General features: G+C 38.2%; 2 protein-coding genes and 1 long non-coding RNA gene across 4 annotated transcripts; 2 read left to right on the top strand and 1 right to left on the bottom strand.

The window, feature by feature from the left end:
- The first annotated feature begins 10,889 nt into the window (after window positions 1-10,889).
- Window positions 10,890-12,848, top strand: LOC134667064 (uncharacterized). 2 transcript variants are annotated; one of them, XR_010098593.1, is made up of 5 exons: window positions 10,890-11,002; window positions 11,093-11,243; window positions 11,358-11,454; window positions 11,599-11,906; window positions 12,272-12,848. It is a non-coding gene; the product is annotated as an uncharacterized LOC134667064 (long non-coding RNA). The 2 variants fall into 2 exon arrangements; XR_010098592.1 differs by having other exon boundaries at window positions 11,358-11,906.
- A 21,634-nt stretch (window positions 12,849-34,482) lies between these two features.
- Window positions 34,483-70,300, top strand: LOC134666953 (trimethyllysine dioxygenase, mitochondrial). The gene is made up of 9 exons (XM_063524262.1): window positions 34,483-34,489; window positions 34,877-34,985; window positions 36,584-36,647; window positions 36,831-36,879; window positions 37,345-37,565; window positions 59,543-59,718; window positions 63,814-64,041; window positions 66,294-66,427; window positions 70,164-70,300. Exons 1-9 carry the CDS (start codon window positions 34,483-34,485, stop codon window positions 70,298-70,300), a joined length of 1,125 nt encoding a protein of 374 aa, XP_063380332.1.
- LOC134666793 (cytochrome P450 CYP12A2-like) lies at window positions 37,986-54,637 on the bottom strand. Its single transcript, XM_063524089.1, has 9 exons — window positions 54,450-54,637; window positions 53,898-54,031; window positions 53,119-53,234; window positions 51,805-51,921; window positions 51,196-51,474; window positions 50,586-50,754; window positions 49,960-50,172; window positions 49,208-49,379; window positions 37,986-38,195 (listed from the first exon to the last, which is right to left on the bottom strand). Exons 2-9 carry the CDS (start codon window positions 53,931-53,933, stop codon window positions 38,041-38,043), a joined length of 1,257 nt encoding a protein of 418 aa, XP_063380159.1. The 5' UTR covers window positions 53,934-54,031; window positions 54,450-54,637; the 3' UTR covers window positions 37,986-38,040.
- Window positions 70,301-72,089: the final 1,789 nt, after the last annotated feature.

Raw genomic sequence — 72,089 nt, 5'->3', positions numbered from 1 at the left:
TATAGTTGGTGAGATATGGACACTGTGTCAACTTAGTTCGGTCTCCCTTATATCCCTAATTGAACAGCTCCCCTAGCCTCCGTATTACCCTAATAAGCCTCTCAAGGCAACCTATTATGGGGTAAACCAATTAAAATGTTACTCTCTCCACGCCAATGTCACTGTTATGATCGAATTATGCGTAATTGTGTAAGTGGCATTACGACGTTAATGCATCTTAACGAAGCGTGAGTGAAACTCGGTTACCCCCTTCTTAGCAAATTAAAAATATGTACCTACTCTACACTAAACAAACATAATATTTGAAAAAAATGGAAAATAGGATTAAAAGTGTTACGTACATACATACATTTTGTAATTTATATTATTAGACTGGTCATATTTTTCATCAAAACGATTTCGACTGGCAAAGCATATTACTTTTTGGCAACCGGGTTTTTTAACCTAATTAGACCCCGCTGAATCCGAATTTGCCAGTTGCTCGATCGAAACCTTGACCGGAAGTGAGATATTTGACATTAAAGGTCCCTTTTTGTAGTTTTCCGTAAATAACTCTTAAACGGAGGCGCATAGCAAAAAATGTTCTATTACATAAGTAATCTGCATAAAATTGCCTACAAGAAAGATTCAGTACAATTTTTCGCTAGGATCAATATTCGAGTCATTTACGAAAACCTAAAAATGTGGACCTGGAAATTGATTATAATTAACTTACACCCTTTAATACCTCTTTAAATATTGAATGTAGCGAAAAAGTGTACAGAACCTTTTTTGTGGACAATTTTATGTTTAATATTTATGTAGAATATTATTTTGCAAAGGACCACCGTTTACGAGTTATTTACGAAAAACTAATAACAAGTGACCTGTGAACTGATTGTAATTAACTTTCTTCCATTAGTATCGCTTTAAATATTGATCCTAGAGAAAAGTGTTCAAAGTGTTTTTTGTAGGAAATTTTATGTAGATTTTTTATTCTTAAAAACCTATTTTGTTATGGGACACCGTTCACGAGTTATTTACAAATAACTAAAAAGGGACTTTAAAATTATTTATAATTAAATTACCCGCTGCTTTGTCTTTTTAAATATTGATCCTAGCGAAAAGTGTTCTACATGTCTCTTGTAGGAAATTTTATGTTTATTATTTAGGTATAAGACTTTTTTTGCTATGAGTCATACTTTTCAAATTATAAACGAATAAATAAAAACAAGGAAACTTAGAATTCATTATACTAGAACTTTCCCTCTTTATTATCTTTTTAAATATTGATCCCTGCGAAAAGTGTACTGAATCTGTTTTGTTAAAAATTTTGTGTAGATTATTATCGTTTAACAACATTTTTTGATATTGGCCGCCGTTTATGAGTTATTTACGAAAAACTAAAAAAAGGGACCTTCGAAGTGATTATAATTAAATTTCCCGTGTTAATATCTCTTTGAATATTGATCCTAACGAAAAATTGTACTGAATCTTTCTTGTAGGCAATTTTATGCAGATTACTTATGTAATAGAACATTTTTTGCTATGCGCCTCCGTTTAAGAGTTATTTACGAAAAACTAAAAAAAGGGACCTTTAATGTCAAATATCTCACTTCCGGTCAAGATTTCGATCGAGCAACCGGCAAATTCGGATTCTGCGGGGTCTAATTAGGATAAAAAACCCGGTTGCCAAAAAGTAATATGATTTGCCAGTCGAATCAAGAAGGAGAGCGATTTTGAATTTTTATGTCTAGTCTATATGTTGCCAAGAAAAAACGTAAACTCAAACTTGAACTTTTGACAAATGCGTTGCTGTCTCCCAAATACGCGGTTTTACTGTGTTGATAAATACTAAATTATAATTAAATGAGGGGGTGATCATATTCATTATGATACCTGAATTAATTGAATGAGTGCTCATATAAAATTTTCTTTTATGAGTTTACGCATAGACGAATAAAACCAGACTGACAATGGCCATACAAAATTGCATTCCTTCAGGTTATTGCCAGATGGCATTATCAGATATATCAACAAACGCCAAATGAAACGAAAAAATGTACGATAACAGATGTTCAGACAGATCACCCGAGGCAGAGGCAGACCAAAAATGAGATGGCGAAACGACTTGGACTCATTTTGTGGCGACTGGCGGGAGCATGCACAAAGCCGTGACGAGTGGCGAAAGACAGGGGAGGCCTTTGCCCAGCAGTGGGACACAATATAGGCTATAAAAAAAATAAAAAATAAAACAGATGTTACGAAACCCTAGCGACTGCATCAACTCAAACGCAGTGCATCTCGCATGCATTAATATCAGTAAGAGCCATATGCACTATGAATTAGTTTACGCAGTCGCTAGCGAATAGGTATGTCAGTGTCAACCAACTCGTGGTAAGGATACCTGCAGTTGCTCCATAGTTGGCAATCATAATAATAGATATGCATCAGATAATACTTTCAGAAAGATGTTGGGATTGTCCCTCGCTCGTTACATTAGAGACGCTGAGCGATTATGCATATCGGAGGAACGCGATTTTTGTATAGACATTGTCAGTCTTTATGTTTTATTCGTCCATAGCATGTGGCTTGAAAAGTCGAAAACAAGTGAATAAAAATAACCGGCTGCATTTAATTAATCACGCCTCTCCGAGCAAACAATTCGCTTCACGCCCGCTTACTGAGGTTTCACTAATAAATCGGTTGGGCGCGTCCACAAATTGAACAGGACTATTTGATTTAATTATGATACATTACTTTACCACCGAGTGATGAAAGCTGACGGCGGAATAGTGATGTACCTCGCGCGACACATTTTGTTACCGTACGAGAGCAATATGGGAACAAAATCATGATATTTTTGTGAGTACTGCCGTACAGATATAGTTTTCATCCATTATGGTTTTCCATCGTATTTTCTCGGAAACGTTCGCTTTTGTTATGTTTCTGTCAACCTCAATGGTTACCTATTATACTGAGACTGGCTGAAAAAGCATAAAGGTGGCTACTGACGAGCCTTCCAACAGTCCAAATAACACTGCAATCCAAAATCGGTCCGTGAATGTCAAAAACGTACAATGTTTAATACGCATGTATTAAACATTGTACGTTTTTGACATGTTGTATTAGGATGCCGTCCATTTGGAGGAATCCATTGTAACGGCATCCATTTGGAAGGCTCATAATCAAGTGCATTACACGTTCGTGCGTAAAGGGGTAACGCTGCCAGCATCCTTGACACTATTCCAGAGGCAGAACTTTGCAGGCAGAGGAAGAGGACACTTTGGTGAGGTTTTTTATATTTAATTTGTAGTTTAGTTCAATTTAGAATATTTGTGTGTGTGTGTAAAAAAATGTGTATGTAATACTAGCTGTTGCCCGCGACTTCGTCCGCGTGGAATATTATCTTCAACATTTTACATCCTTAGTACCTATAATTTTCGTATCCAAGCAATGTTGAAATTAGTACTTTTCTTTTTTAGCAAGTTGTATGAAGTTTTAAGCCAAGTGGATTATGATGTTGGTTGCTGAAACTACTTTTTTTGTATTCTCATAATAGGTACCTATGCCCTTATACAAAGATTCAAGATCGGCACTCACGAAATATCTGATCTCCATACAAACTTTCAACCCCTTTCTCACCACCTTGGGGGATGATTTTCAAAAATGCTTGAATCAGTATTCATGTTTTTTATTTTTATACCTTTTTTTTGCAAAAATTCAGGCTTAAAATTAATTTTACACCCCAAGACGAACTTTCATCCCCTTTTTAACCCCCTTAGGGCTTGAATTTCCAAAAACGTTGCAATTACTTTTTTTGTAATCGGCTAATGTCTTTCTAAGAAGTTTCAAAGCATTTGTAATGGATTCAAACTTTGAACCCCATTTTAACCCTGCTAGGGGATGAATTTTACAAATCGCTGAAATCACTTTTATTGTCATCTAATAATATCCCCAAATACAAAGATTCAAATCCCGCGCTCGATAAAATGTATGATATCCATACAAACTTTCAACCCCGTTTTCACCACCATAGGGGATGAATTTTCAAAAACGCTGATATTAGTTTTCTTGCATTTTAATTTAAAACGTTTTTACAAAGTTTCAAGTTCCTTGCTTAAAATAAAATTTGCACCCGCAGATGAACTTTCATCCCCTTTTTAGCCCCCTTAGGGGTTGAAATTCCAAAAACGTTGCAATTACTTTTTTTTGTAATTGGCTATTATGCCTTTCTAAGAAGTTTGAAAACCATTTGTAATGGATTCAAACTTTCAACCCCTTTTTAACCATGTTAGGGGATGAAATTTACAAAACGCTGAAATTACTTTTCCTGTCTTCTAATAATATCCCTAAATACAAAGATTCAAGTCCCACACTCGAAAAAATGTTTGATATCCATACAAATTTTCAACCCCTTTTTCACCACCATAGGGGATGAATTTTCAAAAACGCTGAAATTAGTTTTCTTGTATTTTAATAATATATCTTTTAACGAAGTTTCAAATTCCTAGCTGAAAAGAAAACTTTAACCCCATACAAATTTTCATCCCCTTTTTAACCCTGTTAGGGGATGAATTTTACAAAACGCTGAAATTACTTTTATTGTCTTCTAATAATATCCCCAAATACAAAGAGTCAAGTCCCACGCTCGAAAAAATTTTTGATATCCATACAAACTTTCAACCCCTTTTTCACCACCTTGGGGGATGAATTTTATAAAACGCTGAAATTAGTTTTCTTGTTTTTGAATTTGATACGTTTTTACAAAGTTTCAAGTTCCTAGCTTAAAATAAAATTTGCACCCGAAGACGAACTTTCATCCCCTTTTTAACCCCCTTAGGGGTTGAATTTCCAAAAACGTTGCAATCACTTTCTTTTCTTATCGGCTATTATGCCTTTCTACGAAGTTTCAAAGCATTTGTAATGGATTAAAATTTTCAACCCCTTTTTAACCCTGTTAGGGGATGAATTTTACAAAACGCTGAAATTACTTTTCCTGTCTTCTAATAATATCCCTAAATACAAAGATTCAAGTCCACCACTCGGAAAAAAATTTGATATCCATACAAACTTTCAACCCCTTTTTCACCACCTCAGGGGATGAATTTTCAAAAACGCTGAAATTAGTTTTCTTGTATTTTAATAATATATCTTCTTACGACGTTTCAAATTCCTAGCTTGAAAGAAAACTTTAACCTCATACTAACTTTCATCCCCTTTTTAACCCCCTTAGGGGTTGAATTTCTCAAAATCGCTTCTTATCTCTTGTACACTTTATAAATGCAATCTGGTGTGCAAATTTCAACTTTCTGGCTTTTGTAGTTTCGGCTCTGCGTTGATGAATCAGTCAGTCAGTCAGTCAGGACACTTGCATTTACTAGTATATATATAGATAGATAGATGTTATAAGTGTATTATCGATAAATAAATTAATTACGATACGAGTAAGGCAACTGTATTTATATTATTTTGTTCGCAGATATGGGTCCGAAGCCAATTAAATACATATGAATTATGAAACAAACTTTTACTATATTCTTGCTTCTATTGCTTTTGCTAGATTAAAGCGACCTTGTGAGAGGTAGGCTTATATGTATTTAGTTTTTAAGCAAACTTTTGCTATATTCCAATCAGGAACGAACGCCTCAACCCCGAGGCTCGTTATTAAAACTAAATACGTGAACATCACTAGCGAACGCCAAAATAATGAACGAACGCCTCAACCCCGAGGCTCGTTATTAAAACTAACTACTTAAATACGTGAACATCACTAGCGAACGCCAAAATAATGAACGAACGCCTCAACCCCGAGGCTCGTTATTAAAACTAAATATGTATAAGCCCTACCTTTCACAATCTCGCTCTATTCTTCAATCATTTATTAGAACATCAAACTTATTACAGTTACATTTAAGTCGATATTACACTGTTAAAAATTATGTAATTTTACATGCAAAAAAATTACATAATCCTGTAAAATTCCCGAAAAATCTGGGAAATTTACGGAAAAATATTACATTTTACGTAATTCTCGTAAATTTTACATTTTTTCGGTAATATCAATATTTTTTATGTAGTTTTACATAAAATTTATGTAATAATCACTAAGCCATGACTATTTACGTAAAATCTGTAAAATTACATGGAATGTTCGGGATAAATACATTTTGGCATGTATTTTTTACGATTGAAGAGGGAATTTTACTTAGAAATCTCGCAATTTTACCTATTTTCGTGAAAAATACATTTTTATGTAAATTGACTTACGTCTTATGTAATATTCCGTAAGATATCAGTAAAATTACGAAAAACATTATGAAATTTCCCAACATTTCTTTAATTTTACATATATTCTGTTCAATTTACTGTTTAAATGGTCTTTTTACATAACATATATGTAATAATCACTAAGAGATGTAAGTTTACATAAAATCTGTAAAATTACATGGAATGTTTGGGACAAATACTTTTTTTTATGTGTTTTTAACAATTAAAAAGAGAATTTTACATAAACATCTCGTAATTTTACCATTTTTTTTTTTAATTACATATTTGTGTAAATTTACTTACGTGTAATGTAATATTCGGAATAATGTCAGGAAAATTACAAACAATAATATAAAATTTCCAAAAATTTCTTTAATTTTACATATTTTCTGTAAATTTACTGTTTAAATATGTCGCTTTACATAATAAATATATAATAATCACTAAGAGATAGAAGTTTACATAAAATTTGTAAAATTACATGGAATGTTTGGGACAAATACATTTTTTTATGTGTTTATATCAATTAAAATGGGTATTTTACATAAAAATCTCATAATTTTACCTAATTTTGTGAAAGTTACATTTTTGTGTAAAGTTACTCACGTCTTATGTAAAATTCCAAAAAATGTCATTAAAATCACAAAAAACATTATGAAGTTTCCCAACATTTCTTCAATTTTACATATATTCTGTAGAAATTACTGTTTAAATGGTATTTTTACATAATAAATATGTAATAATTACTAAGAGTTAAAAGTTTACATAAAATCTGTAAAATTACATGGAATTTTTGGGACAAATACTTTTTTAATGTGTTTTTAACAATTAAATCGGGAATTTGACATAAAAATCTCGTAGTTTTACCATTTTTTATTGAGAAACACATTTTTATTACAATTTACTTACTTCTTATGTAATATTCCGAAAAATATCATAAAAATTACATAAAACATTATGAAATTTCCTAACATTTTTTTAATTTTACAAATTTTCTGTAAACTTCCTGTTCTAATGTGACTTTTTACACGATAAATATGTAATAGTCACTAAGAAATGCCCGTTTACATAAATATCTGTAATACTACAATTGATTTTTAACAATTGGAACGGGTACTTTACATAAAAATCTAGCAAATTTTTTTTTTATTAATAATAAATTTTTATGTAAATTTGCTTAAGTCTTATGTAATATTCCGAAACATGTCAGTAATATTACAAACAATATTATGATATTTACCAATATTTCCTTAATTTTCTGCAAATTTACTATTTCAATGTGTGTCTTAACATTACATTTTTATTTATTTTATTTCAAACAAGTTAAACAGCATAAAAGTAAAAATACCAAACTACTACTTAACTAACTTAGCGCCACTTGCACCGTCCCACTAATCCGAGGTTAACCGGTTAAACCGTTAATCCAGTGTCAAATTGTACTGGTAACCAAGGTAACTCCAGATTTAACCGGTTAACCCCGGGTTAGTGGAATGGTGCAAGGGGCTCTTAGGGTGGTATTCCACCTGTCAAATTTGCATTCAATTTCTTTGTCCAATGTCAGTGCATCTCACTCTCTCATTATTAAGTGTGAGTGATAACAATTAATAAGTACTGTGTGTTTATAACTTTTTTTTATTATTTTGTAAGTGTTTTTATATTTTACTTTTATATTCATATTATAATTAACCTAACTTAAGAAGAAAAATAAATAAAGAGAATAAGTACTAAAAAGTACGGAACCCTCGGTGGGCGAGTCCCACTCGCACTTGTCCGGTTTTTTTCACATTTATGAATTCCTAGCTCTTGCCCGCGAGTTCGTCCGGTAACATACGAGTACCCATTAAGGGTGACTCACGTTAGACCGGGCCGTGCCCGGGCCGGAGCTTCCGGCGCATCGTTTTCTATGGAATGCATCACGTGTTCGCCTGTCATGTCATAGAAACGTACCTAAGCGCCGGAAGCTCCGGCCCGGATGCGGCCCGGTCTAACGTGAGCGTGAGTTATCCTTTACCTACATACATAGAATAGAACACAAACTACTTAATGCCTAATGGTAACATTCCATTTCTAACCGCAGCTGCATTACTGTCAATTTTACTATGGAAATTGACAATGACAGCGACGCGTTCAGTACCGGTAGTGCAGCTGCGGTTAGAAATGGAATGTTACCATAAAGCTGCTAACAGTGCTAACACATTACCACACCGCACCAAGGACATTGTCAAGGTTGTTGTCAAGGTCTTACTTATGGGTGCGTCGCAATGACCTTGGTGCGGTGCGGTAATGTGTCCAATGATATGTTTGTCCAATGTCATGGCATCTCACTCTCTCTCTCAAGCAAAATGTGAGACAAAACACACATTGGACAAAGAAACAGAAACTGGACAGGTGGAATACCCTACAATTCCGTGAACAAGTTTTAACCTGCTGAGAATGCCGCCCGTGCGCTCGAAATTAAGAAGGTACTTAGGTACTTACTTAGTAAGTAGGTACAGTCACCTGCAATAATATGTTACTCTTCAAAGGCCGCAAAAATATCTGACACGACCTTATCTGTAGAGCCATAAGAGCGTGTCACATATTATTGCGGCCTTCGAAGAGTAACATATTATTGCAGGTGACTGTACTTACCTAATTAATTTTAGGCAAAATCGGTTTGTGCTCACACCACACCGTTACTACTAATACCTACTTAAAGATAAATAGATTCATTAATATTATGTAAAGATAGAAATACTTCGTTACTTAATACGAAATCTACATACATATCTAGGTAGGTACCTATTTATTTGGGTTCGTCTTTGACGTCTCTAAAAATAAATATGTCAAATATTCATATCAGACATAGGCGTTTTTGAGAAAATTTTACAAGAATAGAATAACTTACAAAAAATGTATGTGGTTTGACAGTTTTTATGTCAAAGCGAGGTAAAGTCGCTATTTCGCCACCACCACCTGGCGGGATAAAAAGTTAGTTTTCCTCCCAATTAATTTTTAAGTAAATATGGGATAGGGTAAAATGCCCCAATGAGAAAAAAGGTAATCGATCATGACGTCTCTTTTTATTAAAAAAATAAGTCACAGCAAATATGTTACAAAAAATTATTAACTACATGTAATTAAAAACTACATAAAGCTACAACTAACTACAATATAAACTAAAATTATAAATAAAAACCTGGCTCCAGCTCTGTGCCTTTGGGCAGGGTGCCAAGAAGGCTGGCGGCATTGCCGCGCTGTCCAATTGTATTTTTCCACAGTTTTGTCTTTTCTGGTTCCACTAGGTACGGCCAGGGTTCAGCATCAGCTCAGCTCTATGTATACTAATACCTTCTCCCGAATGTAACAAACACTTTTCTGAAAACCACATCAAAATCGGTTCAGCTAAACGCGAGATAATCGCGGACAAATACACCGTGTAACATGAGGAAACCGAAATATTTTAAACCGAATAATTTTAACTGCGTATTCCTGATCATATTTAGAGACAAAAATGTCCTATAAACTTTTTTGAAATTCGCCTAGTTTCAGAGATAATATTAATTAAAAAAAAAACAAGTTTTTATTGTTACACAGTGTAAAAGACCTTTTTGATGTTGCTGCTATGGGACGTAGTCTAAAGTATCCTTCTTGATAGATGTCAAAAAGTGACAAGTAACGCTTTGCAAAAAGTAGGTTTTACGAAAAAAAAATGTAAAAATCAATTTTAAGTGAAAAGTTTACCAATAAACATCAAATAACATTTATTTTTATGTACATGTACATTCAAGAAATTGAAAAAACAAAACAACAACAAAAAATTTTTTTTTTGCGAAGTATACCTAAACTCATATTACATTTTTTCTTTCTTTTGACCTCAGAAATGCGTGGTTAAAGCTATTCGGTTTCCTCATGTTACACCGTGTATACTTACAAACATTCCGTGTAGTTTTGGACATATTATAAAAGTTATTCAACGATTAATGCAGGTGGCTGGTAATAGGGCACTTTACCCTATGATAATAAATCTTCCTCGCGCTATCCCAGCTTTTTGCCACAGCTCATGGGAGCCTGGGAACTGCTTGGCAACTAATCCCGGGAATTGGCGTAGGCACTAGTTTTTACAGAAGCGACTGCCATCTGACCTTCTAACCCAGAGGGGAAACTAGGAAACTTGTTGGAATTAGTCCGGTTTCCTCACCATGTTTTCCTCTTCACCGAAAAGCGATTGGTAAATATCAAATGATACCTATTTCGTACATAAATTCTTTTCAACTTTACCGTATGATAAGCTACAAAAAAAAAATTAGAAAACTAAGGGATTCAGATAGGTCATTCATTGGCTCCAGGGAACCCCTTAATGTGAATTACAGCATCAAAGTTTACGACAAAACTTACGATGTTATTTATATGTACCAATGTCAGCAATTATTGGTAAAATTGTGTACCTAATTATTAATTTCGAAAAATAAACTATAAATCTTCAAATATGAATTCATATCCGTTAGCACTCGCGGATTGGACGAATTTTGTGCGGCACTGGCACACACCCAATCACGGATCAATATTATAACGCGCGCCAATGGCGCGCGAGCTACATGGATCACGCGATCGCTAGTCAGGCGCACCCCCCCCCGCCACGAACCTGTAGCTGCGCTGTCCGCTGCGCAGTTCATGAGTTCACATCAAAATGGCGCTCGCTCACTCGCTGTGCGTAGAACGTAGTACTTGTGTAAACGTGTAAATAAATTGGAGACAGCATACAAGAAAACAGGTAAATATAAGTATTAGATATACCTTTACTTTCTTGCATCGAATATCTAGTGAAATCTGCATTAGACCTCAAAACGTTATGTACTTCCAGAAAGGGTTCGCGGTTCAACTTTTTTCCAACGGTTTCCTCGGCGTCCTTTACAAAGTCCAGTTGATATCATGTCCTGTCCACGTCCAGGGTGGATCAGACCTGATCTACAAATCTTGGAGCAGCCGCTTTCGTCGTATGCCATTAAAAAAATGTAAGTATTTATTAGCTAAGTACATCTAAATTTAAAACGATATTAGTACATGCTTGATTGTGTAGGTTAATTAAATAGTCACCAACACTAATAAATTGTGTTATTTTTTCACAGTAAAACATGCCCGTTATTAAAATTTGGTCAGTAGACCAAACAATCAAGAAAGCTGTTCCAATAATGGACCCAACTTTAAAAAATATCATTGAAAAAGGTGAGTAAATCTAAATTAATTTGACTTTTCGTAATGAAATATTTTTTGTGTAATTGTAGAATGTAGTGTATTGTAGAATAGACTATAATTGGATACCTACTGTTAAGCATTAATGTGCTGACTCAAACCACATTTATTTTGCAGTATGATGTCAATTTAATAATTTGACGCTTGAAGTTGACAAGATAGAGCTGATGCTGAACCCTGGCTGTACCTAGTGGAACTCAGGTTTGGTGCAACATAGGCCCACGCTATTTTGATCATCCGTCACATAGAGGGAGAGCAATACCCAAGATAGAATTCATAATCCATTTTCTTCCAGATGAGGTACCATCCTAAATATAGTAGTTCCATTTACTAATCTTATTAACTTTTTCTTTTCCAGGAAACATTAACCAGGGTTCAAGTTGCAGAGCTATCCGAAATAGCTGCGCCTAACATTGTATTTTTAGGTGAGACTTAATTATTATTACAATGATAAAATGCCTTACCTGCGAAGCATAACACTGTATGTTTCATATAATTTATAATTAATCATAATATAATCTATATGAAATGAAACATACAGTGTTAAAACGTAAATGTATTGAATAAACCTGTGGCCCTAGTGAAAAAGGGTACAAGTGTCGCGCAGCTTAGTTGTAAAAGGGGCATGGAACTTACACCCTTTTAAAACTGCGCTGCCCGAGACTTGTACCCTTACTCACTAGTAGTGCCACTTAACGTAATACGATAAATTATCTTATTTGAGGAGGAAGTATTAAATTTGGGGGCCTATTATATTACCTGTTTTAACCATTATGTTTTTTGTCCACAGATAATGAAAATATAATTATATTACTTGCTGGTAGAAAAAACGATTGTTAGCGAAACTGAGATTCTGCCTACGTCGTTACAACTATTGATGGCGGCTTACTGCAACTTGAATATGGAATATCCAGTGGACTGTCAAAACACATTAGAATTTATACAAAGGTATATTTTTAAAATAAATCCTAAAGAAGGAAGTCATAAGTAATAGTTTTTGATTTTTAAGAAGCGTTTTTCTATTAAAAGACATGTCAAGATCGCTTAACTTCTTGCAAGTTCTTTCTAATGCTAAAAAAACTAACTATAATTAATGTCAGTAACAAACATTTTCAGACAATTCGTTACTTGAAATGGTATAGGTTTCACGCATTAGATTCACATAGGCCTTATTAACCGAAACTTTTATAAGACTAATTCATAAGAAGTACTTATGTACATAAGATATAATTTATAGTGTCGTATATGTCTTCTACTTTTTGTACTCTGTCACAGAATAAATAATAATAATATGCACGTAGACGTGTATATACGCGTGTGCTCTATAATTTTAGTGTGTGAAAATCAATAAATTTATTTCTTTGTAATTTTGTTTTTTATTAAATAACCTCCAAACTGTAAATTGCTTGTTGTTTGTATATTATGACTGATAAAATTAGTTCGTTTTACATGTTATTAGGCGATATTTCCTAAAGAATTCAATACAAATTTTGTACATTTACATGCTATCGATAATTCTCAGGACTTTGCTATTAGCAAGTTGGTATTTGTTTTCTTATGTATTTTAATAAATGCAGTCTGCAGACAGGCTGCATTAATTAAAATACATAAGAAAAAAAACTAACGAATGGTTAATAACTAAATCCGGAGAATTACCGTAAATGTACAGAATTTGTATTGAATTTTACAGAAAAATATCCCCTAATAACATGAAATATTACCTAATTTTACAGGTAATAATACACAAACAACAAGTAATTTTACCTTGCCCATATTTAAAATCACAGTTTTCTTATGTAAAAATACATAAATTGTATCAGTAATATTACCGAATAAAATGGAAAAATACTTAAAAATCATTAAAAATACATAAAGTTTGTGGTAAAATCACATACGCAAACTGTAATAAAACACAATAATTTTGTAATATTACTGAATAAAAAGTAAATATACTTAAAAAAACATTAATAATAAATAAAGTTTGTGTAATTTTACAGACGAAATCTGTAACAAAATACATAATAATTCGGTAATATTCCCGAATAAAAAGGAAAAATACTTAAAAAAATCATTAATAATACATGTACTTTGTGTAAATTCACATACGAAATCTGTAATAAAACACATATTACTTCTGTGATATTACCAAATACAATGTAAATATACATAAAGTATCATTAATAATACAAAAACTTAATGTATTTTTACATACGAAATCTGTAACAAAACACATAATAATTGTGTAATGTTACCGAATAAAAAGTAAAAATACTCAAAAAAACATTAATAATACATTAAGTTGGTGTAATTTTACACATGAAATCTGTAACAAAATACATAATAATTCGGTAATATTACTGAATAAAATGTAATCATACATAAAAATCATTACTAATACACAAACTTTATGTATTTATACATACGAAATTTGTAACAAAACATACAATTACCCTGTAATATTACCGAAAAAAATGTAAAAGTACGAAAGTGAAATTTTACGGATATGTAAAATTACATAAATGAGATTTTACAGATTATGTAAAATTACATAAGTGAGATTTTTACATATCTGACAGTATGATTATGTAAAATTACATAAATGTAATTTTACATAACCGTCAATTTGTTTGATTATGTAAAATTACATAAATGTAAAATTACATAATAATGAAATCAGGTCGATATGTAAAATTACATACGCCTTGTAAAATTACATAATTATGTAAAAATACAGAAAAGTTAGGGCAACGAAAGTTGCCCTAAATTTATGTAAAATTCCCTGAATATTTTTAACAGTGTAGATATTAATTTGGGAGAGATACGATTTGTTGTAACTTGTGGGAGTGTGGAATTTCAGAGACGGCTAAAATAACAATGTATGCTGCTCATACAGCTATGGTTAGCGACTTTGGTACGTTATAAACCCGTCTTATTTAGTACTAACATAATGTATTATTGTATTGTTGGTCGCGTTGTTGCTACAGTGATCCCAAATTAAATAATCACCAAAACCCCGAGTGTAAATTTCATTCGACAGCGTAACGACCGTTCGCGTTTGCTTTATGTCTATTTTTGTATGGGATTTTGAACAGCGCACAAAGCAGAACATTTTGGAAACACAATAAGCATTACGAGTACATTGTGACACTGGCCATGCCTAGTGCGGGGTTCACTGCAACGTGCCTGTTAAACTTTTATTGTCAGTAAAAGTATTGTGATTTTAAATAAATAATCAGAGAACACTCAATACTCAGAGAGACCGAAAAATACTGGAAGCTTTCGAAATGTGGTGTTGGAGACGTATGGAAGGTATAAAATGGACGGAGAAGATAACGAACGAAGAGGTATTACGAAGACTGAAAGAGAAGAGGATGATATTGAACACCATCAACAACAGACGGGGAAAAATGATTGGACATTTGTTACGGCACGACAACTTCTTTAAAACCATCATAGAAGGAAAGAGAGGCAGGGGCAGACCAAGACGTAGCTATATAGACCAAATAAAAGAAATAGCTGGTGTCGTGTCGTATCAAGAGGTCAAAGCTATGGCTTATGAGAGGGAGAAATGTAAAATACTCCACCGACAAGAGGATACCTCTTAAATTGAAGAAGAGAAGAAGAAATAAATAATAAATAAGGTCCATGATGGATTTATTTTGTTTTGAATTTGTTTATGCTTTTAACCACGCATTTCTGAGGTCATAAGAAGGAAAAAATTTACCTAATATGAGTTTAGGTCAATTTCGCCAAAAAAAATATTCGGTTTCCTCATGTTACACCGTGTATATTATAAATAAATGTGAAAGGATCAACGATATCTTGGAAGTGTAGTTTTATTCCTAATAATTTCGTCTCGTTTTACCATTAACACTTATTATCTGTCTATTTCTTTTTATGGTGTCTGTTCAAGGCGTTGCTTACACCATCACACAGATTATCGCATAATTATTCAACATTAATCTGGCAAGGCTTTGCGGGCAAACTAGTCGAGCATCCAAGGCTTAAGAACTTAGAAACGGGAAATTAGCGTGACAAATCTGCTAAATGAACGGGTTAAGGGATATGTTAATTTATACCGGGGATTTAAGTGCGTTTGACCTGTTTACCCAATTAAAAGAGTTAATTTCTAGTTAATAATTATTTACATACATATAATCACGCCTATTTACTTCACGCCTATGACCGCACTGCACGCATAATGACTCAACGAAGTAAGAGATTTTTTTTGACATTTTTGAAACTTATGAAGCTTGTCGCGAGTTCTAGGAACTAGCTCATAATAAATAAAACTAGGTATAGAAGGTTCACTCTCTAACAGAACGCATCTATTACGAGATATGTAAGCGCGAACAGACATCCGTTCTATAAGCGGTGCGCGGCAACCACTACTGCTAGACATCAAAACTGGTGTGGCCGCGTGTACTTGTAGCGACGCGACGAAATCGCGGAGTGAACCACGCCTGGTACCTACTAGTTGTTAGAATGAACAAAATCTTCCAAAAATTTCCCTCAATTTAATTATACAGTTACTGGATTTTAATTCCAAAGCTTGATTGTATTTCTCGTTTCAATCAGTAAAAGCGACGCAATTTTGCCTCTACCTGAACTATTGCATTGGATCCAGAAATTTAATATCCTCTCGTAGGTACCTGGCTATTATTCGCAAAGGCTTCGCAAGCGAGTGTTCTCGCTATGTGGTGACCTCAAGAACTGAAGAAACGATACGAAGCGCCAAAACAATACGGCTTAATATGGATAATGGTAACATTCCTTTTCTAACCGCAGCTGCTTTACTGTCAATTTTACTATGGAAATTGACAATGACAGCGACGCGTTCAGTACCGGTAGTGCACCATTATGGTAACATTCCATTTCTAACCGCAGCTGCCTTAAGTAGTATTTTGTATGGAGACGGCCGCTATATGGCGACAACGCTATTCTAGGAAAACAGAGCTTTATTACTTTTTTTTTATTTCTCTCCGATAGTATCTTCCGCTATATCCAAGGAAAGCAGAGTTTTACCTACTTTATTTCATTTCTGGATTTTAGCAGTCAACTGCAGCAGTAGGTATTGCAGCACGATATTTCTGCCGACGAATTACTGCCGCTTATGTCAAAATCGATGTTGCTGCCCGGAATTTTGACATTTGCCGCAGCAATAATACTCGTATAAAGGTGACAGTCCATTTCCAACGACAGCTGCAGCACTACTATGGAAATTGTACGCGTTCAGTACCGGTAGTGCAGCTGCGGTTAGAAATGGAATGTTACCATTAGTCGGCACTCGGCAGCAATGCTGCATTAATAACTGCTGTAGCTGCAGCTGCTCTCTGCAGTCTAAAACCGAAAGTCACCTTGACAATAACAAATAAAGCCAGGATTTTAAAGCAAGGCAGATTCTAAAATTCTAAAATCTGCCTTGCTTTTCTAAGCGTTTGGAACATGATTCCCGTTGGGAAAGGTTAGCATTACTGCAGTTCCGTGTGACTCGTGGAATTCCGGTCGGAATGCTCTTTTTTTTAAGGTAGTGACTGCAATGTCGAACTGTATACTTTTAACTACGGTGACTTTCAACTTTAACTTTTGTTACAGATGTAGTGCACTATCCTTTACCATCGTATTTTTTCGGATTTTTCGTATTTTTTAAACGTTCTTATTTGTCATGACTCATGCTACTTAAATTAACCTCGGTTTTCGTACATAGGTACCGAAAAGTTCATTGGTACGAGCCGGGGTTTGAACCCGCGTCCTCTGGGTTGAAAGTCGCACTTTCTTATATTATGAGTGATAATTGTCATTAAAATACTTGACGAACCGAACCGAAATTATGGGCAGGCTGTATAGGTATACCTATTTAAGTACCCATTTGACGTTTTACAAACAAAATGTAGGAGATCGAGCTTTGCTCGGCCTTGGAAAACATATTAAAACTCAAAAATACGCGTTTTCCCAGAGAAAAGATTTAGCTAGATCGATTTATCGCCCCCAAAAACCCCTATATAGCAAATTTCATAGAAACCGTTACAGCCGTTCCCGAGATCACCGAAATATATAGATGTATTTATAAATAAATAAATATACCTATAAATAGCTTTTCGGTGAAGGAAAACATCGTGAGGAAACCTGCATACATCTGCGAAGAAATTCAAAGGTGTATGTGAAGTCCCCAATCCGCATTGGGCTAGCGTGGGGACTATAGCCCAAGCCCTCTCGCGCATGAGAGGAGGCCTGTGCTCAGCAGTGGGACCGTATATAGGCTGAAATGATGATGATGATGATGACCTATAAATAAATAAACAAGAATTGCTCGTTGTAAAGGTAAATTAGAATATTTATAATTATGATTTAGTAGCCGTGAGCATTTTACCCGTATTCATCAAATTATCACCCATTTTATGCATACTCGATCGACTTTATGGCTCATAAAATATTGAAGGTACGGATTACCTTCCATAGATACTACATACAGGTGTATTGAACAATAAATTTCATCTAAGCTAACTCTAGAAACATCTACTAGACTTATAAACTTCATATTTAAATAAGGTGGTACATTAAAAAAATATCAGATGAGCCGGGAAAGGGCACTGCAATTTACATTCCTTATTAGTTTATTTATACTAATAATAGAGATACATAATTCATTAGGTAATTTTTTTTTTCAAAAATATTAATAATATGAAAACATTAGTTTTGTATTTACTGACTTACTTGTCGTGATTTACGTGCAATCTATAAAGATTGCACGTAAATCACGGTCACGGTCATTAGAATTAAAATATAAATTTTAATTCTAATGACCCGTAGTAGGTACAAGCTTTGTTTAGTTTGGGTGGTATTCGAATTCACAGTAAAGATGCCGATCAAGTGACACGGCGCGGCGGTGAATATACATGCTTCGTCTAGTGGATGAATCTTTACGGGGTAAAACGTGTTTTATGAGATGCCTTATAGCCGACTTAGGACGTCGTGATTACGCATATTTTAATAAAGGATTGCTGTAAAATGTAAGCGCTGGTAGCCTAGCGGTAAGTAAGAGCGCGCGACTTTCAACCCAGAGGTTGCGGGTTCAGACCCCGGCTCATACCAATGAGTTTTCCGGAACTTATGTACGAAATATCATTTAATATCAAATGATATTTCATATATAGGTTCTGAATAACTCATTGGTACGAGCCTGGGTTCGAACCCGCGACCTCCAGATTGAAAGTCGCACGCTCTTACCGCTAGACGGTAACAAATTATATGATACGGATATTTTTAGAACAAAGCGGGTATGTTTTAATATCTTCTGACATAATGGCAATAAATGTGACATCCCACGGGTAAAGGTACCTTATGGCGGTTGGCGCTTACGCTATTATTAACGCCACTCCAATATTATTGCGGCGCTATGTGACGTAAGCGCCAGAAGCTATAAGGTACCTTTCTCCGTGGAACGTCACAAATGATTACTTACTTACATAATGCATACGAGTGAGTTTTACTCAGACAGCTCAGACTAATACGTCTTGAGAGTAAAAGAAGTCTCGTTTGAGTAATCAGTCTAGAGTGCAGACATCAGTCTATACTATTCCATTTTGCTTAGCGAGCTACAGCTTGACATATTCGTACGTGACACTCCTTGGGCACACACTAGCCCCCGCTGTCTTTCGTTCCCCGTAGACCAGCGGTCGGCAACCTGCGGCATGCGGGCTGCATGCGGCCCGCGAACCTCTCACTTGCGGCCCGCGAGCCTCCCTGGAGTCCCTGGCTACTTTGTATGTAATATTCGCCACTTGTAAATTTTCAACTTTTCGCACTAATATATTACGATATATTCAAACGTCAACTTGTCCGTCACACACGTCGGGTCAGGTGACAGTCCATTTCCAATGACAGCAGCACTACCATTCATTTTACTATGGAAATTGACAATAACACCGACGCGTTCGTATTAGTAGTGCAGCTGCGGTCAGAATTGAATGTAACCCTTATGGTAACATTTCATTTTCAACCGCAGCTGCACTACCGGTACTGAACACGTCGCTGTCATTGTCAATTTACATAGTAAAATTGACAGTAATGCACCTTAAGGGCAACATTCCATTTCTAACCGCAGCTGCACTACTGCTCCGACACGTCGATGTTATTGTCAATTTCCATAGTAAAAAGAATGACAAGACAATGAATGATAGTAACGTCGCACCAGTAGTGCAGCTGTTGTTGGAAATGGACTGTCACCTTTAAGATGACGTTTGAATGGCAACTGCATATGCATTACTGTGATGTTCCATTTCATTTATTTTAGACGTTTCCGAGATAATACGATGGAAAACAACTACATCTGTAAGGGGTTGTGCACAAATCACGCACGTTATTGGCTACTTTTTGAGAGTTGTGCAAGCAACCGACAGGGAGAAGTGGAAAGCTGCCATAGGCAAAATTAGCAAGCAGAGTCACGATCCTCAGCAGTGAGGGACCGACTTAGAAGAAGAAGAACAGAGTTCCGAATGTTTCCGAGAAAATACGATTCAAAACAATTCTCTTCCTCTCTTCCTTCGACAATTCGGCGGCGGCGGCATCAACAATTCTTAAAGTGACATTCCATTTCCAACTGCAGCTGCAATACTGTTCATTTTCTATGGAAATTGACAATGACAGCGACGCGTTTCCATAGTAAAATGAACAGTATTGCAGCTGCAGTTGGAAATGGAAGGTCACTTACAGTAAACAAGATCGGCTCACTTTATATTTCGTCAACTTTACACGTAGGTATGTGAAAACATCTTGAGCTCTCGATATTCTGGTCTCCAGAGACCTGGATTCTCCCGTGTCCGCTCAACCAAAGCTCCCGGTTCGTTACCCACTTCATACGTTACTCTGATTTTTCCACGCTTTGATACTCAAAGGCATTACGAGAGCAAATGTTTGACTTCGTTTACTTCGTGATATTTTGTGTTACTCATACTTTTCATAAAGTGTCCTGTAAATGTATTCATATTTTTATTTAACTCTTATGTACAGTAATTTTTAAGCGTCACTTGCACCATCCCACTAACCCGTGGTTACCCGGTTAAATCTAGAGTTAGCATGGTTACCAGTACAATTTGACACTGGGTTAACGATTTAACCGGTTAATCCCGTGTTAGTGGGTTGGTGCAAGTGGCGCTAAAGTCCCATATAAGTAAAATGTTTCTTTATTTATTTTTCTTCTTAAGTTAGGTTAATTATAATATGAATATAAAAGTAAAATATAAAAACACTTACAAAACAATAAAAAAAGTTATAAACACATTATAAAAAAAAATGTTTCTTTATTATTATTTCCTATAATAAATTGAGACAGAATTTTTCTGCACCATTTCAGGTGACGTTTGAATGCCAACTGCAGTTGCATTCAGTGGCGGATTTGCCCTAAGGTCCAGTAGGTCCGGGCCTAGGGTGGTAAGATATTTAGGGGCGGCAAATTGTGACAAAAAATTCGCTGATGATAACAAGAAATAACTAAAAATGTAGTCCTGGAAATGGACTGTCACCTTAAAGGTGAAGTTCCATTTCCAACGACACCTGCACTGCCGTGGCAAATCGTTGGTTACCGTCAATTTGCATAGTAAAATTATTGACAATCCCAATTTACAGTAACGTCGCGACGGTAATTGGAGCTGTCGTTGGAAATGGGACGTTACTTTAAACTTTATTACGAACAAACAAATATTGTTAGCTAAACATTTTGCTGACTGTTCCAGCAATCCAAACCTAAGCACTTTCCACTTAGGCTAAATGGGTAACGTAATCCCTTAAGTGCCTTGCTTGGACAAATATTTATTGTTGAATTTATCACCATTCTACAAGCGTTATTATAATATTTGTTCGGTTTTAATTCGTTAGATTAAAATGGCTGAATATATTTAAAAAAAACAGTTGAAGTGCGAGTCGGCCTCTTACCATTACGCAAAAAACGGCAAAAAAATTACGTTTGTTGTATGGGAGCCCCACTTAAATATTTATTTTATTCTGTTTTTAGTATTTGTTGCGACCACGAACAGAAAACCCGCCGAGCGGGTTCCCGGCACTCAATTTGTTAATAATATTATTAAGGTTTATAAACCGATAAAGATGTCATAAACTAAAGAATAAGTGACCAACACGCGTATTCGGGAAACGAGATAATCACAAGATCTAGAGACGATATAGAGATCAACTAGATTTACATTAGATATCGAGTAGATGTGACTTGGATATCTAAGTCATAACATGTCGAAATCGTTCAAGAGGACCTCCAGAATCGCGGAAACGTCAAATTTGACATATCTATCTTGCAATATCGTAACTTGTTGAGGTCTAGTAGAGATCTAATTCATTCTCCGAATCGAGCCGCAAGCCCTCTAGTGGCCAATCTAGTGCACTCAAAGTGGTAGATTAAAAAAATACAGTCGACAGAAAACGTTTTTTTTTTAACTTATTCTAAGAAAAATTCAGTCAGTGTAAAAGCAAAGAGGAAAGTTTTAGTTGCAAGGCCTGCATTCCGGTAGACGCAAAAGTTATTTTACCGAGTTCTCGAGACTTACCTGCCGCTCTGAATTAAGTTTGTTTTCCGAAGCCTCGCCGTTTAACGACTAGTCTGGGAGCTGCCCAGTTTTGCAACACATCATTGCTAAGAGGAAAGGGGACGATTGCTTCTCCATACAAATGGGGACTGGCACTACCCCATTTTCCTCTTTAGATTTTTTACATAATTTGATGTAAGTATGTTAACTATAGCTTCGTTTGTATTTTCTATTTTTTGTTAAGAGCGAAAAACAATTTCTATACAAGTTTTTAATACTCCTAACCTAACTATTATAATAATTAAAAAATAAATCAAAGGAAAGGGCATAGCTGTGGACCCCTATTCGACAAGCGACGTTTGACGTATCGTGTTGATCTCCCGTTGATGTGGGAAAAATCATAAGTTCTCGAATACGTACAATGTCAAAATTTGACATTAACAATCCACAGTTAAGGTGACAAGCAAATCAAACCGAACCACTCTTAGTTTAGAGTGGAGTTTTGGTTGTACCAAATGATATTATCCACCGTTGATGGAATCAACACTCAGTATGCAATAAAATCAACTGTTGATTTGACGTGGATGCGAAATCTGACAGTTGTACATGTCGAATTTGGCCCCTGGTTAATATACATGAAAGACAAAATATTTGCAATAATTTAATATCCAGGGAGGAAAATGAGGGCTACGTTTGTTTGATAAACGATTTTGCGCTGCGAGAGAAACGAGCCGTACAAATAATAATGTGAGTGCGAGGCACTCGTGTAGAGATTTGTTCAATAAATTTCATATTTATCATATTATTTACAATCAGAAAAAAAAAATTAAATTGCGTTGATCGCATGTATAACTTGGTGGAACCATCGTGGTGAAAGGATTAGCCGCTCGGTAAATGAATACCGAACGTTGCCCGGGGTACGCCAGACGCTGTGTACAATCGTAGAGGCTTCGACACCGCTGCCTACTGGGCATCCATCGTATAAAAAATTGAACCTCGACACGAAAAGAAGAAGAAGAATATACAATTGCGTTTGTATTTACTTAACCGAACGAAATTGATTCCAGCTCCCAGGCTAGCTAAGGAATCTTTGCCAGTAGCGTTCAGAAACTTCGAATCTTATACGAATATTCTCGAACACACAATTTACAAAGTGGGGCCACAACTTTATCCAATACAGCCGGATTCAATTTAAAAATATGGCTTTTCCAAACAAGATCTTCATGGAATCTGGAAATGCTAGATTTCTGTGCGAATGGAAGTTTAAATTGACTCTTGCGAGGCGAGAGGAGCGTGACTTGAATATAAAATAGTGTGTGGATAGTGGGCATAGATTACATACATTACCTAAACCTTAAGACATACGTCACTCTCGAAAAGCAACAATTCCCGAATCGCTATTTTCCAACCTCTAAAATATCTGAGAAAATCTGTGTCTTTTGAGGCACGGTATTTCAGGCATTATTTGAATTTCACCTTTTTTCCATAGCCTATTGAGTGTCCCACTGCTGGGCAAAGGCCTCTCCCCTTGATTTCCACGACTCCCGATTTAAGGATAACTCACACTAGAACGGCGCAAGCCCGTGACGTGGCTTCCACTTATTTTTCTATGACAGGCTTTCGAAAATCACGTAATGCTTTCATAAAAAATGAAAGTGTCGAGCGACTCGGGTGCCCCTTGAGCATGAGTCATCCTTGAGTGTTTCCTCCGGTCAGTTGTTCAGGAAGTTGTTCAGGTCATCCCATCGTCTGGGCCTGCCCTGTCCACGTCCCTCTACCGACATCCACTTGGTAGCTAAGCCGAGTATTGTATATCTGGTATATCTACTATTATTATTGCGAACCTATTTGTGTCCCACTGCAGGGCAAAGGGCTCCCCCCCTCTCTTCTTCCAATCCTCCCGGTTTTGAGCTACATCTGGCCAGTCTCTCAAAAAGGAGTCCAAGTTATCCGCATCGCCGACGAGGTCTGCCGGATTCCCGGTTTGACTCACGGACGCCCACTGCGTGGTTATCTTGGTCCACAAGATATTCGGCATGCGGCAGACATAACCAGCCCAGTCCCACTTTAACTTGGCCGCTTTTAGAGCTACATCTATTATTTAGAGCGCAGCGTGGTGTATCTGCAGTATTGTTTAATCTTTGCGTAGTGTGGTAACCACCACACGGAATGATAAATGTGGCGAAAACCAACATAACGAGCTATAGTTCTGGACACGTAGTTAGTTTCAGAGAGCGTGGTTATAGTACATTATTGCAGTCGGGCTAGCACATGATTGGTGCGACAGTATCTCGCGAGATAGACTACCCGTCCCTCTTTAATTAATACAGTTAGAAAAAGACGGGTAGTTTATCTCGCGGCGAGATACTGTCGCGCCAATCATGTGCTAGGCCTACAGAGGCCGGTAAATGGAAATGAGGGTTACCGCCTATGAATTTGTCGCTAGAGGCTTGAGATATTATTACTATAGAGAGGCCATACGAAACAATGAAATTATTGAAATTGTCGCAATCGCAACCTGTACTACCTAGCTCGCTATATCTGCTGCTTCTATGTGTGAGTGATGTGTTGAACACATAATACTAGTGTAACTGCAATTATTGAAAGCTGAGCCTAGTTACCCGCCGGGCCATATATGCCTCAACTACCTTATGATTTTCATCACACTTGCTCAAAAAGATCTTATTTCACGCAGATGTACTAAAGGACATAGGCCTATATTGTTTGTTCCCTAAGGAGTTATAGAATTGTTGCCATTAACTAGTGGACATAACCCATTAAACCTTCGTAGATATGTCTAAGCACTCATCAGTGCGCATGAACTTAAATCCATTGTTTAATACAATAGGTTTCTATATATGAGCACAGAACAGTGCTTAGACATACGAAGGGTTAAAACCACTGTTCATGACCTTCTCACCTCTCGTGTTACGGCTAGACATATAGGTCAGGAAATGAATGCTCAAAAAACGTTGTAGAGGGAAATGCTAGGAACACAATTTTTGACTCCGTAACTTTGTTTAGACTAGTTAGGAGGTGAACATATCAAAAGTCCCTGGCTGTAACCCCGGTGCTGCGGGGTAGAGGGGGGTAAGAAGGTCAAATTTTTCGGTTTTTCATTGATATCTTGGAAACTTTGCATCTTAGCGACATGACTACTAAGACAAACCGAAAGCTCATAAAATTAGTTACAAGTTTTATCTAGTCAAGTTTTCCGATATCTTGAATAGTTTTTGAGATAGACGCTCTTGAAAGTTTATTTAGGGATTTTAATGTTATCTTGATATCTACATCAGTGATCCTGTTAGGCCATGTTTGGCATCATTTTCGTATAAATCGAGGGTGCTGAATTCATTTATGGTATCACATTGACACTATTCCGAAGTAAAAACAAAATTAAATAAATATATTTTTTTTTTAATCCCTCTTCACGCTTAAACCGCTGAACCAATTTCGTTGAAATTTGGTACAGAAATAGTTTCAGTCTCGACACAGGACATAGGATAGTTTTTATAACCAAAAGCATCTTTTGAGGATGTGAAACTTTGAAACTTTGTTAATCTCAGTACCTATACATACAGTAATATTATTACATTCATGTATTTCCTCAATATATACTTTATTACCCAACGTATTTATTAAGCCTAAACATTAAACCTACCTTCACATATGTCATAGTATCATACAGTATAATCTTATAAATGTATCCACAAACAATCCTATATACACATAACTATATTATCTTCTACACAATCTAAAATAGTCTTAGCCATAGTTTCCGACAAGCAGCAAGCAAATTCATATTGTACGAAGGGTCGGCCTGAAAACCAGCGTTGTAGTAGGCAAGCCTGCTGCAACACACGCTGAGGTTCGCTCCTTTTTAACATCATAATTTAAAAAAATATATCTACATGTAAACATAATATTTTTTGCCTATTTAAGTTTAATTCTAAGCTTATAATGTTTTGTAGCATTGCCTGTAAATATTTTTCAATGTGGTGTTAAATCAAAAATTTTCTATGTCTATGTCTTCTATGAAAAGTGGGGTGGAAGTTTGTATGGGGAGTCAGTAACCGCTGAACCGGTTTAGGTGAAATTTAGGATGGTATACATCTGTGATTTAGATGAAAATGATACCTAACATGACTTCAAACCTTACCTTAAGCAGTATGAACCTCAGGAATTCAGTTTCGTCGATGAAGTTGAATTCCCCCCATACTCCATTTCACAACTTTAAAGGATGATTATTGAGATAAAAAGTATCTTATGTCCTGTCTTGGGACTCGAAATATCTGTATACCAAATTACAATTAAATCGGTTGAGCGGTTTAAGCGTGAAGAGGAATTTAAAAAAAAAAGTTATTTGTTTAAAGTTTATATGTTTTTTCTTAGGAATGGTGTCAATGTGATACCAAAAATGAATTCAGCATCCCCGATTTATACGAAAATGATACCAAACACGGCCTAGCAGCTTCACTAATGTAGATATCAAGATAAAATTTAAAGCCCTAAATAAACTTTCAAGAGCGGATATCTCAAAAATTATTCAAGATATCGAAAAACATGACTGAATAAAACTTGTAACAATTTTTATCAGCTTTTGGTTTGTCTCAGTAGTCATGTCGCTAAGACGCATAGTTTCCAAGATATTAGTGATAAACCGAAAAATGAGACCTTCTTTCCCCCCTCTCCCCCCCAGCACCGAGGCTACGGCCGGGGACTTTTGATATGTTCACCTCCTAACTAGTCCAAACAAAGTTACGGAGTCAAAAATTGTGTTCCTAGCATTTCCCTCTATAACTTCTTATTTCTTGGCCTAATAACAAATCGTGTAGGTTATGTTTGGTGAAGAGGCAGGTAGGTATCCAAGCATCCTTGGGTTGTGCAAATATTCATTGTCTGTATTTGCTTTTGATTAAAGGTACGCGGTTCGTACGAAAACAGTCGGTGTTTGGTGTTCTCGGTTGTAACGTTAGGTGTTATGGGGTTATTTCAGTAACGTAAGCTGTGCCTACTTTGCCCCCCAGTGGGTATTTATGCTCCAATAGTTTTCGTTTATGAAAACTTAATCACAACCTCATATAAGTGATATATAGGGCATTTTCACTTAAGAGGGCGTAGAGGAGGGTAAATTTTCAGATTCTGTCAAATTACCCCATTTCACACACAAACGCAGCTCACGCACACTACCTCAATTTACTGGGACAGGTCAGTGACCCCTAATGTTTTTTTAAAGGTGCTGCTTCGAGTTTAGTGTTAACTACTAACCTTCTTTGAGGAATTCAAACTGTCACAGCTTTCCTTTGTGAGAAGACAGAGAAAAAACACTTTTTTATATATAGCTTTCCTTGTTTGTTCATGTCATGTCATAGGTATGTGACGTATTAGGTAATTAATTATTTTCGTTGTTGACTTTTGTATTAAGATAGGTTCAAAACGGCGACGCTCTTAACTGTCCATCGGTGGACCTTATGCCTTTTGTAATAAGGTTTACGGACTGTCAGTTAACAGTGTGGTGGTGGGCAATGGTAGGTATGCGGTTTGTAGACAGACCGAATTAAACCTAGGAGTTTTATTATTAAAAATATAAGAAATCATCTCATCTATCTACTCGAAAAAAGTGGACTATATCTAAAATTATCCCTTTATTACTTATAGGTCTTGTAACATATTTTTTTACAACTAAAGACGCTTATTTAATTTCACTTATAACTTAATTTTTAAAGCTCTGTTAATAATAAAGCTTTAAAAACATCTAATAAAATTCAGGTACTACACTTATACTTTTGTAAGTCAGTAAGTGATGCTTACTTAAAACTTATTGGGAAATCAAATAACTCATAATTACCTATATTAAAATATATAAATGTACTATTTCATCTCATTTCATCCCAATCCGCATTGGGCTAGCGTGGGGACTATAGCCCAAGCCCTCTCGCGCATGAGACGAGGCCTGTGCTCAGCAGTGGGACGTATATAGGCCGAAATGATGATGATGATTTCATCTCATACGTTCAATAAGGCCCAGGACCGGGCCTTGTCACCCGCACTGACAGAGGGCCTTTTTAGCCCTACATAATATTAAAGAACTGTGTCCCGGATAGTATGGGTTCTGGTCCATGGCGCGTCCTGAAGTAACTTATACAGTGTGTAATCGTTAAGTGTAGCCAGGCTATAATTCCGTAAATATAACAGATATCAGAAAACTTCAAATTGATATCAAAAGTGCGTTACCCAATGAGTAAAATTACATTTATAACTTTTTTAAATAAAAGTAGAAATATCTCAAACATTAACTTCAAACCCTCCCATACATTTAGTACGACGACTCACCCCTCAAAGAACGTCGGTGTCCTAAGAGACAAAACTGCTTGAGATTCATTATTTGCGATAGTAAACTGTAATAGAATAATAAAACTACCGTTTATTAAATAATAATCTCAAGCAGTTTTATCTCTTACGACACCAACGTTCTTTGAGGGTTGAGTCATCGTACTAAATATTTAGGAGTTAGGGAGGGTTTAAAGTTAATGTTTGGGATATTTCTGCTTTTATGAATAAAAATATTAATGTATTTTACTCATTGGATTACGCGCTCTCTATATCAATTCGAAATTTTCTGATATCTGTTATATTTACGGAATTATAGCCTGACTACACTTAACGATTACACCCTGTATATCATTAGATAGTTCATAGCCTATATCGATAGAATATATCGTTCTTATGAGCGTATTTGGTGGGCATACCTTATTATTAAAAAAGTCTACTGCTTTATACTCGGAGTAATTAACAATGGAGCCGCCATTAACAGGCGTTCCCCTCTGTCGAAAATAGGCGGCCAATGGTCAACCACATGTCAACCATATGTATGGACTGACGTTTGGCTGACTTGACGTACCTATACATTTGATGTGCCCCTCCCCCGCAAAAAACGGCAGACTATTTTGTACCGAAAATTTTAGACATGGCGTCTCCGTTGGTTATATCCTCTAAGGCTTTATAATAGGGTGGCACTGGTGGCAGAAACTCATTTCATTTGTAAAATTATCACCTGTAATTTATCTGTAAAATATAAAAACATTGTATTCACACTTTTCAAATGCCAGATGATTATTTTATTTCATTTTATTTCAATATTTAATGTTTGACTTGCCACGTGCGGTGCCACAATTATTATTCAGAAAAAATATATGAGTGCCTATTTTATAGTGATACTTTTTAGAATGGAGAATAAATGAGCAAAATTTAACAATTTTTTTATTTAGTACAAATCACCACACTGTGATTGTAAAAAAATACATATAATATTCATTTATTGTGCAAAAATCAGTTTATTTGTATGAATCGTTATACATACCTATAACGATTATTTAAAAACTGAATTCCTCGTCCCTAGATTATACAAAAATGATATATAACTTGCCCTAGTTGCTAAGAGCATGAAGAAATATAGCATAGATTGGACCGGGGAGCCGACCATTTCCCCTCTTCCCTTATTTTTGGTATACGGTACGATCTCGTTGCTACCGGGCCTTATCAGCCCATTATTTGGTAATAACGGTATGCAAGGCATCTAACACAACTAATAAAACCTCCATGAACAGAAATGGGTGACATATTTTATAAGATTTGACAGTATCCAAGAAGAATCTTCAGATTCAGAATCATTAAACGGCAACTAAGCCACTAGTATTGGGTTGCCTATAATCATTTTTCTGTGAATGTACTCGTAAACCTCTATCCGTTAGTATGCGATTCATTAATGGACGCACCATGGCCCAAATCGGGACACAGTTCTTTAACACGTAATGTTAATAATCAGTGAACATTATTAATTACGCTCAAATGCTTAAGTTTCAGTACAGGTAAAAGTACATATGAGCTGTACTTTTAATTGTTAGTACAATCGGCATCAAATAGATAGTGACGGCCAAAGTGACCAAATATAGTTATAGGATCTAAATGTGAACGAATAAGGTCAGGTGAGGCATATAAGGCCCACCTTTATATTAACTGAAATAGTTTTATTAATAATCAGGATATTATGACCAAACCAATTCAATATATATTTCTCATTTGTTCATGTTTCTTACACTGCTACTGTTGCTGTTACTGTTACCGACACAAACACCAGAGAGGAGGAGATCAAAATACGCATCCAAAACGCCCTGCGGTGCAGTGCAGCCCTCCACAAAGTGTTGGTGTCCGGGCTTCTCAGCAAACAAACAAAGTTACGGATATATAAAACCGTTATACGGCCTATCCTAATGTATGGCTGTGAGGCCTGGTCCCTAACACTAAAAGAAGAAGGTCAGCTCCTGGTAGCAGAGAGAAAAGTTTATCGCAAGATCCTGGGACCTATTCAGAGAGATAACGGCACCTGGAGGATCTGGAAAAATGCCGAGATCGAGGAGTTAGTGGCCGAACCCAATATCATCGGCGAAACGAAAGCGCACAGACTTCGCTGGTTCGGTCACCTACTCTGAATGGGAGAGGATCGGGCTGTCAAGAAGGCGTTCTTGGGACGTCCGACTGGTAGCCGTCCGGTGGGTCGGCCCAGGTATCGCTGGGAAGACAGTGTGGCGGCGGATCTAGTTCAGCTTCGCGTCAGTAACTGGCAGGAAGTTGCGCAGGAGCGGGACAGGTGGCACGCTCTCGTTTCGGAGGCCAAGACTCTCTTTGGATCGCTGAGCCAAAATAGTTAGTTAGTTAGTTCATGTTTCTTAATACAGCTTTTGAAAAATCCATTTTATAAAAAAAACATACCATGTTGGTTCGGAACCGGGCCTTGTTACTGGCACTGACAGTGGGCCTTCTTACAATTAGTCATAGTACAAGTTCAAGAATAACAGAAAATACTACCGGGCCTTATTAGCTTTTATCATGAATTAATTTCATCTTAGATTTAAGATGGTCTATAGTAAAATACGGCCTACATGAGTCATGGAAAAACAAATTGTATTTTATTTAGTACCTATTTGTTGTTCAAAATCTTCAGTAAGCTAACTTATAAGACTCTTTCTATTATAATTAATCTAGATTGACAGTTTACTTAGCAAATTGTACTTTTACCTTTAGGTTTTATGTCGGAAATATTTCACCCAATTTGTACTGAAACATAAGCATTTGAGCGTAATTAATGATGTTTACTGATTGTTAATCTTAAATATACCTATTATGTAGGGCACTTAAATTATTTTAGCGGACCAAGCGGATGTGTATGTTTGTGGACCACTTTTTTATTTAAATAATTAAATTGTAATTCATTCAAAAAAAGCTATTACAATTAGGGATTTAGATACCTCACCTACCTTATTACAAAGCATTACAAAAATGTCCAAAGGCCAAAGCCACGCCGATAAGACATAAGACCTCATAAACGACTTCATAAATATAAACGTTCACTGAAAAAACCCAAATTCATTTCTGATAATTTTATTTCGTTACTGAGTTATCGTTTTGCACCGAATATCAATGAAATAAAAGCACGTTGTTGTTTGATAGATACATTTATATAAACATCGTCACATGAAACCAATATAGGTACTCGTAAACCAGACCACTGCGATGCCACTGGCTTTAAATATCGTTCTTTCAACTGATGATATAGCCACAAAAACCCGCTGAAACTGCAGGTCGAGTCTTGATTTCAATTTCTTGATGATATATCATTGCATTAACTTTCAAAGCACATGATAGATCTTAGAATAGCAACAAAACTGGTTGAAACTAAGAATTTTATTGCTGAAATTATGTGAACAACATTGCTTCGTCTTCATAAATAAAATTTTAATAGTTTATATTGTTTAGGCTAAAATGTGAAGAATTTTGTTGATAAATTGTTTATCTAGTATATTGACATTATGTCATATATGTTTTTAAAATGACGTAATATGAATACCAGCACAATGAAAATTTATTCCAATAAGAAATAACAAATCTTCAAACTTTTTTCATTTTAAGTGAATTAGGAAGAAGCTAATTATACTGATTTGGTTGTATTAATATATTTTATTAAATAATTTGTCATATTTTTTAAGTATTATGACTCGTGAATAAAAATAAATCGAAATTTTAATGACTCTAGATCTCCGTGTGACGTTATTTATTTACCCTATTAATTTTGAACACAGTTTTTCACTGGTATCATCATTCGTATACGGACATGAATTTCTGTCAATATATATGCCAAATCGAACTGTCAACTTGGAAAAAAGAAGTACGCGTCCGCTTCCAACGGCCCACAGCGGGCATCTGAGGAGAAGGAGAATTTGACAGATATGGCGGATGTATGGAAATTATACGAAAGTTTACGTTTACGATTGAATTTCACTGTAGCCTTTAAGAGGAAAAATAGGAAAAGCCTGATTCGTTGTAGTCCAGTTATCTGGCTTTCGAAATCACTCGATTTTATAGCATGAGCATCGATTTTTTTATACAAATTTTACTAAACGCTGACACTCGTTCATCACGTTTTAGGTACAACTTTGCATAAGTGTATTTATTATATTGTAAAACATTTCAGATTTTCAAGGGTGATTCGTTGTAAACACACTCTTTGGGATATTAATGACATTTATTATAATTTTTTTTATCAAGAGATGTGAACGCTAGCGACTAAACGGTGACTGCCTTTTTCGCTGATTTTGCTCGATGCAGTCTTAACTGTGTACCATAACGACAGGTTAGCAATCAATTTTTTAACAAACAGATACGTCTACGAGCGATATTCCAAATTTTATATTAAAGGAAAAAAAATGAAAAATTTACGCTTCCGGCAGGACTTGAACCCGCATCCTCCACAATAAAAAAGAAAGGAATGGAAAGATTTGCGATGTCCTGGTAGGCTTCCGTAGCTCAATTGGTTAAGAGCAACACACGAATTGTGTAAATTTTTCAATTTTTTCCTTTAATATAAAATTTAGGTTAGCAATCGTCACAAAACTGGCGGTCAATGTCAAACCCCATACATTTTGTCATGACTGTTAGACGTTACTGAAACACGACTTAAGTTGCGCTTTAAAGTACAAGTTAAAATGAAAACATAATAGTGAAAGGACTTGATATTGATATCTGTTGCGAACGCAACCTTTATTTGTATAATGCAGTAGCTAAACGCCGCCGTCGGGCTCGGCTAGTATTTGGAAGCTTTTTTAAGCTCCACATACCCTGTATCGCGGCCAATTAGAGGCACCTAAATATAAACCACCATTTTGTACTTTCAAATTAGCTGAATCACTCTTTCATCAGCCTCCATACAATCACCACACCACTTTTACATTTAACCGTTTTAGTCAAAGCCCTTGTAAAAGAGTAACTTTGGAAAATTACAAATTACAAACAGTTTACTTTAAATCGAAGCTTTTTATTTGAGTCGTCAAAATCCTGACCTGCACGACGGCTACATTTGGTCCTTCGTGCCGGATATGAACCAGTGACCTATGGATTTACATCTGATATCGGATCGGACGATGTGAAAACGCTCTAACATGTACAGTTGATAAACTGTATAGAGAATGACAAGAGAACAGTGCTTCGTAGAAATTTGCAATAATTTACTCCTTTTACGGAATAGTCACAATGTACTTTTCAATAATTGTATCCAGTATATTAAGTTAGTGACGTCTTCTGCCAGGTGGAGGCGGTTTAATGAGATGAACATTATATTAACTATGTTATCGAGTATAATTAATAATATAGTTACCTAATATGTAGTACTTACGCGTAGATTAGTAACGTAACATGTTGAATTAATTAATGCCATTTGGCATTAAGTCCGCCATTTGTACATTTTTGTATATACTTTGTGCAATAAAGTTTAAATAAATAAATAAATAAATAATTAAGTCAAGTTACACCTCTGTTTTTATTTTGTTTTGCTCCCTTATTCTTCTAAATTGTAACAATATTCCAAGAAAAGAAATAATCATTTAGAACTTTTAGAACCCCATTTCACTTTTATCCTTGTTCTTTCACTGATGTGTTAAATTTGTTAAATGTCAAAGGTGTCGCCATCTACACGAGTATAGGCCAAAGTTATGCATATGGCGCCATCGATGGAAAAGATGGCACCATACCTTTGGCCTTAAATTAAACAAACTTTTCAGTCTGCAGCGATTTTGATAGCCCACGCAGTGCAAGTGTTATTTTAAACGTCAAACTTCTATCAAATTTCGATGTATAAATAACATTTGCACTGCGTGGGTTATCAAAATCGCTGCAGACTTATCTAGGTCTAACTCTAATACATAATGGTAACCTCGTACACAATTAAAATAACGGTGATAAGTAATGAGCAATGATAAGACAAACTTTGACCTCCTAAGAGATAAGCCCGTTTAGTAAGATATTAAGCGTCGTCTAGTGCAGTGTAGTGCGGAGTGTTATTAATTTTTACTACCCGTTATTAATTTTAATTAATTTCAAATAATAGTTTATAACTAAGTGTCACCATCTTTGGTATAGTATGGCTGGTAAGTAACAAAAACTTGAAGAGTCAAAAAGCCGCTCTTATACAATTGAAGTTAAGCTAAAATAACAAGAACATTAGAATAAATAAATGTGACATAATTATATCTAATAAATAGTATGTATTATATCTATCTATGTCTGGTATTAGATATGTAATACAAATAAATTAGAGATTTTAGGCCAAAGTTCTTTAGAAAACTGATATGGCTGATAAAATTATAATTATACGTAATAGTTAGACGTTTTAGGTTCCTATATTAATGGCCTATGAACATTAGGGCAAGCGATGTTAGGACAACAGATAGGGAGACCCCTAGTCCCCTACGGAACCATCCATTTTCGTGAAGGGGTCAATTTGGTAGCTGGTATAAGTATTTGAATGTTTTCAGCTGTTACGAGGATTCAGAATATCACCAAGATCAAAGGGACTGTAGACGTCAATTTTGCCAATGGAACGACGGTTAAATTCGAGGATTGCTGGCTTCGGGACCATTGCAGGTACTTGACGTTTATTAATTTACTAGCGACCCGCTCCGGCATCGCACGGGTTAACTTTAAAAAATTATACACCTAAACCTTCTGTTTACCTCATTTCTACTGCTCATACCTATGAGCCATTTCTATAGCTCACTCCGCGATTTCGTCGACTTGCAACAGGTAGCTACAAGTACATCCGTCCCATACCAATTTTGGTGGGTTGCCATAAGCCGCGCGTAGCGCTGTCGCCACCTAGCGGTCATATCTGTTCTAATCGTAACAGGGGCTTTTTTTAGAGAGTGATTCTTCTGTACCTAGTATTATTATTTACTATGTGCCCATACCTATAACTGTAATATTATAATAAATGATTTGAATAATTTTAACCGTTTTACCCTGAAATTTCCAATTGATTACAACTAAATTGTTATCCCAATCAGCCTTTAAGCCTCATGCATGCAAATGAAACATGAATTGAATTATTCATTTGCAAATTGGCCGAGTTCAGCCCATTAGACACATCACATATAGGCAATTTTGAACGTTCACGCGCCATTTCTAACGATTTTAGTCACGTGCACCAGTATAACTTTGTCGAGGTTGTAAATTCTTCTGTACGTAGTCACGCTCTGTGATTGTTATTCCATTGAGGGTTCTAGCTAAATTGGACATTCCATAGCGTAAGTATTAAGCGACCAATTTATCTGGGACCCTAAATGGCTCTCAATTGCGAAGCTAGATGGTATGATTGTGAGACATCAAAATAATTTTACTGATAATGATATTTAGTTCACTGACTAACACACTTATATTTTATATTAAATGTCATGTTACATAATATACATTTTTATGTTACAACTACTTACACCAAATTTTTTTCAAAATAAAATGATAATAATAAGCCTAATTATTCTAAATGCGAGTCCCTTTTTGTTAAGTTTTTAGATAAATAATGATAGAGATTAGTTAAGTTGGTACTTGACGCGTAGTCTGATCCACTACATTTGATGACCGCATCTAAATGCGCACTGAATGTGATGTTCGGATGTTAACTGCAACTCCATTACAGTTGCGGCGTCGTTATTGTCGCCGCTGTATCTGTCAATTTCGTTGATAAAATTAGGGACATGTGCCGCCACATTACTAGCGCGATTATCACATTCATTCTGTCACTCATTTTTATCAAGGAAATTGCCAGATACAGCGGCGGCAACAGCGACCACGCAACAGCTGCAGTGCTATGGAAATTGACAATAGCACTGACACGTTCGTACTAGTAGTGCAGCTGCGGTCAGAAATGGAATGTTACCGTAATTAGTGCGCGCGAGGTGCACGGTGCACTGCGTGTCGCTGTCGTGTCAATGTCATATTATAAACATATCAAGCTTTAACAAATTATAAAATCTGAATACCGCTCCGAGCCTGAAACATATTGTGAACCACAAACATTAGTGACAGACAAGCGGTTATCAACCAACACAATAAATAGTTTGAAAACGTACTGAAATGTGAGGGGACATATATCGGTGTCTGGCCACAGTCTGGCGAGAATACAATACTGAACATGAGCTTTTGCTGTATATTCTGTCCATTTAATTAGACTAACAACGCTATTCCAGATGCGCTACGTGTTACCACGCCGACACATATCAAAGGGCTCAGCACATATTGGATATTCCCGAGGTGAAGATAGCCGATGTTGCCTTCACCGAGACCCAACTTGTCGTGACGTGTGAGTGATTGACTTTCATGAGCTTGCCAAGAATTTACGTTACTTACTATCGGAAACCTGTGAGCAATCGTCTAGTGAACGTGGTGACACGTACCAAACGGCTCAGAGCTCAGCAAATATTGGACATACTCGAGGCGAAGATAGCCGATGTTGCCTTCGCCGAGACCCAGCTTGTTGTGACGTGTGAGTGATTGACTTTCATGAGCTTGACAAGTATTGACGTTAGTTATTAGCGAAAACAGGCGAGCAATCGTCTAGTGAACGTGGTGATACGTACCAAACGGCTCAGAGCTCAGCAAATATTGGACATTCCCGAATGAATGAATGATCATTTATTTGCATTAAACAAGCGGACGATTCTTGTTTTGCCTTGACTGCGTACAAATATTACTACAACTTACTAACTAGCTAAACTAAATATGTACAAATAAGGCTAAACTTACACTACGAGGCGAAGATAGCCGATGTTGCCTTCGCCGAGTCCCAACTTGTCGTGACGTGTGAGTGATTCTTTCATTAGTTTGCTAAGAATGGTCAGTCTTAAGATGGAGTGCGTCATTAAGGCAGTTTATGTTCTTTTTCAGCTATATCTAATTAAGTTACAAGTTCGATTTAAAGGAACTTTTTCAACATTTTTGTACTTTTTAGGGAACGACAACCACAGATCCACTTACGAGGCGGATTTCCTAGTTCAATTCAACTATGAAACCTACAAAGAAGGACAGAGACTGAAGCCTGTCCTCTGGCACGGAGGATCAGTGGCCGAGAAGATAGCCAGGGTCCAAGCAGACAAGTTTCTGAAGACCAAGGAAGCTGCTGAGGAGGTGTTCCAGTCTCTTCTTGATTATGGCGTCGCGTTGATAGAGGGGGTGAGTTGATTCTTTGGTGTCTGACGTGATGGTTTTACCGGATGGTCTCATCGGAATATCAGCACTCGAAGTCGCCAGCATCATGAGATGAGACCATTTCGTGGCACTTTCTCCTTTCTACGTTTTGCCAGTTTTATATAATTTTCCCTTTTTTGTTTGTGCTTACGAATCAGCAAAACTAACGTGCTCTAATGACACTGGCATATTATGTCTCTGGTTGCCGCCACTCAAACTCAGTTTTCATGTAAAAAATAGTGTCAAAACACGCTGAACAGAATAGGATGGATATTCTTGTGTCTTATGTCTTATCATTCTAATCGTGTTTTTCGTGGTTTCTGGACACCACGAGAAACCAAATTTACATAGCCAGTTAATAAAATAAAATGCTGTGGTGCCATCCTTAAAGTATGATAGACCGAGTGGACGTTAATAGTCGTTATGTTTTAATTCTATCTATGACGAAAAGTGTAATTATTTATAAATCTTTGAAAACAAAGTGGAAAGGCTCCGTGATATAATTGAGTGAAGTTGGGGCTATTTGTAATGGTTCACTGCTCGTCCATTCTATCTTGAAATTCTCTACCATTTTGGACACCATCGTTTCCATTTCCAGCTCTGCAATGCGACGACCTGGAAAATCATTAGGTATATTTGAAACAGCAAAGAAATCACCTTTTTAATACCAGTGACTCTGTGAGCTAGACCTTGACCCCACGGCTTCGCCATTATGAAAACTTTCTAAAACTAATGAGGTTCTAGTTCTAAATAGCCTGCCTTTTATGACTAACTGAACCTCACACTAAGCATGGTCTGACATGTCGTATCTTTTTGATTAATTTTCAGCCCTGCTTAGCAATGTCCAAGTTGCAGAAAATTCTAAAAATGACCGAAGTTTCTAGTAACTTTCAGTTTCGTGAGAAAATTGTCATACAAGTTTCCACTTGGAAAGTTCCCGTTCTGATTAGGGAAAGTATTACTCATTTTCTTAAATGTTGAATGACCCGATTCGAACTCGAAATCGAAAATAATTGTAAGAAGATTTGGCAATAAGCGTGTAGGCAAAAATATCGAGAATATTTCATGGGAACTTAGATATTATTGAAAATTCTCGTTAGCACATTAGCACTAGGTACTATAGTTTTGTACGTAATAGTAGAAAAAGTATGTTAAAAATGTAAGGTGAAATGAAATTCTAACGCAAAAAGTCAACAAACAACACCTGTAAAACAAACATCTGTAAAATAGGGTTTATTTCACCTGAATAAATGATTTATTTATTTATTTATTTTTATTTTTTATTTTAACATCCAGATTAAATGTGGACTGAATTTTACTCTTATAGGTACTACCTTTGAAGGGAACGTGCAAATAGACGTGTACATGTGCAAACATCGGTTGTGTACTTGTGTACAATGTGCTCTGTTTGAGGGCTCCATGGAAACTATTGTACTATTGGTCACGGTACTAGCCTTTGTTTGCTTGTATCCCGGAAAATGTTTGATAGTGAGGTAAGCAGTGTCACCCAATGTATGGGACGTGCAAATTTTGGTATCGGATGAATTCACTTGGCACAGATGTAGTATACGTAAAGCTAAGCCAATCCAGCCCGGTAGCCAAACGCCACCCCCTGGTGGGTAAGCAGGGGGGCATCCAAAGTTACACGCTGCATATCGGCTTCTATTTACCTACCACCTCGAGTTTGGTATCATTTCCAGATAAATCGGGCATAAGGAATTCATTTTTGAAACATTTGATGTACAGTTTAATGGATAATTTTTGACGTGAAACGTCTTTAAAAAGCCGTAGTAGAGGTGCCGGACCAAAAACCAAGTGTAACGAAAAGTGTTATGGCGCGGCGGCTTATATCTCAGAAACTATAATACCTACAAACATAGTTTTGATATAGATATATAGAAGAAAGTAGCCATTACTCGGAACAGTACGTGCCGCTGACATAGATGGCGCTGATTCTGCGCTAGACACGACGTATTCGGAGCTAAAATGACCCCTATTTTCAGTGTTCATTTAGTAATGACTCATCAGCCCATTAACCGATTTCGGTAAAATTGGTGCCATTTGATAGATCTTATTTTATTTTAATGAAATATGAGTAAAATAAAGTATGTGGAATTATAATAAGCTGCTAAAACATAAAAATGTGACAGTTTTTACAGAATTTTTATCACTGGTCTTGTTTGAGGCCACCGTGTGCGAAAAATAGGGCGCAAAACTGACAAAATATACCTGAAATAGTAAGATAAAGCAATAACGGTTCTTTTAATACCACATTCACCGTAGTAATACATGCTCATCTCCTCAAATAATGCAGCAATAAAGCATCTAAGGCGGCGCGGCGGCGCGAGTTACTTTGATAGAACACATATAACGTATGACGGCTGCTTGACAATCCCGAGTTCCTAATGCTAGTAAGTATATAGTAATCTTAGTTAGGTACTTTCTGATGTAATGGGTAAAACATAATTTAGAAAAGGTCACTTCTGTGGACAATAGGTACTATAAAAGGTAACGACTGTGGTTCATATATATCCCGTTTTTCTCATTTGAGTCTCAAGTATTGAATGAAATATTCTGCCTGTAAAGGTGCTGCGTAAAAAAATGCTTTTAGATTCCCTTAAATGCGATGGCTACAGGAAAGACACGAACGAGTTTGCTATAAAACGTGTATTACCCGTATAAAATATCTATTCTCGTAATTTTGGTGTGTTATTTACAAAAAAAATTGTACCTAATCGTTACATTCATTACTCCAAAATGAATTTATCATTTAATTATTTAAATAGGTCTGACGCTGTAATTAATTATTTTAAAATTACCCATCAAATGCAGCATTCAAGTTCATCTAGATACAGTGAATCATTATGACCCCAAATAATCTTTACAGATAAAATTTAGATATTATCCAAAATTATTATAATACATCACGCATTCGCGAGATGTGCGACTTCGGTATTCAAACACAAAGCAATAGTACAAGAGTCTAACTAAATGCGAAGGTCGAAGGCTGCGCTCTACGTAAGGCCGAAGGCAAGAAGTGTCCAGGATGTCAGTGCTTTAACACAGAACAATATTACAAGTGTCTAAATTCGAAGGCCGAAGGCCGAGCTCCGCGTAGGGCCGAAGGCCCGAAGCGTCCAGTCTGTCAGTTCTGTGTTTAACCACTGACATCCTGGACGCTTCGGCCTTCGCATTTAGACACTTGTACTATTGTTCTGTGTTATAGCACTTAAATCCTGGACGCTTCGGGCCTTCGGCCCTACGCGGAGCTCGGCCTTCGGCCTTCGCATTTAGACACTTGTACTATTTTTCTGTGCTAAAGCACTGATGTCCTGCACGCTTCGGGCCTTCGGTCCTACGCGGAGCTCGGCCTTCGCATTTAGACACTTGTACTATTGTTCTATGTTAAAGCACTTAAATCCTGGACGCTTCGGGCCTTCGGCCCTACGCGGAGCTCGGCCTTCGGCCTTCGCATTTAGACACTTGTACTATTGTTTTGTGTTATAGTGCTTAAATCCTGGACGCTTCGGGCCTTCGGACCTACGCGGAGCTCGGCCTTCGGCCTTCACATTTAGACACTTTTACTATTGTTCTCTGTTATAGCACTTAAATCCTGGACGCTTCGGGCCTTCGGCCCTACGCGGAGCTCCGCCTTCGGCCTTCGCATTTAGACACTTTTACTATTGTTCTATGTTATAGCACTTAAATCCTGGACGCTTCGGGCCTTCGGCCCTACGCGGAGCTCGGCCTTCGGCCTTCGCATTTAGACACTTGTAATATTGTTCTGTGTTAAAGCACTAACATTCTGGACGCTTCGGGCCTTCGGCCCTACGCGGAGCTCGGCCTTCGGCCTTCGCATTTAGACACTTTTACTATTTTTCAGTGCTAAAGTACTGACATCTTGGACGCTTCGGGCCTTCGGCCCTACGCGGAGCTCGGCCTTCGGCCTTCGCATTTAAACACTTGTACTATTGTTCTGTGTTAAAGCACTAACATCCTGGACGCTTCGGGCCTTCGGCCCTACGCGGAGCTCGGCCTTCGGCCTTCGCATTTAGACACTTGTACTATTGTTTTGTGTTATAGTGCTTAAATCCTGGACGCTTCGGGCCTTCGGCCCTACGCGGAGCTCGGCCTTCGGCCTTCACATTTAGACACTTTTACTATTGTTCTGTGTTATAGCACTTAAATCCTGGACGATTCGGGCCTTCGGCCCTACGCGGAGCTCGGCCTTCGGCCTTCGCATTTAGACACTTGTAATATTGTTCTGTGTTAAAGCACTAACATTCTGGACGCTTCGGGCCTTCGGCCCTACGCGGAGCTCGGCCTTCGGCCTTCGCATTTAGACACTTTTACTATTTTTCTGTGCTAAAGCACTGACATCTTGGACGCTTCGGGCCTTCGGCCCTACGCGGAGCTCGGCCTTCGGCCTTCGCATTTAGACACTTGTACTATTGTTCTGTGTTATAGCACTTAAATCTTGGACGCTTCGGGCCTTCGGCCCTACGCGGAGCTCGGCCTTCGGCCTTCGCATTTAGACACTTGTATTATTGTTCTGTGCTAAAACACTGATGTCCTGGACGCTTCAGGCCTTCGGCCCTACGCGGAGCTCGGCCTTCGGCCTTCGCATTTATACACTTGTACTATTGTTTTGTGTTATAGTGCTTAAATCCTGGACGCTTCGGGCCTTCGGCCCTACGCGGAGCTCGGCCTTCGGCCTTCGCATTTGGACACTTTTACTATTGTTCTGTGTTATAGCACTTAAATCCTGGACGCTTCGGTCCTTCGGCCCTACGCGGAGCTCGGCCTTCGGCCTTCGCATTTAGACACTTTTACTATTGTTCTATGTTAAAGCACTTAAATCCTGGACGCTTCGGGCCTTCGGCCCTACGCGGAGCTCGGCCTTCGGCCTTCGCATTTAGACACTTGTACTATTGTTCTGTGTTATAGCACTTTAATCCTGGACGCTTCGGGCCTTCGGCCCTACGCGTAACTCGGCCTTCGGCCTTCGCATTTAAACACTTGTACTATTGTTCTGTGTTAAAGCACTAACATTCTGGACGCTTCGGGCCTTCGGCCCTAAGCGGAGCTCGGCCTTCGGCCTTCGCATTTAGACACTTTTACTATTTTTCTGTGCTAAAGCACTGACATCTTGGACGCTTCGGGACTTCGGCCCTACGCGGAGCTCGGCCTTCGGCCTTCGCATTTAGACACTTGTACTATTGTTCTGTGTTATAGCACTTAAATTCTGGACGCTTCGGGCCTTCGGCCCTACGCGGAGCTCGGCCTTCGGCCTTCGCATTTAGACACTTTTACTATTGTTCTATGTTAAAGCACTTAAATCCTGGACGCTTCGGGCCTTCGACCCTACGCGGAGCTCGGCCTTCGGCCTTCGCATTTAGACACTTTTACTATTGTTCTATGTTAAAGCACTTAAATCCTGGACGCTTCGGGCCTTCGGCCCTACGCGGAGCTCGGCCTTCGGCCTTCGCATTGGCGGTCCACACCACGTTTCACGTCAGCCATAGCGGCTGTGTCCCTGATACAGCCTCTTTCATTTTTTTATTCAATTATTAATATTATCAGCCGAAACTATAATTGCTAGAAAGTTGAAATTTGCACACCAGGTTACATTTATAATGTGTACAAGAGATAAGAAGCGATTTTGAAAAATTCAACCCCTAAGGGGGTTAAAAAGGGGACGAAAGTTTATATGGAGTTCATGTTTTATTTTAAGCTAGGAATTTCAAACTTCGTTAAAAGATATATTATTAAAATACAATAAAACTAATTTCACCGTTTTTGAAAATTTATCCCCTAAGGTGGTGAAACAGGGGTTGAAAATTTGTGTGGAGATCAACATTTTTTTCGAGTGTGGGGCTTGAAACTTTTTATATGAGCATATTATTAGAATACAAAAAAAGTGATTTCAGCGTTTCTAAAAATTCATCCTCTAAGGGGGTTAAAAAGGAGTTCAAAGCTTGAATCCATTACAAATTACTTTGACTGCCCCCCCTGCCTACCTGCCAGGGGGTGGCGGATGTCTACCGGGCTCAATTAGCTTAGCTTTACGTATATTACATCTGTGCTAAGTGAATTCATCCGATACCAAAATTTGCACCTTATGACACTACTTCCTGGGCTATGATATAGGTATAGGTACATAGTCGAACTAGGAAGTAGATTTGATACTGAACTAACGATCATATAAGCTCATTCTGCACCAATTTTGCAGCGCCATATTTTCCTACTGATTTATAACTAGAGATTATTATTTCTAGAGATATTTACAGGATGGCCTAAAAATAAGTGCATTCCCGTTGCCAGGGAGGTTTTGGGATTATACTAAGCTACTTTTACTATTGGAACAACCCCGAAATCGAGAAAAAAAAATGAAAGAGGCTGTATCAGGGACACAGCCGCTATGGCTGACGTGAAACGTGATGTGGACCGCCAATGCGAAGGCCGAAGGCCGAGCTCCGCGTAGGGCCGAAGGCCCGAAGCGTCCAGGATTTAAGTGCTTTAACATAGAACAACAGTAAAAGTGTCTAAATGCGAAGGCCGAAGGCCGAGCTCCGCGTAGGGCCGAAGGCCCGAAGCGTCCAGGATTTAAGTGCTATAACACAGAACAATAGTACAAGTGTCTAAATGCGAAGGCCGAAGGCCGAGCTCCGCGTAGGGCCGAAGGCCCGAAGCGTCCAGGATTTAAGTGCTTTAACATAGAACAATAGTAAAAGTGTCTAAATGCGAAGGCCGAAGGCCGAGCTCCGCGTAGGGCCGAAGGCCCCAAGCGTCCAGAATTTAAGTGCTATAACACAGAACAATAGTACAAGTGTCTAAATGCGAAGGCCGAAGGCCGAGCTCCGCGTAGGGCCGAAGTCCCGAAGCGTCCAAGATGTCAGTGCTTTAGCACAGAAAAATAGTAAAAGTGTCTAAATGCGAAGGCCGAAGGCCGAGCTCCGCGTAGGGCCGAATGCCCGAAGCGTCCAGAATGTTAGTGCTTTAACACAGAACAATAGTACAAGTGTTTAAATGCGAAGGCCGAAGGCCGAGCTCCGCGTAGGGCCGAAGGCCCGAAGCGTCCAGGATTTAAGTGCTATAACACAGAACAATAGTACAAGTGTCTAAATGCGAAGGCCGAAGGCCGAGCTCCGCGTAGGGCCGAAGGCCCGAAGCGTCCAGGATTTAAGTGCTTTAACATAGAACAATAGTAAAAGTGTCTAAATGCGAAGGCCGAAGGCCGAGCTCCGCGTAGGGCCGAAGGCCCGAAGCGTCCAGGATTTAAGTGCTATAACACAGAACAATAGTAAAAGTGTCCAAATGCGAAGGCCGAAGGCCGAGCTCCGCGTAGGGCCGAAGGCCCGAAGCGTCCAGGATTTAAGCACTATAACACAAAACAATAGTACAAGTGTATAAATGCGAAGGCCGAAGGCCGAGCTCCGCGTAGGGCCGAAGGCCTGAAGCGTCCAGGACATCAGTGTGTTAGCACAGAACAATAATACAAGTGTCTAAATGCGAAGGCCGAAGGCCGAGCTCCGCGTAGGGCCGAAGGCCCGAAGCGTCCAAGATTTAAGTGCTATAACACAGAACAATAGTACAAGTGTCTAAATGCGAAGGCCGAAGGCCGAGCTCCGCGTAGGGCCGAAGGCCCGAAGCGTCCAAGATGTCAGTGCTTTAGCACAGAAAAATAGTAAAAGTGTCTAAATGCGAAGGCCGAAGGCCGAGCTCCGCGTAGGGCCGAAGGCCCGAAGCGTCCAGAATGTTAGTGCTTTAACACAGAACAATATTACAAGTGTCTAAATGCGAAGGCCGAAGGCCGAGCTCCGCGTAGGGCCGAAGGCCCGAATCGTCCAGGATTTAAGTGCTATAACATAGAACAATAGTAAAAGTGTCTAAATGCGAAGGCCGAAGGCCGAGCTCCGCGTAGGGCCGAAGGCCCGAAGCGTCCAGAATGTTAGTGCTTTAACACAGAACAATAGTACAAGTGTTTAAATGCGAAGGCCGAAGGCCGAGCTCCGCGTAGGGCCGAAGGCCCGAAGCGTCCAGGATTTAAGTGCTATAACACAGAACAATAGTACAAGTGTCTAAATGCGAAGGCCGAAGGCCGAGCTCCGCGTAGGGCCGAAGGCCCGAAGCGTCCAGGATTTAAGTGCTTTAACATAGAACAATAGTAAAAGTGTCTAAATGCGAAGGCCGAAGGCCGAGCTCCGCGTAGGGCCGAAGGCCCGAAGCGTCCAGGATTTAAGTGCTATAACACAGAACAATAGTAAAAGTGTCCAAATGCGAAGGCCGAAGGCCGAGCTCCGCGTAGGGCCGAAGGCCCGAAGCGTCCAGGATTTAAGCACTATAACACAAAACAATAGTACAAGTGTATAAATGCGAAGGCCGAAGGCCGAGCTCCGCGTAGGGCCGAAGGCCTGAAGCGTCCAGGACATCAGTGTTTTAGCACAGAACAATAATACAAGTGTCTAAATGCGAAGGCCGAAGGCCGAGCTCCGCGTAGGGCCGAAGGCCCGAAGCGTCCAAGATTTAAGTGCTATAACACAGAACAATAGTACAAGTGTCTAAATGCGAAGGCCGAAGGCCGAGCTCCGCGTAGGGCCGAAGGCCCGAAGCGTCCAAGATGTCAGTGCTTTAGCACAGAAAAATAGTAAAAGTGTCTAAATGCGAAGGCCGAAGGCCGAGCTCCGCGTAGGGTCGAAGGCCCGAAGCGTCCAGAATGTTAGTGCTTTAACACAGAACAATATTACAAGTGTCTAAATGCGAAGGCCGAAGGCCGAGCTCCGCGTAGGGCTGAAGGCCCGAATCGTCCAGGATTTAAGTGCTATAACATAGAACAATAGTAAAAGTGTCTAAATGCGAAGGCCGAAGGCCGAGCTCCGCGTAGGGCCGAAGGCCCGAAGCGTCCAGGATTTAAGTGCTATAACACAGAACAATAGTAAAAGTGTCTAAATGTGAAGGCCGAAGGCCGAGCTCCGCGTAGGGCCGAAGGCCCGAAGCGTCCAGGATTTAAGCACTATAACACAAAACAATAGTACAAGTGTCTAAATGCGAAGGCCGAAGGCCGAGCTCCGCGTAGGGCCGAAGGCCCGAAGCGTCCAGGATGTTAGTGCTTTAACACAGAACAATAGTACAAGTGTCTAAATGCGAAGGCCGAAGGCCGAGCTCCGCGTAGGGCCGAAGGCCCGAAGCGTCCAAGATGTCAGTGCTTTAGCACTGAAAAATAGTAAAAGTGTCTAAATGCGAAGGCCGAAGGCCGAGCTCCGCGTAGGGCCGAAGGCCCGAAGCGTCCAGAATGTTAGTGCTTTAACACAGAACAATATTACAAGTGTCTAAATGCGAAGGCCGAAGGCCGAGCTCCGCGTAGGGCCGAAGGCCCGAAGCGTCCAGGATTTAAGTGCTATAACATAGAACAATAGTAAAAGTGTCTAAATGCGAAGGCCGAAGGCCGAGCTCCGCGTAGGGCCGAAGGCCCGAAGCGTCCAGGATTTAAGTGCTATAACAGAGAACAATAGTAAAAGTGTCTAAATGTGAAGGCCGAAGGCCGAGCTCCGCGTAGGTCCGAAGGCCCGAAGCGTCCAGGATTTAAGCACTATAACACAAAACAATAGTACAAGTGTCTAAATGCGAAGGCCGAAGGCCGAGCTCCGCGTAGGGCCGAAGGCCCGAAGCGTCCAGGATTTAAGCACTATAACACAAAACAATAGTACAAGTGTCTAAATGCGAAGGCCGAAGGCCGAGCTCCGCGTAGGGCCGAAGGCCCGAAGCGTCCAGGATTTAAGTGCTTTAACATAGAACAATAGTACAAGTGTCTAAATGCGAAGGCCGAGCTCCGCGTAGGACCGAAGGCCCGAAGCGTGCAGGACATCAGTGCTTTAGCACAGAAAAATAGTACAAGTGTCTAAATGCGAAGGCCGAAGGCCGAGCTCCGCGTAGGGCCGAAGGCCCGAAGCGTCCAGGATTTAAGTGCTATAATACAGAACAATAGTACAAGTGTCTAAATGCGAAGGCCGAAGCGTCCAGGATGTCAGTGGTTAAACACAGAACTGACAGACTGGACGCTTCGGGCCTTCGGCCCTACGCGGAGCTCGGCCTTCGGCCTTCGAATTTAGACACTTGTAATATTGTTCTGTGTTAAAGCACTGACATCCTGGACACTTCTTGCCTTCGGCCTTACGTAGAGCGCAGCCTTCGACCTTCGCATTTAGTTAGACTCTTGTACTATTGCTTTGTGTTTGAATACCGAAGTCGCACATCTCGCGAATGCGTGATGTATTATAATAATTTTGGATAATATCTAAATTTCATCTGTAAAGATTATTTGGGGTCATAATGATTCACTGTATCTAGATGAACTTGAATGCTGCATTTGATGGGTAATTTTAAAATAATTAATTACAGCGTCACACCTATTTAAATAATTAAATGATAAATTCATTTTGGAGTAATGAATGTAACGATTAGGTACAATTTTTTTTGTAAATAACACACCAAAATTACGAGAATAGATATTTTATACGGGTAATACACGTTTTATAGCAAACTCGTTCGTGTCTTTCCTGTAGCCATCGCATTTAAGGGAATCTAAAAGCATTTTTTTACGCAGCACCTTTACAGGCAGAATATTTCATTCAATACTTGAGACTCAAATGAGAAAAACGGGATATATATGAACCACAGTCGTTACCTTTTATAGTACCTATTGTCCACAGAAGTGACCTTTTCTAAATTATGTTTTACCCATTACATCAGAAAGTACCTAACTAAGATTACTATATACTTACTAGCATTAGGAACTCGGGATTGTCAAGCAGCCGTCATACGTTATATGTGTTCTATCAAAGTAACTCGCGCCGCCGCGCCGCCTTAGATGCTTTATTGCTGCATTATTTGAGGAGATGAGCATGTATTACTACGGTGAATGTGGTATTAAAAGAACCGTTATTGCTTTATCTTACTATTTCAGGTATATTTTGTCAGTTTTGCGCCCTATTTTTCGCACACGGTGGCCTCAAACAAGACCAGTGATAAAAATTCTGTAAAAACTGTCACATTTTTATGTTTTAGCAGCTTATTATAATTCCACATACTTTATTTTACTCATATTTCATTAAAATAAAATAAGATCTATCAAATGGCACCAATTTTACCGAAATCGGTTAATGGGCTGATGAGTCATTACTAAATGAACACTGAAAATAGGGGTCATTTTAGCTCCGAATACGTCGTGTCTAGCGCAGAATCAGCGCCATCTATGTCAGCGGCACGTACTGTTCCGAGTAATGGCTACTTTCTTCTATATATCTGTATCAAAACTATGTTTGTAGGTATTATAGTTTCTGAGATATAAGCCGCCGCGCCATAACACTTTTACGTTACACTTGGTTTTTGGTCCGGCACCTCTACTACGGCTTTTTAAAGACGTTTCACGTCAAAATATTACCCTCCCATAGAAAATGGACCAGTTAAGATGTATGAAATAGCCAAATTTTTGTTTCGCGATTTCGGGGTTAGTCCCATAGCAAAAGTTGCTCAGTTTAATCCCAAAACCTCCCTGGCAACGGAAATGCACTTTTTGGCCACCCTGTATAATACTTATTTTCATTATTTTGAAGAAAGTCAATTTTTACCTATACAACTTCTTACTCCAAAGCCAAACGGAACCATAACGAATGGATGTGTGTTGCCATGATACAAGGGATCTCCCTTCTCAGCCAGCCATCTCTCTGGGATGTACTCGGCGGGCCGCGGGTAGTGGGCCGCCATGATTGACATGTACTGGTGGGAGAACACTATCAGAACCTGATGACAGATAAATTAGTAACATTAACCTTTTTAATAAAAGACAAATCTACTTCCAAAAGATTAAAATAAAATCCTACTCCCTCTTTCTTATCTGCGCCAGAGATATTGGGGGGGGGGGGGGAGAGAAAGGGCGATGACTTGGAGAGGAGAGGAAATCAGAGGACTCTATAGTCGCTAGGTCATCAGGATCATCATATCTTCAGCAGGCGTATTATGGATGGTTTTATCCACGTGATAAAGTAGCTGTCACTTTTTAACACTGCGGGATAGAAAGTGACGGACACCGTTTTATCGCGCTGTCACGTAGACAAGAACGACCATCATATCCGTACAGGACTGTCCAATGTCAGAAGGTCACCAGTGTAGGAAAAGTGTAATATGTAATAGAGAGTACCTACTATCTCCAGGCGGGTGTTATGCCTGGGGACCGAATTGGTTAGGAACTATATTTATATTAACTAACATTCGGAACTCTGTAAGCGCGATGTCGAAAGTGCTAACGCCATCTGTTACGATCTTGTGGCAAGACGTCAATTTTGTAGTCCACGTTTATATTGGGCATATAAAAAAGACTAACGTTTTTCGGTATTCTGTATCCAAGAAGATTGTATTCTTTAGTCGCTAGCCTCACACTCCCACTAACCACCGGCAGTACCCTCATGGCCTCTTTGACACACGCCCTTAGATAAGGCCTCCGGCCTCGCTTGGTCATTATTTCTTCTCTGAGCTTGTTTTGTTTTTCGGTATTAATTGCGAGAAGGTACAATGTAGCGATTGCAGTGTTGGCAGCCTGTATAAACAATATTTTGATTTTAATTTTATTTGATTACAATTAGATTGGGTTAGCTACAAAAATGTAAAAGTTGCGGAAAAATTCAAAAATCTTGAAAAAGTTTTTGAAAATTTCAGGATATTCTCACATGAAATACAGGAAACTTTCATTTTGGCATTGAACCTTTTCAATCCCCATAAAAATATTGTGAAGTTTCCGATTATATTTCGTAACAAATTTTTGTTTTTATGCACTATTAGATACCTAAATCTTCATGTTTAATAAAAATCTGTATAACTTTTAGTTTTGTTTCAATAGAACTAGGCCCCTCCGTTGGCTAGGCTAGGTTCATCGACCTGGATAAATGGGTATCTTTCATTCCTAGCACAGCAAAGAAGATCTAATGGCTATTAAAGTGCAGTAAAACATACCGTATCTACTCCTGCCATTAACATGTCCGAAGCCGTGATGTGTGCTAACCGAACATCAATATCCAACAGTTTCTCTAGAATTGGTTTCTCTGCGTTTGAGCCCTCTGCAGAATTCCTTTTCGATTCCTCCAACTTTTTTATCCCTTGGTCGATAAAATACTTCGTTAACCTAAACCGATACAAAAAAGATTGATGATTGTGTCTGCAGCGCAGCGTACGGCGGTGCGCGCTACGCTCGCTTCAATACCTCATATTAAATGGCTCCTCTACACGATGGGCCAACGCCAGCCACTCCAAGGGACGCATTTATGCGTTAGAGGGAGCAAGTGATATTGCTATCTCATTCTACCGCATGGCTGCGTCTCTTGGAGTGGCCGGCGTTGGCCCATCGTGTAGAGGAGCTAAAAAGAGTTGGGCGTAGCCCAACGTACAATGCACGGTTGCACGCTGCGCGCTCCAATGGTAGGCGACTACGGCACCTACCTACTCAAAATCCCGAAGTCTGAAGCATTGTGTATTTATAGATAGACTGTCATGAAAAGTTTTAGCTTTTCCATGTCATAACTCATAATCAAACACTAAATCTTGATACCCATTGCACTGCCCTTACCTTTCCTGTTCTTCATAAATCTTCATAGCCTTTTTAAACAACGGCGTCGAGAATAATCTCCAAGGGCTGAAACCAAAATCCAGCTTCTCCGCAGTATTGAAGATGTCTTGAACGTTTTGTATCAGCTTTTTGGCTGGTGAGTCTTCTGGCAGACTAGGATCAAAGCAATTTAGTCGAGTCCCGAGTGCAACTACACCTATAGACTCGAGTGCCCATAAATTCATTTCCACATTGAACTTCTTCGTTATTCTATTGTTTTCATCACGGATAGATTTCAGCCTGAAGAAAATCATTACATTTGATTTGGATTGTAAGACCAACATCGTTCATTGTTTTATAGTTCTTTGTGTTTAGAGCCAGAGCGAGATAAGTCTAGGTATAACGGGTTAGCATCAAGTTAGCATTGACTGTCTCTCTAGCACGTTATTTTTTAGTGAAATATCAAAGCCATGAATTTACGAAAAGTAACGTCTGATTCTATGAATTACAATTGAATAGTGCAATTTTGCGGACATACAAACAGCAACACTCCTAACTGTACATCGGTGGACCTTATTACAAAAGGCATAAGGTCCACCGATGTACAGTTAACAGTGTGGGCGATGGTACCTTGCAACTAAATCATTAGACACTTCCTCCAGGACATCAGTGTACAGTTTAATAGTCTTCGGCTGCATCATTATTGGGTTCACTTTGGTTCGGAAATCTCTCCAGTTTTCGCCGTGGCTAAAACAAGAGACCAGTTTAAAAGGCTGACTTACGTTAGACCGGGTCAGGGCCGGGCGCTTGTCGATATGTATACCCTAGTAAGTGAAATACAGTGAAACCTGGTTAATTGGCACCTGGATAAATGGAAAACCTCAATAATTGCAACCAAAAGTCCGGTCCCGGTCCCTTGAGACCAAAAGCCCTCTATAATTGAAATTTTGGAACCTCTATAAGTGCAATTTAGATTTTAGTACTTTTCGTAATTTTGCCTCTGTAATTGACCACATCGCAACTTAAGACCTCTAGAATTGACACGGTGCTAAAAAAAACCGTTATTTCTGCTCTTCTTTTTACCTCTATTATTGAAACGAGTCTTACTTATTACCTCTGTAATTGAAATAATGTAGTTGTAGACAGCAGAAACAATATTTTAATAGCAATGATCATTTTATTTATATCTCCATCCAGAATTCAATTTATTTATTGGGTATCTATAAACAGCCTGTAGTAGGTGAAATAGTTTTGATCAATAAAAAACAAAGTATGCTTTTTACATTCTAATAAAACTTTCTTCTACAATTCAAGGGATCTTTTTAAACCCAAATGATAAGAAAATAAAGTGGTAATTAATGTAGTGTAAAAGTGCAAGTATAAGTAGACAGAAGCAATCTATAGAAAAGAAACCCAGAACGTAAGCGTGTAAATCTACTTTAAATGGTTATTTGCACCTCCATTAAAGAAATTTGTCAGAACGCAACCTCTACTAATGAAAACCTCTATAATTGACACAACGATTTTTTGAACCTCGTTAATTGACACGACCTGCTTAAATGAAAGACCTGGTTAATTGCCCGGTCCCTTGAGATTGCAATTATCTAGGTTCCACTGTATTCCATTTAACCATGACCGTAGGAAGTGGCTCTAAAAGAGGTATTTTAAGTGTTCCGAGAAAAATGCAAAAATTTTCTCCTCACCAAACCAACTAGTTACTTACCTAACTCTAAAACATTGCCTACAAATCAAAACCAAACGAACGATATTTGTTCGTTTGGTTTTGATTTGTAGTTATAATGAGGAAACAACTCCAAATTTGCATCAGTTGTCGATAAATTGCAACTTTCTCATACGTTTTTGAAGGATACAGATCCTTTACGATCTAGTCTCGAAAATGTATTACCAAACCTTTATTTTTAAGCATTAAATGTAAGTGTTTACTCAGAGCCAAGCCCGGTTATCCTTGTAGGGTCGTAGACCTTGTTGTGCCGCTTCCGATAGTACTCTAGACTCTGAAGCCCGGGCCGAACTGGCATAGGCTCCTCAGAACGAAGCACCTGTGTATAAAACGATTTTTTACTCAAACTCAGTTTTCCATAGAGAGATCGTGGAATGTATTATATCCATAAATTCCATGACTCTTCTTTTTCCGCACAGACTCTAAATAAGGTGCATTGTCCAACTTCGAAAGCGGAATAATTTTAAAAATGGCAAATGTGTATAAAAATCGGCCAAGTGGGAGTCGGACTCGCACAAGGTCTCTGTCACCAGGTTGTATCTCATGAACCGTTATAGCTAGACAGTTGAAATTTTCACAGATGATGTATTTCTGTTGCCGCTATAACAACAAATACTAAAAAGTACGGAACCCTCGGTGTGCAAGTCCCAGGCCCAGGGCTAGAATCGAACCAAAGTTCTAGTAGTCAAAGTCGAAGCTCCTCGGGCACCCGGGAAATTTTCACAGATGATGTATTTCTGTTGCCGCTATAACAACAAATACTAAAAAGTACGGAACCCTCGGTGTGCAAGTCCCAGGCTAGAATCGAACCAGAGTTCTAGTAGTCAAACTCGAAGCTCCTCTGGCACCCGGGCCACGGCGGCATGGGTCGAATTTTCAACGTATTTATTACGGTTTAGAATTTATATAGTAGTGTTTCTACTTAAAATAAAACAATATTTCAAAATACATAATATATTTTGTTCTAATAGTAGGTACTTACATGTTCTATGGTCTCTGGGTGAAATAATAGAATCATAGCCTGTCCACCAAATACCCCGTCAAATCGCACTATTGGCCCATATAGTTGGTAAAGTTTTTCCGATAATTTTACCCCCTTGTATCCACACAGTTTCCCTGGATAAAAAAGTTTTACTATAAAGAAAAATAAGATAATATTTGGTGGTAGCGTTGTCGCGTTGGTCGACGCGCTGTTGTCCTAGCGGTAAGAGGCACTGCGACTATTAATCCGGAGGTCGCGTTCAAACCCCGGCTCGTACCAATGATTTTTCGGAACTTACTTAAAAAAAACTTTCTATAATTTATTATATTTCTATAAGTGAGAACCTATAATTGGCTCTGTGATTCTATTGTAATTTCTGGATATATATATAGCGCTGTTGGTTTTCCATGTACTAAAATAAAAAAATAAGCTAAAAATCCGATTTCTGTCGTACATTATAGAAGATCATTCTTCTGAGAAACGACAAGTCTGATTCTGAAGATAATCAAGTCGTCGTTCAAAAAAAAAAGTTTGTTAACGGGTAAAGCTTACCTCCAGGCAAAAAGCTAAAGATAGGTCCAATGATGGGCAGACTAGGTGGTCCAGGGATTTCCTTCCATGGTTTAATATTCTGCGATTCCGCAACTGGAGAAGTAACTGCGTTCCTAAAAATATTATTAAGAACTAATTACTATTAGGCCTTTTGTCTAGTTCCAGCCCCCTTTTAACAGCAAGGCCCCTTGATTTTAATACCAATTGAAGAAAATTTTGTCAGACTTAACCCCACTAGGTACTTATTATATACTTACCTATTAATCGCTCGCATATTTGCATAAGAGCGATATGCACTGACAGTAAATAAAAATAAGATTTTAATTCTTTGAATACCACTGGTTTACGGAATGAAAATATCGTTTACATTAAATAAATGTGACTTTCTTTACACACCTTAAAAATATTGTATTTACCACTCCCGCACGACTAAAAATGTTCACTCTCAAAGTTTGCATTTTGGTCCTAAAATTACACAAATTAAACAACAAACACAAGAAACAGAACTTTAAGTTGAAGCTTGAATAAATTCAGGAAAATATTTTAAATTTAAATAATTATTATAGTTTATATTTTAGTCCAAACAACGCACAAAACTGACAATAAATACACAGAGACACTAAGATAAACTACACGGACACCAGAGGGCCTACCGCGAAGCACTTTCGACATTTTGCCTCCGTATCACACTTACGTACAAGTTTACAAGAGCGACAGGGAGCCAACACGTCGAACGTGGTCCGCGGTAGGCCCCCAGTTGATGCATCGTAAAGTCACATCTCAATATCTATTGCATATGTATGTGTTAATTCAACCTTGTTGTGTGTTCAATATGTAATCGAATAATGATGTGCGGTCACGGAAATATAGCGGTAAAATTTCTAAGAATATGAAAATAATAAACAAAATTAATATTAACTATTTATTGACATTGAATAATAATGACATTGGTTTAGTAGAAAATATTTAATAATTTATGATAAATTAGCAATTACTAATTTGAGGGATTATTGTCCTTTGGAAATGATGTACCAATTTCTATTACTATGGTACTTCAAAATATTTGTATTAAACTAGTTTAAAGTAGGTTAAGTTAGGTAAATATATTACACTAAAATTTGCATGCTGCATAGTCAGTTAAGAAAGATGGGACTTGAAAATGTATAATTTTACAGAAACAGCTTGTATATAACCTTTTTTATCACAAATAAATGATTATGATTAAAAATTGTGAAGTATTTAGACTCCCTATTTTTCATACAAAATAAATATTATCTTCAATGGACGCCATCGCCACGCCATAACATTGTGATTGACGTTGCTTGTCATGCCTTAAACATAACTAAATTCGCAATACATTGCGTCTAATAATAAACTTTAATGTGTATTATTAAAAATCAAACTACAAGTTATTTTTAAAAGTCGCTGAACTAATGTTGGTCAGTATGAGGAGTACAGCCTACAGTTTAATTTTTTGCTCATATTACAGGCCACACCCGGTATAAGTACCTAGTAAAATATCAGGCTACTTATGTCAGTATCAGTAGTATTCCTAGATACGTTACCAGAAATATTCCCACCTGGTAAATATTTTTAGTTGTAGCACATCACTACTGTATCATTAGCTTCATATGTGTGCGTAAGTATCGCTAGCTCTTTGTATGCCCGTGTGATATAAAAGTAATACTATACTAACATATTACTACTAGTTATATTTTACAACTTTCAAGATACTAGTTTAATGATAAGTGGGGTGTATTGTAGAATGGGAATGTTAGTCTCATTTCTTCTCACATAAAGGGCGCCCCTTTCGAACGAGTAAGCGGTACAAGTACTTACACAAGTATAAATGTTGGGAAGACCGATTATGTATACCTATCAATAAGTGAAGTAGGCGTAGCTGCATAGACGCAGCATTCATGCAGCCCGGCGTACTGACGTTGTCCACGAAGCGTATATAGCGTAAGCGTATCGTAGCCTGCATTTTCCTTCATTCGTGATGATGTCGTCCAGTGATGAAGAAGTTATTTTGGCCTATTATTATCTTCGAAGTCGGCGACGACGCCGTTTATATTGGATACATCCATATATAGAAAGAAACATACGTTGTAGACTGTTCGTAGCTGCTAGAGAACTAACAGCAAATGACAACGTATTTCATTCATTTTATAGAATGAGTAAAAGGACATTTCCACTATTTGCACAAACTTTGCAGCCGTTCCAGCCATTTTTTCTCACAAATACTCAACGTGCTGTCCGTGCGATGCAGCCCGGCGTATAACACGCAGTACGCCCGGCGGCATGAAGCTTGCATGCAGCGTCGCTGACGCGACGTTGCTGCTCCGTGGACAGAGTTGTGCGGTTTTGTATGTAGGCTGCAAGCAAGCGTACACCAAGCGTACAATGACGAATACGCGTCTATGCAGCTACGCTTCCGTGGACAGTAGGCCTAAGTGTTAGATAAAAGAGGTTCTAGAATCTGTTTAATTTTATCACATTAGGTAATAGTGTGTTTTTATGTAGCAGTTTTTTTCCGATTTTCTCCAGAAAAAATATTATTAAACCTATAATATACTTTTGGTAGCTAATGTCTTAGCACCTTATATAAATATATAGGTATAAGTCACGTTGTCATAGTTTATTTTCCGGAAATATACTTAGTGCCAGTAATCCCCATTATAGTGAAAGTCCCACGTACTACTTTACCCTGTATAAGCGCCTTATCCTTTAACAAAATTTATTTTACTGATATATTTAAACACAGCGATATTATACATATATAGGCACATATACATACATATATAATTCTTAAAGAACAAAATACAGGTTCACTGTAAAAATTACCATTAGATTGTATGTAATCGGTAGGTACATAAATTTAAACGACTGTCACCTGCTATAGAAAAGCCAAACGTAACTTAAAAAACTTAAAAGTTACGCGAATTCGCCACCAAAAAGCCGCTCCTATACAATCGAAATTGTTACGTTACGTTAATCGAAGTTTTATACGTAAAACTTCCGTAAAACACTCGCTCTAAAGTCTTTACTAGTACCAGATGTATGTTAGTCTGCCGTTTTTCTAAGATCAAGTACGCCATAGTAAATGTATGGCGAAATTGATCTTAGAAATCGGACAGGCTATAGATAGGTACCTACTTAAATTTCCATGCCAAGTTTCAATAGGTACCCCTAGTGTAAATTTCATTGGATAGCGTGACGTGACGTTACGCGTATGCGTTACGTAAGTATCATTTTGTAAGGGATTTTGAGTTTCCAAAACGTCCCGCTTGGCGCGCTATTCAAAATCCCTTATAAATCGTACGTCAGTCATGCTATCGCGAATGAAATTTATATCATTCATTCATTTTAGGACATTTTAGGACGGCAGCTAGATTTGTGTGACTTTTAAGCCATTTTCGTGCATACTTTCTCCAAAATCGTCTCATAATGTCGGAACCGACAAACACAGACGAAATGATACTTATTTGCCCCATTTTTTTTTATTTAAATCCAGCAACAAGGCCCATACTACAAATACCTTACAAACTAAAATACATATCATCATCATTCTAGCCTTCAGTCGCCCACTGCTGAGCATAGGCCTCCCTTCATGTACATATGCCACTTATCCCGGTCCTGGGCCAGTCTCATCCAAAACTTCCAAAAGTAGGTACCCTACGATTTTCCGAATGTCATCCACACAACGAGCCCACGGGACATACATAACGGTCCCTATACTACAACAAGGAAGGGCTTTACAAACAGAATAGTCCTTTTATCCCCTGTATTAGCCCAGAGCTGTGACAGTACACTCTCAAGCACGTTCTACACAATTCACATACCAATGCCTTCTTAATTAATTTCTAATATAACTTGAGCTGTCAATGCGTAACTGTTACGAGAGATCGAAGACCACAGTAATCTGGTTTTTAAAACGATGCACTACCAATAACGCTTTTACTAGAGATGTACCGACTAGTCGCCGACTAGTCGGGAAAGCCGACTATCCGGCCACATTTGTAGTCGGCGATTAGTCGGCGACTAGTCGGCAAAAATGGCCGATTAGTCGGCACTTTATTAGTGAAAGAAAAACAGAAAAAAAATCTATATTTACCATATGTTTTATGTTTATTTTACTAAAATACCTATTCAGGGTGCATACCTACGAAAACTTCATATAATTGACCGTTTGATCGTTATCGTATGTTGGTGGACTGATCTGATGACCTCTACAGGTCGATCTCAACTGATTCTCGTGTAACTTCATGTGCCAGTTCGATAGTAATTTTTTTTAATTCAGTTTTTGTTTTTTTAATGGTGGAATCATGAGGAACTATTAATGTTATTGCAAAATTTAGAGACTTAAGTCAGGGCACGTTGCTCGTAAAGACGTTGACCACATGGGATAGGTTCTTAACTGGCGACTACGTACGGGGACTAGAGCCTTGGAAACTCCTACAAACTGTACTGACGGTATGCTCAGGAACGTAAAGTAAAAGAACTAAAGACAGAAATTGAACGAAGATTCTTGTGATAGGTCTTTGAACCTTTTAGTGAAGTAGAACACCTTTAATCCAAGCTAAATTATGATGAATAGCGCAACCAAAGGAGCAAAACTATTGTTTTTCACCTGAACTTATACGAAACTAATGATCTGGCCGACTAGCCGACTAGTCGGCCGACTAATCGGCCATTCGAGCGCCGATTAGTCGGCTAGTCGGCTAGTCGGCCAAATCAATAGTCGGTACATCACTAGCTTTTACCCTTAGGGGTCATCCATGTATTACGTCACACAAATTTTTAGGTTTTTTTACCCCTCCCCCTCATTGTCACATTTGGTAAACTCCCCCCTGATGTGACGTCCCATTTTCTTAACTCGAAATATTAATAATTTTATAACCCAAAACAGATTAGGAAGAAAATTAAACGAATAAAAATGATTATCGTTCCAAAAACTTGTTATTTAACTGTATAATTTAAATGAGTTAAAGTGACGTCTCAAAGTTTGTGATATCCCCCTCCCCCCTGTCAACATGTCATATTTTCTTGAATGTAAGTAAGACAATAAATCAGTATTGGTTTATGTTGGCCAGGTGGACCCAAACCTGGAAGCGACGGAGCAAGTGTGCAAAGCTCTGGGAGGGGTGCAGCATACCATCTTCGGTGGGATGTGGGAGTTCACCACCAAGGCCGACCATGCCGACACTGCCTACACCAACCTACCGCTAGCTGTCCATAATGATAGCACCTACTTCACAGAGTCTACTGGGTAAGTTCTCTAAAGGCTAGGCCACACAGACTGCGTGTGCGCAGACCTCCACGTGCGAGGCCGAGCCACTCCGGCTTGCGTGTGCGTGACGTGCGCGTGAGCGTGCGCTAAAATGTTGGAGCCGCACACGCACACGTCACGCAAGCGGTGTGCCATCTCTCATAAGGATCTGTATATTACAACTCCGCACGCGCACGTGCGCGTCACGCACACGCAGCCGTTGTGCACAGTCCTTAAATGTTGGAGCCGTGTACGCACACGTCACGCAATCGGTGTGTCGTCTCTCATAAGCAAAACCCGGTTTGACGGAAGCAAAAATGCACTTTTCCTAGTGCTTAATTAAATATCGACTATCGTCATATATACCAGATACTACAGTAGATTTAGAAGTCCTTTACACAGTCAATATTTACCAGCATTATACCGGTATATAGTATTAGGTAACTAAATTCCTACACATCTTTATAAGTAGGTTCTGAATTCTGAAATGGCGCTCATCATTATTATTTCAGGGCTCTCAGATTTTATATATGTATAAGCCTGTCTTGCAAAAGCTTTGCGCATTGATCTTTCTAAATACTACTTTCTTTTCACAAATAGACTTATTTATTTTGCACAACCTTTTATATCCGGGTAGATTCTCGAATTACTTAAATATTACATTGGATTGGAATTGTATTGAACCGACACATTTAAGTGTGCACATCGATAGCTTAAGTAGTTCTCGATATATTTAGCGATGTGACCACGATGTGACAGACGGATAGACGGGACGGACAGAGTGGCACCATAATGGTAACATTCCATTTCTGACCGCAGCTGCACTAGTGCACTACTATATAGACGCCAAACGATCGTTCCGATAGGATAGGGTAATAATCCGTCTAAACCGAGCTGTCAACAAGGATGCGGCCAAAGTCGATATTGCTTATCGATGAATTACGCTTCCTCGATGAAACAGTATTTATACGTCGCGGCGTCGGTATTAACTATTGTCAATTTCCATAGTAAAATGAACAGTAGTGCAGCTGTCGTTGGAAATGGACTGTCACCTTAAGGGTTCCTTTGTACCTTTTAGTTACGAAACCTTAAAAACTGATTGAATAGGGAGTATTACTGCAATGTTCTGCCGCCAGAGTGCAGCACTAGTGCACATGCTAAATCATAGAGTAACTTAATACATACTAGGCCTTAAACAGTTTTTTGACAAGTTTTCTCTATGACATTGATGTATCAAGGTTTGTTTACAGGTGGCCTACCGCGAAAAGCGAAAATCGAAATTCCGTTATCAGCCTCTCTATCGATCTAATAAGCAAGAGTGATAGAGAGGCAGAAACCGAACTTTCGATTGTCGTGTTTCACAGTAAGCCATGTGATCAAGCTAGTGACGCCCTCTACGCAGAGTTTGGCGTAATATTCCCTCATCATCATCATCATCATCTCAGCCATAAGACGTCCACTGCTGAAAGGCCTCCCCCTTGGACCTCCATTCGTACCGGTTGGAAGCGACCCGCATCCAGCGTCTTCCGGCCGCCTTAACAAGGTCGTCCGTCCATATTGTGGGTGGACGTCGTTCGCTGCGCTTGCTAGTCCGTGGTCTTCACTCAAGCACTTTTCGACCCCATCGGCCATCTTCTCTGCGCGCATTGTGGCCTGCCCATTGCCACTTCAGGTTGCTAATCCGGTGGGCTATGTCGGTGACTTTAGTTCGTTTACGGATCTCCTCATTTCTGATTCGATCACGCAGAGAAACCCTATTGGAATACAATCCAAAACTAGATTCACACAATCAGAATGCATGCCCAGTATTTTATTTATCAATACCTAGATGCTGTAAGTGGGCCACTAATCTTTTGCGTCAGGCCACTCACGCGTATTTATCGCGATTTTCTCGCTATGCTCGCCACAAATACGAATTTTCTGGCTTTCTTTTACCTTTGTAAAAGACTGGCAAATCGAATTAGAACTTTCGTAAGTCAGGCTAAAGTCTTAACTAACATCTAACGAGGTTATTTTACAGTTTAACTCACGTATTTAGACGAAATTGCAATTTCTAATAATGCATAAAACCAGGCTCCAGGCTTTCTTGTTTTTTCTTTTTTTGCACCTTTAGTATGCATATTTAAAAGTACGTTTGGTTCCTAATTAAATAAATAGTTAAAAAACTCTAAATTCATACATTTATGTAAGTAGGCCTTAGAGACCTTAAGGTCTCTTTCACAAGGAAAATGATAGTGACAGCGCCAGCATCAAACCCGCAACAGTAATGCAGTTGCAATCCTAATGTCACCTTTAAAGTGACATTACATTTCCAACTGCAGCTGCAATACTGTTCATTTTCTATGGAAATTGACAATGACAGTCGCGTTTCCATAGTAAAATGAACAGTATTGCAGCTGCAGTTAGAAACGGAATGTCACTCTTATTCATACGACGATAACTCGCAACCACGAACTTTTTGACGTTTCCCTCGAGATTCGTGTGAGCCACTCAGGGCTATAACCGCAAAAATCAAAGTTAGCAAATTGCGGGCATTTTTCTCTGTCACTCTAATTACGCCTTCATTGGAGTAAAAGAGAAAGATCCCCGCAATTTGCGAATTTCGGTTTTCGTGGTAGCCCCTCTGATACGAAACCTCTTGTACGCGAGAGGTTTCGTATCTGAGTATAAGTGCCCACTTAATCTTCGCGTCGAGCCTGACGTTGTTTATAACAATTTTTCCACTACGCTCGCCACTGATTCAATTGTGTGAAGCTTTTGACCTACATAAAAAAGCTCGGTTGTAGGTTTATCGTAAATATTTATTGATAGTTACTAGTTTAGAAATATTTATGAGTACCTACCCACTTGGGGTTCAATCATTGGTAAAAAAGGTAATTTCGATATCACTACCCCTTATAAAAACAAAGTCCCTCGCCGCCTCTGTGTTTGTTTTTTTTCGCGGTAAACTCAAAAACTACTGAACGGATTTTCGTGCGGTTTTCACCTATCAATAGAGTGATTCTTGAGGAAGGTTTAAGTGTATAATTTGCTAACCCGTGCGAAGCCGAAGCTGGTCGCATAATACATATACGTATGTAAAGGTAATTTAGATATGGCATATACAGTCAACGGTAGAAATATGGGTGTAGACAACTTACTCAAAAATATGTCCCATAGTTCTTAATTCACTGACATAAGAGTTATGGAACATATTTTTGAAATGATTTGTGCACCCATATTTTTACCGTTGACTGTACCTGTGTGTTTTTGTTTTTGCATATTGTTATTAGAGTCCGACCCAAGTCAAGATTTAATTTAAGATAGTGATACCGATATAAATAAAAAGAAGTTCTTGGATCAAGGAATGTGATTTAAGATATTTTAGAAATTTTGAAAGAAATCTCTGACTGAAATGTCTTCGTCCAAGAAATAAATTGTTCTGCATTATATATCTTGAGCCGAGAACTATTACTTTCTTATATCAAATTTATGAAAAATAAAAAAAGGTCAGTTTTGACTCAATATGCAAGTAAAAATAAAACTCGTTTCCCAATTAAGACCTACTAATCTTAAATTTTAAACATTGAAAATTCTTGAAACCATAGTTTGCATCAAAATGTCAGTTGAGTTGAGACATTGGTATCTCTTGTTTCAAAAATTTGGTTTTATCTGTAAGCATTGTCACTGCCAAGAGTGCCAAGACTGCCAAGTCGGTGCTAACTTAGCGTAGTCGATGGCTAATGTGTCCATATCGAGTTATTAAAAATATATTATGTTTTTTTTTCCATTTTTAGGGTTCCGTAGCCAAAGGGTAAAACGGGACCCTATTACTAAGACTCCACTGTACGTCCGTCTTGCCGTCTGTCACCAGGCCGGTCTCATGAACCTTAATAGCCAGACAGTTGAAATTTTCACAGATGATGTACTATTGCTGTTGCCGCTAAATAAAACAACAAACGCTAAAAACAGAATAAAATACATATAAGTGAGAATCCCATATACTATAAACGTGATTTTCTTTTACGTAATGGTGCGGAAATCTTCGTGCGCGAGTCTAACTTGCACTTGCACGATTTTTATAGCTTTTTGTTGACCCAAACCTCCTTTTTTCAGCCTCCAAATCCTCCACTGCATAGAACATTCCGGCGGGGTGGGCGGCGAAACAGTACTAGTGGACGGTTTCTACGGAGCCACCCGACTGCAAGCGGAGTTTCCCGAAGACTTCGACTTTTTGACAGAGTTCGAATTGGAAGCTGAGTATATAGAGGAAGGGCACCATCATAAGTGTGCAGCGCCGGTTATAAGGATCGATAAGAGGACTAAGGATATTAAACAAATCAGGTTGGTACTTTAAGCACGATCCTGAGGATCATGAGGGAGCGACCACAAAGTGAGAGAGAGGTACTTTGAACAATGATAAGTATGAATGGAACTTAAGTGACAGTCGGCGGGGCACATTGCCAGCAGAACCGATGGCCATTGGGGCGGAAAGGTTCTCGAGTGGCGACCACGTACCGGAAGGCGCAGCGTGGGTAAGACTCCCCTACAAGGTGGACTGACGACCTGGTAAAGGTCGCAGGAGTCCGCTGGATGCGGGTGGCGCAAGACCGGTCATTGTGGCACTCTTTGCGGGAGGCTTATGTCCAGCAGTGGACATCCTCTAGCTAATATGATGACGATATGATGAAGAATGAATGTATCAGTCATTTCTGCAGCAAATGTCAAAAATCCGGGCAGCGACGTCGATTTGGACATGCAGTCGCCTGCAATTCTGCAGCAGTATTGCAGTGCGACTGCCTAGTGCATTGCTGCCGCAAATATCATTTTGGCGGCGTAGGAATTTAATATCGGATCGGACAATCTGAAAACGCTCTTAGGCGATTCGTCTGCTCGATTGCCTCTTTTATCATAAAAAAGTGTTCGCTTGTTATTAACGCGTTGCTCTAATCTAACGACTTCACGCCTAAAAATATCGATACGAACAAAGTCCCAAAAATACGTATCATCATCGTATCAGCCTATTATCGCCAACTACTGAGCATAGGGCCTCTCTTCGAGTACGCCACTTATCCCGGTCCCGAGCTCCCGAGCCAATCTCATCCAGAAATGGCCCACAATCTTCCGACTGTCGTCCACCCAGCAAGCCAACAGACGCCAGGCACACCTTTCGTCTGAAAGCCACCATTCCGTTAACTTTTTGGCCCACCTACCATCACTCTGCCTGGCAACATGTCCCGCCCAGCTCCATTCAATCTTATATTGCCCATATATAAAGGTGTGTATATATATATTTTGTCGTCCGTATCTATATTTTCTGACGTGACCGTACAACAGTTGGGTAAAAACAAGACAACAACAACAATTTACATTTACAATTCATACAGCGTGTGGTTTACATATTTATTTGTAAATTAACAGTGTAACCCTACTCAAGTCAAGGCCTCTGAAGTACATTTATTTACATTTCTGATTTTCTTGTCCGCCGAATACCGCAAACGGAACGACCCGAACCCGGCGTTATTCCGAGGGCTTTCAGAGTCTGTGGGCGTTATCTAAAATAAATATTGAAAACCTGATTCTTTCAAATCTGGATATTGATATTGCTCATTTTTCTCAGAATCGACAGCATTCTTCATCCTTCCATTAAAAACAGATTCCCAAAAAGTCCACTCCATTTACGGTGTCACGTTTTAGTGAGATTTTTATTTTTCATTTGTATGGGCGTGACGTAGTGGAAAGTACAAATTATCATATAAATTTTTGTGACATCTTTTTAGGATCAGGATTAAATATGCTAGTGATGCTGAGTAGAAAGAACTCAAAAACACCAGGATCTGTGAGAATCAGGTTTTCAATTATTTATCATAGAAAAAGCCCGTGTATGATAAAGATCCTAACCAATTTTTTTGTAATCTTTTTACATTTTTTCGAACGATTTTTACTACTCTATATAGCACAACCAAGCCAAGAGTCCCACAATTCAATTCAATTTCAAGGGCTCACAATTGTGGACCACCAAACACATAAGAAAGGTTTAAGTGAATTGGTATACGAGTACAAGTCGTAACATAAAAACTGATTGAAGATAATAAATAATAAAAAAAAATCGTTGGCAAACTGTCTCAAACGAGCAAGTATTAAGTTAGTCCGATTGAGCACAGGTGTCATCGAATAAGCTGGAATTTACGCTTAGACAAAAAAAACGAAGATAGTATATGATTGATTGCTTTGTTTTCAGAGTTCCAATCCGGAGGTCGCGGGTTCAAACCCCGGCTCGTACCAATGAGTTTTTCGGAACTTATACTGTACGAAATATCATTTGATATTTAATTTACCAGTTGCTTTTCGGTGAAGGAAACCGGACTAATCTCAATTAGGCCTAGTTCCCCTCTGGATCGGAAGGTCGTATGGCAGTCGCATTCGTAAAAACTAGTGCCTACGTCAATTCTTGGGATTAACGGACTCCAGGCTCAAAAGATGATGATGATGTTTCGGACCTCAAGGTTAACTTAAACTCTCCCAGCCACCAGAATCGCACTGTCCCTGAATACAAATCCACATTACTAATTCAAGTATCAAATTTGTATTTCCAGATTCAATGTATACGACCGGGCGCCAATGGCGTTTGAGGACGGAGAAGAATGCAGGGCCTACTATCGCGCCCTGAGGAGACTGGCTAAGTATTACCAAGACGCTGGGAATCAGTGGCAGTTTAAACTTAAACCAGGTACGTCGCCGTCAGATATATAGGAGCGGCCAAGGTGCTCACAAATATCTGAATACGCCCCTATTGTCAAGGTGTTAGAGTGCGTGTTCAGATATTTTTGAGCGCCTTGACCGCTCAGATATAGCAGGAACTACTATCGCGCCCTGAGGAGACTGGCCAATTATTACCAAGACCCTGGGGATCAGTGTCAGTTCAAACTTAAACCAGGTACGTGTCAGATATATCGGAGCGACCAAGGTGCTCACAAATATCTGAACACGCCTCTATTATCAAGGTATTAGAGGTCGTCTTAAGATATTATTGAGCACCTTGAACGCTCCGATATATCTAATCCCACCAAAAACATAAATGTAAAAAAGGAGAGCCAAGTTCAATACAAAAATTATGCTTGGCTGTGGGGCTCGCCGCAAAAAGAATGGAGATCTAAATGAGTGCCACTGCCAAGTTCTATGCAAAATCCAAATATGTATTTATAGGAACAAAATAACATTATAAACAAGTATTAAACTCTATTTCTTTGCTTTATTGGATACCTATAACAATTGCTGTTATTTAAAAAATGTGAGATCTTAAAATAGGTTAGATTTGACTTGGCCAGTTTTCATTATATCAATCATTTTATATATATTGTAATTCTGATAAAACCTGGCCAAGCCAAATCTAACCTACTTTAAGATCTCACATTTTTTTAAATAACAGCAATTGTTATAGGTATCCAATAAAGCAAAGAAATAGAGTTTAATACTTGTTTATAATGTTATTTTGTTCCTATAAATACATATTTGGATTTTGCATAGAACTTGGCAGTGGCACTCATTTAGATCTCCATTCTTTTTGCGGCGAGCCCCACAGCCAAGCATAATTTTTGTATTGAACTTGGCTCTCCTTTTTTACATTTATGTTTTTGGTGGGATATCAATACTTTTTGTAAAGAAAACTAGGCAGGTATTGAGATTTAATGTTTTTTCTTGTGTTTCCGCTGTATGGTTTTTACTTCTGTTCTTTGTATAATTAAGTATGTGGTGCCGCGCGCCGCCGACGACACACCGTTGGCCGGTTGTTTAGAGCGTATTACAAGTTTTTTGTATGGGGACACCACTTATTTTTTGACTAAACTTTATTTTAATATAGCAAATATAATAATACATATATTGGGGTAGTTTCAAATATCTGCTTGTAACGGTTCCAACGCTACAATAAAAAATTTTTTTTGTATGGGAACCCCCCCCCTATTTTTTAACTTTTTTTTATATTTAGATTTTTTCCTACACTTACACACAATAACCGAGCTGGATGCCAAATTTCATCCTTCTAGGTCATCTGGAAGTAGGTTAGGTTTAGGTACTTATATGACAGTCCCAATAAAAAATGGTTTTTTTGTATGGGGACCCCCCCTATTTTTAAACTTTATTTTATTTTTAGATTTTTTCCTACGGTTACACACAATAACCGAGCTGGATTCCAAATTTCATCCTTCTAGGTCATCTGGAAGTAGGTTAGGTTTAGGTACTTATATGTCAGTCCCAATAAAAAGTGTTTTTTTTGTATGGGGACCCCCCCTATTTTTTAACTTTATTTTATGTTTAGATTTTTTCCTACGGTTACACACAATAACCAAGCTGGATTCCAAATTTCATCCTTCTAGGTCATCTGGAAGTAGGTTAGGTTTAGGTACTATAAGTCATAAGTCAGTCTTAAAATTTACGACTTTTTGACCTTCATACCTTTATAACCGTTTGAGCTAGCTTCATGAAATTTGGGCTTCTAGATATCCTTATGGATATAATTAAACACACGTAGTTTTATGTGTTTACGTCAAAGATGTTTTGAGTTATAGAAGGGTCATATTCATATTCATATTCATATATTTATTGCATCCATGGTAAGTACACAGGTGTTACATAGGTAATAGTTGTTTCACATGGGCCCTGGTAGGGCACGGCAATATTCTTAAATCTAAGGATTGAGTTTGTATGTATGTAGGTACCATTAACAATGTCTAATTTCATTTTAAATTAATAAATAGTTGTAAACATTATGTAATTTTTAGGAACGTCAATAGGAAATTATCAAATTATATGTCAATAAAAATAATAAGATTAAATATTCATGCTTAAAAAAAAAATGTTAGGTACAGTTTATGTCAAAATATCAATAGGTATATAATGTTAATTTAAAACTAATTTATATAATTCAAAATTGAGTCATGTCTAATAAATATACTAAACTACATAATAATTACATTTCATCTTCCAAAAAGTCATTCAGATTGTAATAGCATTTATTGATTAAGAAGTCCTTCAACTGCCTATTGAATAGCGTGTCTGATGTTTGCATTTTAACCTCTAGCGGCCCACCATACAAGGAAAATTGGCAATCAAATTTGAATCAACGGTATTAGAAAATAAAGTTGAATTTGTTTTGTTTTAAAATCGAACGAAACAAAATAAAAGAAACTCTATTCCATTTCATTAAGGTTTAAATTTCATTGGAGGTAATTTGTACTAGTATTAGGACATTGAACCCCAAGAGGTTAAGGTCGTCGCTGATTTTATTGTAAATTTTGATTGCCATCATGTTTGGGCTTGATTCAAAAGTGGGTGGGGCTTGGTCAAAAGTGGCACCAAGTGGTTCGTGTAATATTACACTCGGCGCTGGCTAGCCAGTTCCTTTGCTTGAACTTGGCTTGACACGCTGCCGCGTGTCTAGATGGCGACTTTGTAGTACATTACAATACAGGTTGGTTCAAATATACTTATGTTTACAAAGAATAATTAGGTATTAGGATTTCTTACTAACAGGACTTTAAATAGTTGTTAAATAAAATTATTAGTTAATGTACCTAATCGTATAACTGCTTACAAGGAGAGTAATTTATTGCTAAATTTGATAAATTCTGTCTCCCGTCTAAGCAGTATAACGAAATTAAACCCTCAGAGAGCCAAATATAACACAATTAACATCCTAACATAATAAGTTACGGCTTAAAATTCATAGCCAGACTAATATTAATCAAAACTGAATTATTTCGTAACTGGTCCATTATTAATTATAAATAATCAAGCGAAAGGGTTACAAAGCTTATAGCGTTAACTTTAGGCCGATTCTGTTTTAAGCTTTAACAACTTGTTACGGTTTTGATCTTGTTTTGATACGTCCTTGAACTTTGCTCCCCTCTGACAACTATGCTCCAACATAGTATTTATTTCATATTTCTATGTTATTATCTATATACTCAGATAAATAAATAACCAAGAAACCAAGCTTTGCTCGGAAAACAATTATAAGAACTCAAAAATGCGCGTTTTCTCAGAGATGAGACCTAGCTAGATCGATTTATCGCCCCCGAAAAAAAAGCAAATTTCATCGAAATCGTTAGAGCCGTTTCCGAGATACCGAGAGAGTATATATATAAGTATATTCATATATATTTGACGTTATCTATGAAAAGGGACCTTATTGTCGATGGCGCTTACGCCATTATTAACGATGCTCCGATATAAATGCAATGCCACGCGAGGCTGTGCGGCGTAAGCGCCATCGACAATAAGGTCCCTTTTCATAGATGATGCCCCATATAAATAAATAAATAGTAAATATATAATCAAGAATTGCTCGTTTAGATAAAGATATTAGTGTTAGTGAAAAAATAATGGAAGCCAGCTTTTGGCGACTGGTTTGTTAGACTTAGGTATATAACATTATTATAGATTTTTGTAACATTATTGTTTTCCAGGCGTGGTTATGGTGATGGACAATTTCCGCGTGCTACACGGCAGAACTGGGTTCTCGGGCAAGCGCGTTCTCTGTGGCAGCTACGTGGCGCGCTCCGATTGGCTGGATCGGGCGAGGGCTCTGCGTCTCATCCAATGATTGATTAGACCACAGACAAGACATCCTCCAGACTGAGCATAATAATAGCTCTACCCCCTCTGCCACAATATACGGTAGTTTTACTCCATTTTCGAGTCAAAAGTGTCTTTGTGTGACGTCCGTGTCTTTGAACGGATTAATCACGGCACGGGACCTCGCTCACCTCGTCTACCGCACCCCAGTATTTTTGGCAGCATCGGTTTCATGAAATAATTGCTCTAAGCTCCGTCTAGAGGATTCCTAGTCTATGGATTAGACATATAAAAAGCTGGTCAAGCAAATCTTGTCAGTAAAAAAAGGCGCGAAATTCAAATTTTCTATGAGACAACCTCCCTTCGCGCCTACATTTTTAAATTTGCCGCCTTTTTCTACTGACAATATCTGCTTGACCAAGCATGTCTGTCATCATGTTAGCCGAAATCTTCTGCCATCGCGAATGAAACGTTCATTGCTTTTACGGAGAAAGTGTAAATTAAAGAAATATTTTATAATAAAATGTAGTTTATGTACCTAGTTATTTTGTTGAGGCCATCAGAATGAATTTTCCTTTGTCGTTGCAATGTAGGTAAGCTAGTAATTTCCAATTTAGATGAGATACTTACACAAAATAGCAAACTTAAAATAGTAGACTGAATATTAAAACGACCTCCGTCAGACCAATTAATTCATTAATTAACAAAGAATATGCTTAGTCAGTGGAAATTTTAAATTGCAACTAGGAATTTAAGACGTTTTCAAACTTTGATACTTTTACGAAAGTTTGAACAGTCGAGATTATTTACCATATTTTAATAATTCATTTATTGTGTAATACCTTTTTTGGTAAAAATGAATATGGATATATAAAATTTTATGCAGATGCAGACTGCTCATTGGTACAGTCGCCATCAGATATACCGGAGCGGCCAAGGTGTTCACAATATCTGTACACGCACTCTAACGCGTTGACAATAAAGGCGTGTTCAGATCTTTGTGAGTGCCTTGACCGCTCCGATATATCTGATGGCGACTGTACAACTAAATTACCACTATCCTCGTAAGACCCACCATATAAAGTTTACGAATTGTTAATTTGAACCTTATCCAATAAACAAATTAGAACGAATTTCGTTTGTTTTAAAAAGCGATGAAACAATAGAAATGCTACTTTATTCGGTTCATGAAAGGTTCAAATTAGATTGCACGAATATGTACATTGTACAGTCGCCATCAGATATATCGGAGCGGCCAAGGTGCTCACAAAGATCTGAACGCGCACTCTAACGCCTTGAAATAGAGGCGTGTTCAGATATTTATGAGCACCTTGGCCGCTCCGATATATCTGATGGCGACTGTACGTAATGGGTACATTTAATCTCAGGAGGCTATTAGGTGTAATTGTAATCCTACTTCATTTATTCGGTGCCCAATATTATAGTGAAAAATGTTTCGATAGATATACCTTAAGGGTGGCAAACAGATTTCAATAGTTATTATTGTTTTGATACTGATTATGATATCACTCGGAAGTCTCGGGACCCGGGCATGTCCTTAAACCACGTCCAAGACCACCGGTGGACGGGCAGCAGCGTCCCTCAAATTCGGTGTACTCGACTGCGATCGCCAACCCGCCTGCCAAGCGTGGCGATTATGGCATTCACCCCCCATAAGGGGGAGGCCTATGTTCAGCAGTAGACGTCTTATGGCTGAGATGATGATGATGATATCACTCTCAGAGTATAGGATAAGATAAGATAAGATAAGATAATAGTTTATTGTTAGGGCTCGAGTTCATTGGAGTGAGAGCGAT

This window comes from Cydia fagiglandana, chromosome 8 (genome assembly GCF_963556715.1).
Source record: "Cydia fagiglandana chromosome 8, ilCydFagi1.1, whole genome shotgun sequence".
NCBI lineage: Eukaryota > Metazoa > Arthropoda > Insecta > Lepidoptera > Tortricidae > Cydia > Cydia fagiglandana.
Note: the sequence above shows the minus strand (reverse complement) of the source record. Positions and strands in the feature narration are given on the sequence as shown.

Excerpts from the sequence above, each read along its gene's own strand:
- LOC134666793 (XM_063524089.1), bottom strand. The coding sequence starts at position 53,933 with ATGATTCTATTATTTCACCCAGAGACCATAGAACAT. Across the intron at positions 50,755-51,195 it reads ATTTATGAAGAACAGGAAAG|GTTAACGAAGTATTTTATCG; the intron begins GTAAGGGCAGTG and ends GTATCGGTTTAG. Across the intron at positions 50,173-50,585 it reads TAATGGCAGGAGTAGATACG|GCTGCCAACACTGCAATCGC; the intron begins GTATGTTTTACT and ends TTGTTTATACAG.
- LOC134666953 (XM_063524262.1), top strand. Across the intron at positions 36,880-37,344 it reads GACCCAGCTTGTTGTGACGT|GGAACGACAACCACAGATCC; the intron begins GTGAGTGATTGA and ends TGTACTTTTTAG. Across the intron at positions 59,719-63,813 it reads TACTTCACAGAGTCTACTGG|CCTCCAAATCCTCCACTGCA; the intron begins GTAAGTTCTCTA and ends TCCTTTTTTCAG.